A 60948-nucleotide genomic window follows, 5' to 3' on the forward strand; every position below is an offset into this window, starting at 1 on the left:
TTGTTCTTATAACGGGAATATTGCTGAGTGAGGCGTTAAACAGCACACACACACTTTTTCAAACTGGAGAGCCGTAGCCATTTCAAATAGAGGCCCTGTACATATGTCGTTCAAACCAGCTCACTCACTCTGTTTCGAATATTTAGCGCAAAATATATATTAACCAGCAGTGAGTTGGGATATCTGATTTCCACAAGAAGCCGAATAAGGAGGACAAAGGACCCCTCGCTGATTAGGTTCTTGTTCACTTAGGAAATTCATTAGCCATGTTAGATGATATAAACAAAGGCCAGCTGCGATAACGGGCGGTGGCTCCGGCCGATCGAGGGGCCAAACTGGACTTATTGTGGTGTGAGCGCACTGACTCACAGGAATGTTTTTTCCGTGAACACAACAAAACGCAGGACCACAAGTAAATGATGGCAAATATATATCTTCTCTTGGAATGCCATTCAAACTATATATTTGTTATGAACTTGTATCCATTTAGACTACACGATTCAGTCAAAGACGTTGTATCGTCTTTGATTCAGTGAATTAAATAACAAATTGCTTTTGAATCAAACATGGATAGACCAACCAGGAAATATATGATGGAACCAGTTAAATTCACAGCACGATAGAAAATAGTGTTTGATATTACTTAGTGCGTGATCATGTACATGTCCATCGCAGTATTGTAGATACAAGTTTTGATTATAATAAATAAACGATAGTGTTAACTATGATATATCCTATAGAATCAAAATTGGATCCCAAAACAATGCTTGATTTCAAGGCCAAAACTGAGGCAGTCTTGACTTGCCAAATCATTCTTGACTTGAGTTGGAGTCCTTTTCATATTTATTTTCTTGGGTTAGGGAGACACACAACGCTGTGAGTATCACATGGAGAATTGACCAGTAGAGAGAATCCCGCTTGGGTCAGACTGTGCCGGTGTAATCGGTATCCTCCCATTAGTTTCGCGTCCCGTTTGTCCCACACCTTAAAACAACGTAGGTCATGGCGGAAGGCACTGACTGGTCTACCCTATGTTACCATTTTCAACACGATTCGACATTTTCATAATTAATTGCGGGAAAGTATTTATCAAAATATCACAATTTACTCTCTCACTTACAGTGATATTTTGTTTCCAGCTTCCGGACACATTAATGTTTTAACTGTCACTGGACATTCGTGTACACAGTTTCTTTCGTTAAATTATATTGAGCATGTTGAGGGTTTCAATTTATAGTACATAGGAAACTGTACCAAAGGGAGAGCACTCTACTCTACTCTACATGGGACTTTGTGTATGTAAATTACATGCATTTTCATGCTCAAGTCATAAGTTTGCTAAATGCTACTTGGAGAATGAAGAGCATGAAAGAAGCATGACCACAGGACTACTAACGTACACGCATGCGCCTTGACCTTATGATATTACGCATGCGCACAGACAGCGTCTAAATCGCGAGAACACGAGAACACGAGATCGCGAGAAAATGAAAATTCTCGCGTTCTCGCGTTTTCGTGTTTTTGTGGCCTTATTTGACAAGTCGAGATTGCGAGATTGCGAGATTTTTCATCATGTCCATATGTCGCACTCTCGCGTTGTAGACTTTTGGACAAAAAGTGCTTTGTATCAAAAACACGAGAATGCGAGATCGAGAGAACGCGATATTTGGGCCAAATCTCGCATTCTCGCGATCTCGCATTCTCGTGTTTGGGGCATATTAAGCTCGTTTCCAAAGGTCAAGATCGGGAGAATGCGAGACCGCGAGAATGTCCCTTTCTGTATTCAATATTAATCCCAACTCACTCACTCACTTAAGTTAAACCTCTTGGCAATAATGCCACGTAATATAGTATCTGTAAGTATTTCTCCCCTAGCAACGTTGTTTACACTAAACCTAGACCTTTTGAGACGAAGTGGGCGCGTTTGTGTTAAGTTATGTACAGTTGAGGCGTCACCGCAACAGCTGGTACAGAAGTTCATATCCCATTTGTCAGCCACCCCATTTGTCAGACATCCCATTTGTCAGACATCCCATTTGTCAGACATCCCATTTGTCAGACACCCCATTTGTCAGACACCCCATTTGCCAGACACCCCATTTGTCAGACACCCCATTTGTCAGACACCCTATTTGTCAGACACCCCATTTGCCAGACACCCCATTTGTCAGACACCCCATTTGCCAGACACCCCATTTGTCAAACACCCCATTTGTCAGACACCCTATTTGTCAGACACCCCATTTGTCAGACACCCCATTTGTCAGACACCCCATTTGTCAGACACCCTATTTGTCAGACACCCCATTTGTCAGACACCCCATTTGTCAGACACCCCATTTGCCAGACAGTTCAACAAAACAACTTTTATGGTTGAGGGCACACCAGGTGTGTGATATATTCCCTTAAATCCTAATTGACTAGTCCTGTCGTCAACAACTGTGTGACAACTGGTACAAAATGATTACAAATCAGTGTTTATTCTGGATTTATTATTGCTTTATACCTTGGAATATATGGCTCATTTAAAGGAGGATTACATTATATACATTAAGTAGAATACATGTACATAACATCAATCATTATGAATATAGTAATATTTACTTTCACTTCAATGTCAATCAATGTCAATCTACTGTCAGTAATTCAAGCCAGAGTTTGATTGAAACCTGCTGCATCCAGGAATTGCATTGGGGTCTTCACTCTCTGACGCATTTGTTCCTTCAGGCGGAGGAGGCGCCGCTCTCTTTCAGTGCTGGTGCTCTTGATTCTTGGAGGCGCTGCACCGATGTCAATCTCGAAAAGCTTGGCTCTGCTTCTTCATGACTTCATGACTTCAATCAGACGATAGATGGGATGTCGATGAGCAGAGTGAGTGAGTGAGATGGATTTAACGCCGCTTTTAACAGTATTCCAGTTATATCGCGGCGTGCCAGCTTAATGTGGGAGGAAAGCCCGAAGTGATGCAGGTCTCAGACGTTTACGCTTCGGTGAAACCCAAGAGCATGGGTATGGTGCTGACAAACCTAGAAACACAATCGGGGAGAACCGGGATTCGAACCCACAGTCATAGGTTTCTGGTGTGCCCAAGGGACGCAACTCTGCACAGGGAATCGCGGCGCCTTAGACGACTGGGCCACCCGTGCCCCCTCGGTGAGTAGAGGTGTGTGTGGCAGTTACACACTATTCCACTCTCTGACAACTGGGTGTCTGACAAAGGGGAGGACCCCGTACAGAACAGTTGTTCTTGTATGGCTGTGCGTTGTTATTGCTTCCGGTGCCATCATGAAACAGATACCACTACTAAATCACGATGGTTATTTTACGACAGTTTATGAATGGATCAATTCAAAAGCTAGATCCGATAACTTTTGATCCTTGATTGGATTGTTAATAGTTTTAAAATTCCTTTTCATAAGGTACCAGATCCATTTAATATTCCAAACCGTCTTTTTTTTTTATCGAAAACAAGTGTTGTTTATTGACACCGAAATACAGTCGTTGTAAAAGCTAGGTGTCATTGAACCTGTCGTTTGCAAACCATGGTGTGTGTCACTGTGGGGTATTGTGCTGAAGACAGGATAACAATTAATACTGATTACAATTCTACGTGATGTGAATATATATATATATAACGCCATGATATGAATATAACTTAATCCCAACTCACTCACTCACTGACCAAAGATGTGGAAGGCCCGTCAAAATTGCCATGTTTGCAGTGCAGCCAGCCGGGTACCCACACACGGGTATTCACCGCCATGAAGGTTGGGAAGCAGAACACATGTCTACGTACAAGCCACTGTGTGATGGAATGGAAAACTGCAAGGTTTACACTGGACCAACTTTAATGTTTTGCATGGACGCCACGACTGTACATGTTCACATTGGGAGCACATGGCAATCCCAAAGGTAAAACTATCCACTGATAAAATTTACCTTTCAATTGGATGCCTAAATATTTCTGCAATTCTGGATAAATCAACACGTGGTGGAAAACATTCTTAAAATCAGCAGACACAAATTGTCACCAGGTTTCACCAGGTGTAATGCAGTGACAGTGTTTCATATATAAACTTTGGTGCAGCACAATATATATATTAAGAATCTTTTCCACCACGTGTTGATTTATCCAGAATATCCCTGCAAAACATTGAAGTTGGTCCAGTGTAAACCTTGCAGTTTTGCATTCCATCACCCACTGGCTTGTACGTTGACATGTGTTCTGCTTCCCAACCTTCATGGCGGTTTGGTGTTCACCCGTGTGTAGGTGCCCCGCTTGCTGCACAGCATACATGGCAATTTTGACGGGTCTTCCACTTGTTTGGTCAGTGAGTGAGTGAATTGGGATTAAGTTATATTTATATCATGGCGTGTCAGCGTATTGTGGGAAGCGGAGGTTGTAGACGTTTGTGGAGAATACCACAAAATATGTATCGTATATTTTTGATGACATGTTTCTCGCATCGACTCAACTAACCAAAACTGATAGTAAAATCAGAAAATGTTACCAATAAATGTCGGATAGTCAAACCAGAGCAGTAGCGAACACAAACTGACTTGATATTTATTGCCGAATAAAATGTTTATCTCATCGAGTGACCTCAAAAGTTGATAGTATTTACCCTGTGGCGTGTTTATCTCATCGAGTAACCTACAGACAAAGTTGATAGTATTTACCCTGTGGCGTGTTTATCTCATCGAGTAACCTACAGACAAAGTTGATAGTATTTACCCTGTGGCGTGTTTATCTCATCGAGTAACCTGCTGACAAAGCTGATAGTATTTACCCTGTGGCGTGTTTATCTCATCGAGTAACCTGCAGACAAAGTTGATAGTATTTACCCTGTGGCGTGTTTATCTCATCGAGTAACCTGCAGACAAAGCTGATAGTATTTACCCTGTGGCGTGTTTATCTCATCGAGTAACCTGCAGACAAAGCTGATAGTATTTACCCTGTGGCGTGTTTATCTCATCGAGTAACCTGCAGACAAAGTTGATAGTATTTACCCTGTGGCGTGTTTATCTCATCGAGTAACCTGCAGACAAAGTTGATAGTATTTACCATGTGGCGTGTTTATCTCATCGAGTAACCTGCAGACAAAGTTGATAGTATTACCCTGTGGCGTGTTTATCTCATCGAGTAACCTGCAGACAAAGTTGATAGTATCACCCTGTGGCGTGTTTATCTCATCGAGTAACCTGCAGACAAAGTTGGTAGTATTACCCTGTGGCGTGTTTATCTCATCGAGTAACCTGCAGACAAAGTTGATAGTATTACCCTGTGGCGTGTTTATCTCATCGAGTAACCTGCAGACAAAGTTGATAGTATTACCCTGTGGCGTGTTTATCTCATCGAGTAACCTGCAGACAAAGTTGATAGTATTTACCCTGTGGCGTGTTTATCTCATCGAGTAACCTGCAGACAAAGTTGATAGTATTACCCTGCGGCTTGTATATCTCATCGAGTAACCTGCAGACAAAGTTGATAGTATTACCCTGTGGCGTGTTTATCTCATCGAGTAACCTGCAGACAAAGTTGATAGTATTACCCTCTGGCGTGTTTATCTCATCGAGTAACCTGCAGACAAAGTTGATAGTATTTACCCTGTGGCGTGTTTATCTCATCGAGTAACCTACAGACAAAGTTGATAGTATTTACCCTGTGGCGTGTTTATCTCATCGAGTAACCTGCAGACAAAGTTGATAGTATTTACCCTGTGGCGTGTTTATCTCATCGGGCATGTTATGCTCCATGTGGTAGAGGTGAAGGACGACCGTGAGGTCAAGGTCACAATGGCACTCCTGACATTTTCGCTAGGCAAGAAAGCTATGCAACAGCTGGTACAGAATTCCTGTGTTTTTTAACTGTGCGTGGTTATCCCATCGAGTTTGTAAACCATGTGTTGATTTATCCGGAATTCCACAAATATTTAGGCATCCAATGGAAAGGTAAATTGTATCAGTGGATAGTTTTACCTTTGGGATTGCCATTTGATCCCAAATGTGAACATGCCATGTCAAGTTTTAGTTCAGATAAAACTGCTCTTGTGAAACCCAGTACATCTGCATCAAGGAAGAAATCATAAGCTGTGTCTGGTTGTTTTTTAGACTAAAATCTAGTCTCTGAAATGAACATATCGTACATAAAAAAACAGTTGTTCAGTTATCTTAATAAAAATATAATAAAAAGGAGCCCAGTGACTCTCTTCATTTTCAGATACTGCAGTGATCTAGACTTGCCAAACATTATAGACTTGCATGGGCTGTATTTGAGATATATTTGTATCAGGGTCTGTAAGACAGCCTAGTTGTTTTTGTGTGGACTTGTTTACCAAGTGGCCAAGTAATCCTGGCCTTGATAAACAGCGTTTGAAACTTATTGCGATATTGACCTTTTGCGCATTTAAGGCTCTCTGATGTTGCCAAAGTGTGGAAACTAACTCTAAAAACGCGCACGTCTTGATCACATTTCCTCCAAACCTGACGCGAATTCTGGTTTGCTGGCGCCGTTTCATCTCATTCTGGCCATCAAGGGGGGGGGGGGGTTTCCTTGTCGGTGTGGACGGAAGGACTGGTAAATCAGCTTTCGGTCATCTACTCTGCTCGCAACTATAAGATTCGTACAGTGAGTGAGTGAGTGACTAGGTTTTACGCCGCTTTTAGCAATATTCCAGCAATATCACGGCGGGGGACACCAGAAATGGGCTTCACACATTGTACCCATGTCGGGAATCGAACCCGGGTCTTCGGCGTGACGGGCGAACGCTTTAACCACTAGGCTACCCGACCGCCCCAAGATTCGTACAGAATTTGTGCACGGAGTAGAGCTCATATTTTGACATCCGTGATTTATATACGGAATCATTTCATTATTTGACTGAAACGAAAAACACTTTACTTTTCACAGCAGGGCGGGCGTATGTATTCACATGTGATGGGGGAACGCAATGCATGCACACCCGTGGTGTATTCACGTTGATCGTGTTCAGTATTCATACCTGTTCTATATTAGTTCATACAGACTGAACCGTCTTGTGGTCTAGTGGATGAAGGTCGGTGTTTCGATCCCAGGCCGCGTCATACTTATAGCCCGGACTAGTACAAGCAGACACACACACGTGCATGCACTAATCTTAAACGCGACGAAATGACACTCCATTTCACCTCGCCATACAGACTGAATGTAGAACAACTGAATATTCGTCAAAAGTAGTCTTGACTACTTCCATAATGTTCATTTAATACAAAGCACAATGGTTATAAACACTGAATATATAATATTCAGATAACCAAGAGTTACAGATTGATTTGGATTTTTAGAAATACATAAATAAATTATTATTTCTTAAAGTCATTTGCCTAAACTCAGATACTCATCTCAGCGAATTTTATATCATTTATTTTTAAGGAATGAGATAGATTTTTAAGATCAGGAATCGTTTTCACAGGTTTATAACCTAGAAGAGTATAAACCTTTCCACATTTGGCATCTATAGCCTGAGCTGCCCGTAGTCCTATACTCGTCCGCCATTTATTGGCCGCAACTGACGCATTTGACTTGACCAAACAGGTCACACAATTTGAGTCCTTCTTACCGGACAACGTCCTGTCGTAGACGAATTGACGCGCTTCCTTCGTGAACGTCAAGTCTACAAACTGATACAAATCCTCTGCTATATGTAATGGATGTTCGGCCATAGTTTCGTATCTCACTAACTTTATCCGCCCTGGATATGTCCGAGCTAGGTTGGCTGTGGTACCTAAGTCCTCGTGTATTCTTGCACAAAACATTTCTGCATATTTTTGTAAGTTGCTCCATTGGAAATACTTTAACCTCACATATTGTGATAAAATTGATGCTCTAGGATCGCGAACTAGATGTATTATTTTCAAATCCGGGTACTTCTGCATTAGTGGAGATACCAGTCTTAAAGGCAAACGAACTACTTTCTGTGAATTAATCCGCCTTGATCGACAGAGATCTTTGAGATCAGGTAAACAGGCAACAATTCCGTTCACGCCAGGATTCCGTTGAGTACACTTGAAATATGCTTTAGTTGTTTTGCTTTCCTGCATGTGGAATTGCGTAAGGGTGTCAAGATCGATATTTTCAAAGGAGCAGTTCCATATTTCCTCAACAGTTTTAATTGCATTCTTTTCAAAATTGTTGTTGTTCTTGAAGAGTCTGAAACAAGAAGCATGGACGTAATTAATGTTTGTTTATTTGTTGATGAACGTGGCACACAGCAATATTCCAGCTATATGACGGCGGTCTGTAAATAAACGAGTCTGGACCAGACAATCCAGTGGTTGACACCATGCGCATCGATCCACGCAATTGGGATACGATGACATGCATCAACCAAGTCCAATCCCGTTAGACGCCTCTCACGACATGGGTTGCTGGAGACCGATTCTAACCCTGATCTTCATGGGGAGGTAGCGTTGGTGAATGATATGTTGATAGAAAATTGAAAAATGAAGCCAGCTTTAATTAGATACATATAAGTTCACCCATTCTGTGGAGGTGGTATACAGTTAAGAGGGATTTGATGGACAGTTGAAAGAGGAGAATCCAACATGTCATGTATATACCATGTATATAGTCTGTCTTACAGACCCTGATACAAATATATATCAAATACAGCCCATGCAAGTCTATAATGTTTGGCAAGTCTAGATCACTGCAGTATCTGAAAATGAAGAGAGTCACTGGGCTTCTTTTTATTATATTTTTATTAAGATAACTGAACAACTGTTTTTTTATGTACGATATGTTCATTTCAGAGACTAGATTTTAGTCTAACCATGTATATTGAAGCAGTTGTTATCCATAAGATTCCCTGTCATATTTATATCAATCTTCTACATGCCTATGAAGACACTGAAAGTAGGTCCACGTTTGCACAGTATCATATTCCAGAGGCAAGGGTGTTAACTAAACATAAAAGTCCATTTTAAATTTTGGCTGGACTAACGAGTCTATGCATAGTCAAATCAAAATCGCGTAACGAAATTGACATCAGGTTCCTAAACTGACGTGCAGATTTCGGTCGATTGCAGGATTTACAAAGCAATCAAACTGTTAATTTAGTCTTAACATATACGTTCCAAATCTTTTCAAGTTTTTAATCAAGGTGCTCACGTGTTTCGATGCACTTCGCGAAATAAGACCCGTTGTATTACAATAAAGCATGATCATAGATCAGATCGTCTTTACTGTGTGCCGCCATTTTCTTTCAAGCAAGTGATATGAGAGGTGGAATCTGATTGGTCAACAGGAGGAGCATAGAAGGGACATAACTCGTAATAGATACTGATGGCGCTACGATCGAGCCCATAAATTCAAGCAATTCGGCAAGGTTGGTAAATGGACTTTTACAGTCAGTTGTCTCCCTTGCCTCGGGAAGATGCAATATTATGGGAAATGCATTTTACTATGGCAATGTTATTACAATAGTTCAAATGGTACCCATGTTTTGCCCAGTGGATAAGTGCTGAATAGTGTGTTAAAAACGCTTACTCTGACTTCTGATTGAAGAATTTCAAGGGGAGTTGGGAGTGTCGCCATTTTTCATAGATCATAAGCAGAGGCTCAAATACGTAGAACACCTCGTCACTAGACTGTATTATCGCTCCTGTCAAGGTGGATCCACTGCGCAGATACGTAGATATAAGAAGTCGGGTGCGGTTCGGGTAGATCCGTGACGGCCTCGGGTCGAAGAACTCCGCTGAATAAATAAAAGGTTACTTGATTAATCATTAAATATAACTTCACTGTGTGGAGTTGCGGCCCTTACTCGTGCCAGAATCCGATGGTCGTGGATTTGAATTCGACCTGATCATTATTTGTAGTTTTTTTCTGCAGCCTTGTCCTCCAACAAAGTGGTAAAAGTCGGAGACCTGCATCACTTCGAGCTTTCCTCCCACATTAAGCTGCCACGCCGCTATATAACTGAAATTCAATTCAAAGCGTCGCAAAACCATGTCATTTAGTCTATCTCTCTGTCCTAAATTGAAATTGGATGCCATGTGAGATTTCCATGGTGTCGGTTGATGTAAATATGTATAAACTTTCGTCGAAAATGTGAGTGAGTTGAACGCCGCTTTTAACAGTATTCCAGTTATATCACGGCGTGTCAGCTTAATGTGGGAGGAAAGCCCGAAGTGATGCAGGTCTCAGACGTTTACCACTTCGGTTAAACCCAAGAGCACGGGTATGGTCCTGACCGGGATTCGAACCCACAATCATAGGTTTCAGGCGTGCCCAAGGGACGCAACTCTGCACAGGGAATCGCGGCGCCTTAGACGACTGGGCCACCCGTGCCCCCTAAATTCATAAAGAATAGTCGGTATGAACTTTTTAAAATAATATTTTTTATTTCAATTCGGTAGACATAAATTTAACATTGGTACATGTGGTACATGAAGTGTAGCAATTCATAGAATCTTAAAACATGATCAGATATTGGTATATTTGATTGACTGATAAATTACATTAAGTAGGCTGATAATTCCTTCCATTTTCTGTCGAATTTATTAATAATACTATTTTTAATTGCGATATTTTTTTCTATGTTACATACCTCTTACAATGTTTTTATGAAGAAAGGAAAGCATAATGGAGTTTTCTTAATGCATGACCGGTGAATGCATTTTTGCAAGAAGAATTATATGGTTGAAAAAATAATTTTTCTAGAATGGTAATATGAATGAATATCATATGCAAGTTTCAAGTTTAGGTGCACTTCAATTTCTAAACAAAATCCCTTTACAAGAACGCATTCTACATATACATGGTATAAGTTTTCAGATTCAGAAACACAAAAAGAGCATATATCATCCGTTAACTTCATTTTCAATCATTCCTTTTTGGTATAGAGCTCTATTTATGAATCGGTACTAGAAACACATCATTGGTACACATTTCACAATTAGTGGAAACAATTTTCCATAAAATGCTTTGATTACGTTCATTTTCCCATTTATCACACATCAGAGGAAATTTAGTTGTAGCTATAAAATTATCATAAAATATTCTGGGGCCTTCGTTCGTATCAACGAGTCTCTCAAAATGTTATTTATGTATAAATTAGCTGCGATGCCCTGAACTGACCTTGGATGCTATGTGAGATTTCCACCATTGAGAGACTTGTCGAAAACATTCATAAAGAAAACTCGGTATGAACTTACTTGTGGGGGTAAGGCGTTGGAGATTCATGACAGTTATACCCATTGTCGTCAGAGTCAATGCACACAACAACCAGAACCATCGGGACGTGTGCAGCATCTTCATCCATTGGCGAACAGACCATGGATCACGTAGTGTGGATCCTTTGTCCAGAGTCATCTGAATTACAAACATTTTTTTATTAAACTTTATAAACTCGACCCACTGACAGATTCATGACAGTTATACCCATTGTCGCCAGAGTCAACCAGAACCAGGGGCGGTCGGGTAGCCTCGTGGTTAAAGCGTTCGCTCGTCACGCCGAAGACCCGGGTTCGATTCCCGACATGGGTACAATGTGTGAAGCCCATTTCTGGTGTCCCCCGCCGTGATATTGCTGGAATATTGCTAAAAGCGGCGTAAAACCATACTCACTCACTCACTCACTCACTCAACCAGAACCATCGGGACGTGTGCAGCATCTTCATCCATTGACAAACAGACCATGGATCACGTAGTGCGGATCCTTTTATTAAACTTTATATACTCGACCCACTGACTGACATCCAGAAATAGATGCTCATAAGTCACATGATTTATCCGAAGCAAATTATACATGTCAGACGAGTTTTCAAAAGAAGTTACTACAGCGTGATTTAACGGGCAGTTTGGACAGTTTGTCCGTCCAAGGTTTTCGTCTTGAGCAGACAGTTGTTAGGCAAGGCAGACACATGCGCGTTAATGTTTGAATAACATTTTTTTGTTCACGCCTATAAACTGAAAATAATGTATGTTTTAGCCGTCGTTATTATATACTCACGCATGTTGGTTTATTCATGAAGGTGAGGTGATGTGAAATGGGGTTTAACGTCGCGTCAAAGATTATTGCACTGATATACCGACATGCATGCTCAAGTGTGTGTGTGTGTGTGTGTGTGTGCGTGCGTGCGTGTGTGTGTGTGTGTGTGGTTGCTTGTACTAGTCCTGACTGATGCCGATTTATAGTGCTAGCACACTGAGATACCATGCCGCAGTTTAACATGAATACCCCACTCAGACACAGTATACTGCCTCCGAGCCGACCAGTCCTTGTTTTAGCCCCTTAATGCCGAGCGCCAGACAGGGTAACAACAAGTACCATCTTCTAACGTCTTTTAGGTATGACGCGCCCGGGGGTCGAACACCGGACCTTCCGCTCTCCGGGCGGACGCTCTACTACTTGACCACGGAGGCGGTCTAATACATGAAGACTTACTCATATTTAAGAGATGCACAAACGAACATATTGGTATGCTGTGTGTACCGATGCTCATGATCGCATCACATATGACGTCATAGATCCATGACTCGAGATGGTCCATTTGTCTCGTGCAAAGTTTGGAAATCACGTGCAGTATATCGTGATAAGAATAAAGTCAATATGTGGTAACATTACTGATTGTTAGTTTTGTCATTAATTGGTACACATTGGAAACATCTCTTCTTAACGTCCATACTTCTCTATATGTTTCTATGGTTCAAGTGTCTTTTGGCGGTGAATATTTTTTTTAACAATATTGGTTGCATGAAGAAAGTTACATGAATCGTGAACAGATCAATGAATCGGTTGGTTTGTCAGAAGGTCAACTCATTAATATTCATGACCCTAACACCGGAAGTTGGTGTTCGGGGCATACTTCTTTCGTCGACAAAATGAATGTTTTGATATGTGAGTTGACCTTATGGGCCCACTTGCACCAAGCGGTCTTAGCTCTAAGACTATCGTAAGCCCATGTTAAAGTATTGGAGATACGATAATCTTAGCGCTAAGATCACTTTGTGCAAGTGGGCCCTGGTTCTGACTTGCGTCTTTTTGACGAAAGCGTTGGGTATACAAGCTTCTAATTTCTACAAGTAAGATGACGTGTTTGATTAAGAAACCTATATGTAGTTGGGCATGCCTGTTGGTCAGAATTAAGTAAGCGGTAATCCCTTGTACATTTGCATTTGGCTGTGTCGAAGTTGTGTGAATGTGTTTGTGATTTGAAACTTTTGATTGACCAAACGGAAGTGCCTTGCTAAACTCAGTAATAAGTGTAGGGTTCTGCAAATAAACTGAAACAATAGGTTTCGTTTAACCCTATGTTGGATTGTCCTGGCTGCGCATACCCGCAATGGAACCAGTTATGATGCTACAACCTACAATCGTAGTTCACAATATTGTTTTGTGAACTTACGTTCTTTACAATTATGATTTTTTAAGCTTAAATAAATCCAATCATTGCAGTAGTATTGTAATTGTTTGAAACACCCTCGCGATTCTATTGCCATACCACATTGATGATATCACGGACTTGTATAATGTTATATAGGTCCGTGGTGATATGTAGGTGAGGTGAGGTGCACAGAGGTTTAACGTCGCGTGCAAGGTTATTCCACATGTGTTTGTGTGGCTGCTTGTACTTGTCCGGACTAATGTCGGTTTTATGGTGGTAGCCCTCAGAGATACCAGGCCGCAGTTTTACATGTATATCCACTCTGACACAGTAGACTGATACCGAGCGCCACACAGGATAACAACAAAATACAATCGTTTAACGCGGAAGGATATCCACCGACCTTCCGCTCTCAGATCAAAATCAGATCCACGGCTGAACAATGACTTGAGGACAACTCATTTCGATCTTTCGCGAACTTTGACCGACCAATGAAATGAATATCAAAAAGTCGACATTAGCCAACCAGAAAACTGTCGATTTCCATTCCAGACTACGCTTTGAAAAATATTCTCGATTTAAAATTTGAAAAACGGAATAAAAGAACATTCTGGGCCCCGTTCCTCAAAGCGATCTTAGCACTAAGATGATTGTAAGTCCCATACTTTAACATAGGCTTACGATCATCGTAGTGCTAAGATCGCTTTGGGGAACGGGGCCCTGGAATGTATAAGAGATGGCATAGATTGTATGTCTTTTCCGTTCAAATGTTTAGCCAGTTGAAGCGAGAGGATGATTTGGACGGTTTAGATTCAGAAACATCCCGTATTAAACCTTTTCGAGGTTGCGTTATTATAAAACATGTTCCGACTGTCGCGTTTCTAATTTGGTAAGCGAAGCTCTGATTGGTCGGATGAAAGGGCGTTCTGACGTGACCTGTAATGGGATGCATGTCCTCAGTTCTTTGTTTAGCGGTTGTGAGAATTATAAGATCTGATTTTGAGATTGGGTTTGGCAGGGCGGGCTTATTCTAACAGCTAGTAGGGGTTTATACAAATAAGTCCGGCCAAGTCTTATCCTCTCGGCTGATCGACTATGGAATCCTAGAAGGGAAGGCGCTGTCGCCCTTACAAAAACAAGCAAAAAACTGTTGAGATTAACCAAAAACCGATAAATGCGACATATTTTAACTTTGTCTCTCACAATAGTATTAAAGCGCAACAATGGGGCAATGTGACAAATGGACAAACTAACGTTGTCGCTAAAGAAAAAGAAAAAGAAATTACGCCCCTCAATTAATTATATAATATATTTGATTGTCAATTAAAAATCTTATAGTAGCGATATTATATAAAAAAATAAACTATACTGGTGCTCATTCAGCACCAAAAGAATACAACCACGTGGTTTTATTTTCTATATATAATTAGATTTAAAACTTTTAAAAAGTTAAACAAATAATTCGCATAATACACAACTGCTAATTGGTATCTTAAACATCTTTGAAAATCAATAATTTGCTTTTTTCGGCACATGGTAGGGGGCATGTGGTTGCAAATTCATTTTACCTCACTTTCCATTTAACAAATTTATTTTTTCACAAATTTACCCAGTTACAGACTATTTTTTACTAACTGTTGCAGGAATGAGTGATGGTTAAATAGACATAATCAAATTTAACAACATAATTTTCATTTCCAATTACATAAGAAGACAAACTTGGTATACCTTCTTTTGCCCCTCAATTTATGATAATATTCATCACCAAAAAAAATAAAAATTGCCCCTCAATTTATGATAATATTTACACCCCCCCCCCCCCCCCCCCCCCCCCCCCCAAAAAAAAAGGAAAAAAGAAGTATTCTTTTCACTGAGGTTAAAAATACATATACAAATATATATTTACAGTCTATTTGCAATCTTGAAAGCTGGATATATGTAAATATGACATTGTACGGAGGCCGAGAGCGGACATCTCTTCCTCGCCTTCAATTACGGATGCGAGAAAGCGATAACACGAGACAAGAAAGCGATTCCCTGGGTGAAAACGGGTTCCTGGTGTTTCACACGCTGCGCAGTTTCAACGTTCATGATGACCGGGCCGACGCCCAGTTTGCCTGCTACTGCCTCGGATTTTATAATACATAACGTCTTTTTCTGTCTGCTAATTCATTTGATTAGCGAGTCCACAACTTATGTCACCTCAGTAACAACACTGAATATGCCTTCAGGCATTTATATTGTGCGGCACAGGGCTAAGGGCATCTGGTGTTTACTTCCCAATAGAGGATGTTAGTAAATAAACGCTAGTTGCCTATTGTTAACAGTTATTTTTATCATTCACAATGGCAAGATCAAAGGTCGTTTCACACATTCAACAATTTATGCAATGTTGTTACTTTTGTAGGATTAACAGAAATAGCAGAAACAATATATGTATACAACGGCTAAGAATCACAAGATAGATGAACGCGGCAAACATCATCCAATGAAAACAGTTGTGACTCCCATACAGGTTTGTTTTGGAAGCCGATTACGGAGCACTTCTACTTGGACATTTATATACTTTCTACGAATATAATGAATTTTTCTCTCTCGGAAATCAATATTATCATTTTGTGCACTTTACTTGTCATTTACGTCGGAATGAATGTCTCGGCAATACATGTTTCAATATGTTCTTTCTGTAGATCTCTAATTGATTGTAAACATTCTATAATTGAAAGTAAACATTAGCAGAGCCTGCTGCTGACCAATAAGCTCCCTTTTATTCACCCAGATCTTGTGTAATTGTGTGGGTTGGTCGGGCACGAACCTCTCTGCTTTGCGAGTTGATTCCCAAATGGCGGCTTGTCAGAAACATTGAAATTAACTTTGTATGAACAGAATAGGTCGGCGTAGACGTGAATACAGCTAGTGTACATATGCAAAGGGCGTTTGTGTCTTTGGACAAGTGCAAGAATGTGTCCACATTAGCATACGGGGATAAATCTAAGTCAGCGTTACAAATGTAATATATCTCAACTGTGTAGAAATCCAGTGGGATCAGGAAGAAATTTATGACCATGCTTCATAATGCTTTATCTTTTAGTATATACTAAACATATTTTACGACTTTTTCTGAAAGCATCCAAAGCCTTATATTAGTTAAGCGTTCAAAACCTGGCGGGTATGTGGAGGACATGTTTTTTTTCAGGTGAACAGGTGACTTGCCTTGGCATGTGTTTGTGACGGGTGCTACAAGTTGGGAAGAATACGTTCACCTTTTCGCTAACACCCGGTATCATTACTGTTTGATAGTGATTCATGAACATATACTTACAATATAGGGGGAACTGTGCAAAGGACTTTTAGCGGAGATGTATATTATGATTATGGGAGTGTTTGATCGTTTTTACTATTATGATTAAGGAAAGCGTTGTCCCTTTTACTATTACGATCAAGGAAAGCGTTTTGTCCCTTTTACTGTTATGATTAAGGGAAGCGTTTTGTCCCTTTTACTATTATGATTAAGGAAAGCGTTGTCCCTTTTACTAAGAGTAAGAAAAGCGTTTTGTCCATTTTACTATTATGATTAAGGAAAGCCTTTTGTCCCTTTTACTATAATGATAAAGGAACGCCTTTTGTCCCTTTTACTATTATGATTATGGAAAGCGTTGTCCCTTTTACTATTATGGTGAAGGAAAGCGTTTTGTCCCTTTACTATTATGATGAAGGAAAGCATTTTGTACCTTTTGCAATTATGATTATGGAAAGCGTTGTCCCTTTTACTATTATGGTGAAGGAAAGCGTTTTGTCCCTTTACTATTATGATGAAGGAAAGCGTTTTGTACCTTTTGCAATTATGATCGAGGAAAGTGTTTTATCGCTTTGATCATAATTTTTATGTTTTTCAAATCTGGCAGTAAAACCACCCCCTATTACCCACCATTCATTTCAACCGCAACCCCAAACCAGTTGTATTGCATCATCATTAATCAAGCTGCATTCATAAGGCGGAACAATATATTTTTATAAAAAATATATATACAAACTCTAGATGACGTTCTGACCGTAACTATCCTCATGTAATAACGCGGAAGTGTCATTTCGACGTTACAGTTCTTCATGATATGGTTGAGCGAGAAATCGAACATGGGTCCACGGGGTGACTAACAAGCACTTTAACCACTGGGCTACCCCTTCGCCTCGTATGGAGAGATGTGGCTGAAACAAAGGCTATGCGTCGTAAAATGCTCTCTTCATGTATCGAGCAAGCAGTAGTGTCATTCACTTGTTCCAAGAGCTGCGTTAGTATGGGGCTGAGTAACAAATAGTGTTTATTCCGTTATCCGAGACAAAATATTGTTTAAGGTCATTCTCGTAGCCCGTAGGGCACGAGGAACCAGTCGTCGAGGGCGTTGCAATTGAGGCGTACAAGGATGTGGGATCCTTATATCCTGAGCTCGAGACGAATCCGCCCTGATTGCGATACTTGGACTGTCAGCATCATATCTTTTCTCATGTGTTTTACCATCTTCCCAGGCAAGAGAGTTAACTGAACTAGGCTGGAATTCCTGGGCTCGGTCGTAGCGCCACCAGTGGCTATTACGAGTTATGTCCCTTCTAAGCCTCTCCTATGGACCAAACAAATTCCACCTCTCGTATCACTTGCATTTGCCTCAAACAAAATGGCGGCGCCCAGGCAGGACGATCTGTTCGATAATCAAGATCTATAGTGATAAAACGGGTCGCGAAATATATCAAACCACGTGCGCATTTTTATTAAAAACATGAAAAGATTTGGAAAATATCTGTTGACAATGAGTTGACGGTGCACATGCTCTGCAAATCCTGCAATCGACCGAAATCTGCATGACAGTTTACGAACCGGATTTCGATTTCGTTGCGCGGTTTTTATTGGACTATGCATAGACTCGTTAGTCCAACCAAAATATAACTCCCTAATATCAGCCTAGTTCGGCAAGGGTGGCAACTGAACTTTTATAGTCAGTTGACACCCTTGCCTAGGGAAGATGACATTGAGGGCACCAAAGGTTACCAATGGATTTAGTTGGTTGTTACCTTGAAGTATATGTTTATACAAATTCTGTGAGAGGCGGGTGCTACTCGCTGGGCTTAGCCTCTTCGCGAACACCTGGTGTCATTACTGATTTTCAGTGATACATTCATATACTTTTGACAGCTAGTTTGTCGTTTTATGGATGTGTCGTCGGATAATCGAGACTGGGTATTCTCTGGTTTTACATTTACCCTATCCTTCTGCCGGTAGACTAAAGTCAAAATTCCTCACAAACTCAGTAGCATTTATGAATTATGCAGAATCAACTTCAAAAGACATGTTTAGGCCAGGAGATTACAACAGCCCCGCCCCTCCCCCAGCACCCCTCCTTGCCATACGGAAGTTTTCAGTTATGGTGTTAGTTTTGCAAGAACAAGTTGATATTTTTATAGAGATCCTAGTAGATTATGACATCTGCCAAACGTCACAACTGTCATACGCTGCCTGTTCACTGCCAACATCAGCGAGTGTAACTGCGGACACAGCCTTACCGACGTAACATTCTCGACGATCTTATCATGCTAATTACTATAACCTGTAGTTCATTCCCATCTGGAGTTGCATACTAATAATTGCCATTACATAAGACCAGATGAAACTCCATGTTAAGTAATAATCAATCATGTAGTAATGCTACCAACATGTACTAGCGATTATGAAAATAAAATCGACAAATCGGGGTTCTCGGCGTAAATCCAGGGAGATTTCGCCTGTTAGGGCCTGCAGTGAGGTAAGCGAGGTGCTCTGTTGTATGCGAGTGGTTATCTAAAGTGCTTGGATTGAGTTTAGGTTATCGTTCAGTGTTGTATTTAAGGTATTGTATATTGGGCATCCATAGTCTATTTTTGATCTAATGTGTATAATGATAGTAGGGTCTCCTTGTAGACCACACAGCTAGAACCTGTCAGGCAGCGTAGTGTAAGTAGGTCTTTACTGCATCTATTTTATTAGGTTTTTGATGTGAGTACCCCCGGTTAGATGTTCATCAACGATTAGTCCTAGAAATTTGGTCTGTTTTTTTTAAATTTATAGGATTATTTTTTAGTTTGGGGGTGTTTGCGCGTATATTTTTGTGTTTGAAAACTATCCCTGTGTTTTTTTCGGAATTTAGTGAGAAACCTCATTTATTTGCCCATATTTGTATTTTGTTTTTGCCTTCGGCAATAATATTTGTGCCATATTTATGCTTCTAGTGCGGATAGCGTTTGGTCGATTCCCACGGCTATTTTGCAATTTTTTAGGAAGTCTTGAATATAGTTTATTATTAGGCCTTTGAGTCCTGCGTTCTGGAGTTTTTGTATTAGTCCGTTATGCCATACCATATCGGAAGGTTTAGAGAAATCTAGAAATATGCCTACTGTATATTGTTTAGAAAGATAACGTGATAATTACCGATGGTAGAGTTCTCCTTGGCTGGCTAACAGGCGATGCTCCGTGGTGGCTTGGGAGGTGTTGCTCGTATGGAGTACAGTCTGCGTCTCAGTGGCAAGATACTCGAGTCCACTGTTGAAAGCATGTCAATACCCACCCGTCTGTCCAGTTTGGAATCGTTAACAATGCCTTACCACATGTTGGTCAAATTATGCAAGCTTTGAAAAGATGAGCGTATCCGGCCCCACCGGTGGCACTGAGTGGAATAAATGGGGTGTCCACACTGTGCCGGCAGCTATTGTTAAGGGGGATTTAGAAAATTTACCGTGCTAATTTTCCAAAGGATTAATATGGGGATTATCGTGCCGGCTGGTTCTGGTTCATTGGAGAAGGAGCACTGAACACAATTTTGAACAAACACCAATAATTTTGTATATACAGTTTAAAGAAATGAAATTGACAGCATTAATACACAGTTACAATACAATTTACAACCCATTACAGTTTTTGTTCCAGAAACCAGGCACATTTTCAGACGACCAAGTTCGTGTTCAAGTTGGCGGTACTGCTTCTTTATGGGTCTTCATTACCACCCGATTGATGTTGGCTTATTGTCACTTCAGCCATGGTTTGTTCTGATTGAATTAAACTGATGAATCGGAAGATGTTGGGTTGGTTGGTTGTCATTTTGTTTATTCTTGCATGCCACCCCTCTACGTGGTTAGTGGTTCTTGGACCCAAGGTGTCGAAGTGGTTCCACATATTTCTACCCCGCACCCCCCTCTCGACCCACTTTGGCATTCGTGAACACTTTTCACCATACCTAATTAGTCCCTGGCTGGTGTCGGCAGTTCAGCTCAGCATGACGACTACCGGTAATCCGAAGCATCTTTATTAATCTTAATTAATACGAATTTATCGACACAATATGAACAAACCGGAATGGATAGGTCCAACTGACTAACAAATGGTTTCACATGTCACCATAGAAATTCCGTTTATAGAGATTTAATAGAACTATTTTAACTTCACGTCGCAATAGTCGGAAAGAAGAAAACAAATAAATGAAACGAATATTCATCTCAAGCACATGTTTAAGCATCCTATCTTTTGAAAAGATAGTTATGGTGTAAGAATACTCACAGCTGGTTTAGTAAACAATAAAACCATACAGTTTTTAATATCTCAAAGAACGATAACTAAAACTGCATTTGTAAAATGATTGTTTTCCTTCACTTAGGTGCCTCAGGAGGGATTATTGAAACATACACGTATTAACATATAGGTTATTTGATTGATCTATATTGACGTTGATGAAGTGGAGAAAAGAGGATTACCTTAGTTGTTTTTTCTAGCGAAACAGGCCTGCATGACAAACACATCAACATCACAGGTCACGTGAGCACTGGCACTGTTTACGTACAATATCATTCGGACGACTTCTGGTCTGTTCGGGGGGTCTCGGTGCAAAGGCGTCAAGTGGGTTAACTGACCCGATTCTGTTGAGCAGACATACATATGGCCCCGTCTCAGTGTCTGGCATTTAGATGTAAATAAATGAAACCCTTCACTTCCTGATGTACTTTCAACGTTTTGGAAATCTTTAAAATCTAAAGGCATTTACAAAAGTATCAGATGTGTTTTGTATAAAATTCTCCAGTCTCTAAAACATGATATGGTGTAAGGCATATATATCCCAATCGTGAAGCTGTTGAAATTAAAACTCCACTCTGACAGCAAAACGTGAAAGCGGGGGGAATTCAGCGTTTGTATATGTCGGCTTCTTTATCAACGACGGAATCATGGATTCTGTTATTCCATCCGAGATGCACACAGCATTGCCAGTGTGTTCCGATAGCGGCATGGGCGCGTCTTGGTGTCGGTGAATGGCCACTGATCGCTCGCGGACGCATGGTTTAGATTTGCCATGTGTATGATTTTACAATGATACCGTATTTATTCTGAACTACGTCCATTATGTCAACAATCGTGCATTGTTGGATGCTATGAACACGGTTTTTACATTCAGAGTGACTGAGTTAAATATACGTGTAATTAGCAAACACACATGTTTACATTGTACCTAGTACGTTAATGGGGAAATGGTTGCTTTCACTCCCGTTTTGCAAACATTGCAACATATGAATAGACTTGTACTAAATGAAACGTGTAAACGAGCATGGGTCAATTAATTTTGTTCTTTAGGGTGTCTGGGTTGCCGAACTAGGCTTGTATTATGGAGTAACATTTTGGCTGGACTAACGAGTCTATGCATAGTCCAATCAAAATCGCGCAACGAAATCAAAATCCGGTTCGTAAACCGTCGTGCAGATTTCGGTCGATTGCAGGATTTGCAAAGCATGTGCACTGCCAACTCGTTGTCAGCAGATCTTTTCCAAATCTTTTCATGTTTTTTTTATCAAGGTGCTCGCGTGATTTAATGCACTTTGCGATGTAAGGCCCGTTTTATCACAATATAGATCCTGATGATCGATCAGATCGTCTTGACTGGGCGCCGCCACTTTGTTTGAAGCAAATGCAAGTGAAACGAGAGGTGGAATCTGATTGGTCCATAGGTGAGGCATAGAAGGGGCATAACTCGCAATAGCCACTGTTTGCGCTACGATCGACACAAAGACACACTCTCGGGATAGTGCTGGAATAGCGCAAGGATATTGCTGAAAGTGGCACAAGAATGATACTAGCTTCTATGTATTACACTGCGTTAATTACGTTTTTCACAGATGTTTCCGCAATACAAATAACAGTTATCGTTGATATATTCCACACGAATAGGGAGTGAAAAGGGGCACAATCTTTTGAACGTCTTTTGGGTTTGATGTTAAACACATTTTATCGCACCTTTTTCTTCTTTTGAAAAGTAGACCTATTAATTTCTCGGGCGCATTTACCGGTGGATATACGCTTGCCTCAGGCATGGGAACACTTCACTCTTATTTCCGACAGAGAGCTGCAGGACAAGCCCTGTCAAAATACCCCTCCCCTGAAAACGCCGTGGGAACGTCTTGGCTACTGGTAACAATTGAATTAATAGTTCGCTCTGTTGTAGTTTTAGACGGGAACATATTAAGAATTTCTTAATATTTGTTCAGAAGAATAAGAAGCATTTTGTCCCTATTGCAAACGCATTGTCCTTGCATGTCATGTATTTGAGTATATGGTATAAAAAAGATCATACAGTGATATATACACATGTATTAAGTTCCGTAATATTCTTTTATAATGTAGAACTATTCTAAAGAACATACATTTCTGCAAAATATTTTACACTGAACGATTTACTGTTAATCCTGCTGAAATTCGTTCCTCACAAAAAAAAAAAATTTACAGTTCAATGTGCAAGTAGTGTATTGTTAACCAAATGACATCATTCAGTGATTAGTTTAAACATAGTTTATTCTCATGAAAAGGATTGGGCACAAGGTATCATAACTTAGAACGCCCTCTCCCATTCATTGAGCCATATAACGTAATTATCATCAAGGGATTTACGGCGCTGAAACCGAAATGTCAGCACTTTGTAAATAACAACAACCCTCATGAAAACAACAGAACAAATGTACTAGCGTATCAGATTGTAACTTTGAATTAAACCCTGTCCGTATGTTAACAGCAAAGAAATATGATATAATATTGCGGTGAAATACATACCCATTATGCATAATGAAAGTATGTCCTTCAGTACTGTAGTAGATCCATTCGGTGAGAATAAGTAACACTCGCATCTACATGGGAAAGCGTACCATCTGTGTCCTGGTAGATCCTCTCCGTCTAATAACTAACACTCGCATCCACAGGCGAGATAGTAAACTCGCCGCTTTATGTTCTGAATGACAACAGCCCACACACTGATAAGAATCTGCGTAGGGCGTATGGTAATGTTGGAATGCTAGTGGGAATAATTCTCCTCGTCGCTGATTATGCTGTGGACGGTGTAGTAAATTGGTTTTATTTCCTCATTAGGCCCCACTTAAACCCTCATTAATGATGTGTTTCAAATATTGGCTGCTGATGATATTTAATGCTAAAGAACACCATACAGTAAACTACGGTTATAACGAACTCAAAGGGACCGCTAATTTTAGTTCTTTATAACCGCAGTTCGTTATAAGCATGTTCGTTATAAACGTATTTTACTATATATGAATGAGGTGGTGTTGTGCGTGTTTTAATGCTTGAATTTATTACATTTGTTTGTTGTTGTTTAACGCAGCAATATTCCTACTATACTACTGCGGCCTCCCAACAATCTTGTCCAGACAAGATAAACCAAAGACGTCATCCCGAGGTCACCTTTGATTCATGTGAGATCGCCCGCGTCTCAAGCGAGTTCTTTAAAGTAGGGTAAGAATAGCGTAGATTCAGATGACGTAGAGCAACTTGTGCGTTCCAACATTTATTACAGGAGCAGAGTCAATACACTATTAGTTGATAAGTTTACAGTGATTGCAATACATACATTACTACAGATATTAATAATCATAAATAATTACATCAGTTTAAGTTAAAGATAATTCGGATTAGCCGACACCGACAGGCAGTAATTAGCTCACATTTTGCAAACAATCCTGATGTTAACCTTTTTGTGAGATGGCCATCAACCATCCCTCTCCTCAGACCTTGTGATATAGATGACTATTGGTTCCATGCCCTTGAATCAGCCAACACCGAAGATCCTGTCATCCAGAAATTTGCTGATTATGGGACTGAGTGGGGGTCGAGGGGGGAGGATACAAATATGTGGAACCATTTTGACAGCTTGGGTCCAGGAACCACTAACCACGTAGAGGGGTGGCATGCAAGAATAAACAAAATGACAACCAACCACCCCAACATCTTCCGATTCATCAGTTTAATTCAATCAGAACAAACCATGACTGAAGTGACAATAAGCCAACTTCAATCGGGTGGTAATGAAGACCCATAAAGAAGCAGTACCGCCAACTTGAACACGGACTTGGTCGTCTGAAAATGTGCCTGGTTTCTAGAGTACCCTAAACAATAGCTGCCGGCACAGGGTGAACAACCTGCTAATTTCTCATGGTATAGTCGGAATAGTATACTTGAGCCTTCCTGCTTTTGGCAGACATTTCCTAAGAATATGGAAAGGGTTTTGTTGCTTTTACTTCCACCGGTTTTAGCAATATTCCAGTAATATCACCGTGGGCTTCAAATATTGCACCTGGGTGGGGTAAAATAATACAGTTTTCAACTACTTTCTTAGTTTACATTTACCAATTTATGATCTAAATAATATTTCTACTGAAGAGTTTAACTTGTCTAAAGTATGTCTGTTATCCTTAGACCATTCTGATTGGTTACATGGGCTCTGGAACGATACGGGCCAGGTAAATGGTAATAAGTTACGTACATGTACAGATTGTTTAAAGATTCTTTATCAGTAGAACCCTATGTCAGTTTATTGATGAACAGATATCAGCGCAGTATATTAAGTAAGTTTCGCTGCGGCTCACTGCCATTTGAAATAGAATCGGGAAGATTCACCCGCCCCAAAACGTATGTGTAAATTCTGTAATTGCAATTCTGTTGAGGATGAAATACACTTTTCTGCTGAATGTTCTCTCTACACAGATTTACGCTATGATTTATAGAATTTATTGGAACTCCAAACTTTATACAGATGTCCGCTGCCGATCAGACCGTGTTCTTTATGCGGAACAATAGGGTGGTTAGACCCCTAGCCGCGCTTCTTCATCACATGTATCAGCGAAGACAACTGTGTCTTTCGTCTCTACCAACTTAGTTCAATGTATTTTATTTCTTAGTATCAGAATGTTCTCCTTTCAACTTTTGACCTTGCACTGGTGATAACTCATATTTATGTATATTTATGTACTGTGATATTTCTCATTTTTACTCATATGTAAGTGACGTCCTGCGTGTCTCGTAGACCATAAGGGCTGGACACTGTACACACTATTTGTGTATTTTTATTGTCATTGTTGTACAGTGTGTGACACGTAAATAAAATAATTTTCTTCTTCTTCTTCTTCTTCTTCTTCTTCTTCTTCTTCTTCTTCTTCTTCTTCGGTATCGAACCTGGGCCTTCGGCGTGACTAGCGAAAGCTTTAACAACAAAGCTATCCCCAACGGAAATCCTGAGGTAAAATCTCTCTATTTAAATCTCCTCACCCTTTTGTATAAACAAAACATATAATTTGGTAGTTATGATTATGAATATGTTATAATATCGAGTTATTTCGCACCCAAGCTGCTAAAAAGGCGACAATTCCTAATAAATCTTCAGTTCAGAAAAAGAACTAGCCCCAGTGATACCTGATCTTTGACTACAGTAATAACGAACACGCCTATTACGAACTTACTTTTTTGGTCCCGAATATTTGCTGTCGTTATGCTGTATATATGCTTATAACGAGCTACAGTTATAAAAAACTAAAATTAGTAGTCCCTTTGAGTTCGTTATAACCGTAGTTTACTGTATTTTCATATTAAGACGTACATGTATTAACGCGTGGCACGAATGAGTGAGTGAGTATGGGTTTACGCCGCTTTTAGCAATATCCCAGCAATATCACGGCGGGGGACACCAAAAATGGGCTTCACACATGCGGGTAATCGAACCCGAGTTTTCGGCGTAACGAGCGAACGCATTAACCATCACGCTTCCCCACCGCCCCCGAGAACAACATCGAAATGTTCAAGCAATAAATGGTGTGGTCCGTTGAAAACACAATACCAAACAAACATACAGTGATCTCAGGAAATGTATCTACAGACGTCTACGATGCCGTGATTGAATATTGGCAGAGTTGCACCCCTTACGTCTGTCGGGATCCGCTGGTCGTTGATAGTGTATATTCGTCCCGATTATGATACATTGTTTGTAAGCACCATAACCGTGCTCGTGGGCTTCACCAACGTCATTATTATTAATGCATATGACCTACTTTCTCGGCCTCCCCTATATTAAGCTGTCACTCCGTCTTATAACTGTTATATATTGTTCATGTGACGTTAAGCCAAGCTCACGCACCGAGTAGGCCATCGAGGGACCATCTCATAAACGTTATGGTTGTAGGTTTCCTTATGAGTGAGTGAGTGACTATGGTTTTACCCCGCTTTTAGCAATGTTCCAGCAATATCACGGCGGGGGACACCAGCAATGGGCTTCACACATTGTACCCATGTGGGGAATCGAACCCGGGTCTTCGATGTGACGAGTGAACACGTTAACTACTAAGCTACCCCACAGCCCCTCCTTAAGAAACTAACATGACAGTACACTGTTTACACAGCTGAAAGAATTGTCAAATCGTTGCGTAATGATTCACGTATATTTCCCCCATATATCGTATATATCCCAGATACAATTTATAACACATCGGGACTTACGGCATTAAAACATAAGATTGAATACATTTAACTGTATGTTGAGTATTTTTTTGGATGCAAGACATAATTTTTTGTAAAATAAAAACACATTCATGATGGATTCTTTGACCGAACCACTTGAAGGCATAAGCGCATTCTGATAGAAACGAGTGAGTGAGTGAATATGGTTTTACGCCGCTTTAGCAATATTCCAGCAATATCACGGCGGGGGACACCAGAAATGGGCTTCACACATTGTACCCATGTCGGGAATCGAACCCGGGTCTTCGGCGTGACGTGCGAACGCTTTAGCCACTAGGCTACTCGACCGCCCCCTGATCGAAACGAAGCACATACATATTTTACATGTACGTTGATTTCATTAACCTATACGATATAACTGCACCTCCCCCCATTGAAACATTAAGTTACATTTGAAAATTTCAGTTCAGGTATTGAACAACTCATATGCCTAGCTTGCCAATGGGGCTAACATCCTGTGTTGTTTCGATGTTTCAGCTTTACTCAATACACTGCGACAACCCAATCGTCCCGAGGCTCATAGGATGCGCCACATCAATAGTCTAGTGTTTCAAATAATAACCTGAGCTAAGTTCGTGCAGGATTTGAAGTGCAGGACGTTCATGGCCATCCCAAAGCATGGCTGGAACCATGGCCACTTTCTGTCGTCCCCCGCCAGCCGGAATATTGCTGGAATATTGCAAAACCAAACTCACTCGCTCATTGCAACCATGATCAAAATGCTGCAGAGCAATTTAAGAACAAAAGGCAGAGGCCTGGCCATAACACTGAATGGGTAACTTGCAAGTCCAACCCATGAACATCCGGGGTAGAATAGGTCTTCAGCAACCCATGCTTGTTGTAAGAGGCGACTAAGGGGATCGGGTGATCAGGCTCGCTGACTTGTCTGATGTATGTCACCATATCCCATTTGCGTACATCGATGCTCGTGTTGTCAATCACTAGATTGTCTGGTCCAGACTCGATTATTTACAGACCGCCGTCATATAGCTGGAATATTGCCGAGTGCGGCGTTAAACAACAAACTAACTGACAAACATGCACGCCCTGCAACACATCTGTCTGAACCCTGACGTGGTCGCTCATTACTCCATAGGAAAATCAGTATGTTGTATACTTTCTCCTAAACTAGATCTCAAATAATAGTCACTGTCCACAGGAACGCACTTCTGGCTAGCCAAGAAACAACAGAAACTTGTTTCCATTTGCAGTGTCAGGATTCGCTGATCTTGTTTTCGAATTACAGATTCACCTATTACTTTCACTAAATAATGCAGTGCTTTGAGCAAGCACGTGTGGTATGGAAATATCGCGCAACATACATTAATGACCTATTGTTATTATTATCATATATCCACGACGTTCCAAGTTCCATGATAACGTTGCTGTTCAAAATGGGAGGACGACACAGATTGATGTAGGAGCACATCATATCTACGCCTATTGAACGCCTAAATACTCGGGACGAAAATATACGTACTTTCGGCCGCATACGTCTAACGTGCCTTTGATATCATTCTCAAGCGCATCACCCATTACCCTGTAGGTATGACAAAAATGTAGCATCGTCCTTACCTAGGCTAACATACTTGGTCTGCCTGTACAAGCCCACGTGGTACGAGCCCGCATCTGTGACTGCTAGAACGCTGTTAATCACAGTTGTACCATATTCCCGAGGCAAGGGAGTTAACTGATTAAATGTGTTTTGCACAATACTGACCCGGATCTTCAGGGGTAAAATATCGCTGTACTGAAAAATAATGTGTAAACTCCACACCCTAAAGCATGCCCAAAGCATTACATTATTACCCTGGCCAATGGATCGGTGTGCTCTCGATTTTCATTCTCAGCTCCCTGGGGAGTATACAACCCAAGCTGCCTGTGAGGCGCTAGAAGGTTAACAACCACATTGCCATCTCATTCTACCGGGTACCCATTCACTGCTGGGTGGACAGAGGTATATTTCGCACAAGGTACTACTTGAGATACCACACGTGCTACATGTGTTTGAGTGTTAGCGGGATAACCATGGGATAACGCACACGGCTACGGATCTGAATAGCATCGAGACAATTGGCTTCTTTCGGTTATCATCGTGCCCAAAAATGAAAATGAATTTTTTTTATCGGGCTCAGGAAAACAATCTATCTTTGAAGAGAATTTTATTTTCTCACATCAAATGTATGAATAAAAGCGACAAAACTCTTTCTATTTCATAAGAAATCTCTGCTAAACGTGCGTTTATGAATCACTATCAAATAGTGATGATACCAGGTGTTCGCGAACAATGGAGGGTAACCTGCCCACCTATGGTCAACCATAAACATTTTAAAAGCTTTACTGACGCTTGGATGCTGTAAGCCTAATGTGTTTGCATGGAAACAAGAAGGCCATAGGCATTGCAAATTTTCAACGAAGAAGGCACTATCCATTGCTACAGCAGCATATGAAACGCCGACTCGAACCTACGCTATGCCAGCCAGCCAGCTACATACAGCCATATGAAAGGTTATTTATATACAGTTGGTATAAAGTTATTATTAAGTGAACGCCCAAGGTCTAAGGCAAAAGATTTCATCTAAATCTTTATGTACACACGTATTACACGAGACGTGATAAGTTCAACGAACCAGTAATTAACTATTGTCATATTGATATATCACCTCATAAATCATAAGTTAACAGTAAACACACTCCCACCTGCAGATACACGATGATTGTGTTATTGGCCCCTTGCATGGTATGGTATGTGTATTGCGTTTAAATTGTGATACGAAAATCGAATGTGTCTGCGTGTTTATCATGATTGGGATATTTACCTGAGGCATATAATATGACCATCCGGGTATCAGTCTAGCAAGTCTAGTGGTTTCAGACCCGATAAAACTCAAAGGGGGTAAAACGAAAAGGTCAGATTGATTTCAGAAGCGGATGATGTGTAATGCTCTTATTGAAGGCATTCCTGTGTGCTTGCGCGTAAAATGTTACTGGCACAGACATTTGTACCCTTCGCGCGTACTGTATTGTTGGCATTATGTGCAGGTGGAACAAAATGACGTTGCATGGTTCCATATTTGGATGATACTATTTCTATTTACAAATCTCATTATTGTTACAGTGATAATATATTTGTGACTATGACACATCAGATGTATTAATTGATGAGCCAATATGATACAGTTGATTTTACACGTCACGATGTATTTCTATACCACGTGACACAGCTGGATGTCACTATTCTTCAGCAACCCATGCTTGTCGTAAGGGAGTTGGGGGGTGGGGGGTGGGGGTGGGGGGTGGGGTGGGGGGGGTGGGGGGGCTATGGTGGTCGTAAGGGGCGACTAACGGGATCGGGTGGTCAGGCTCGCTGACTTGGTTGATTGGATGCATGTCATCTTATCCCAATTGTGTGGATTGATGCTCATGATGTCAATCACTGGATTGTCAGGTCCAGACTTGATTATTTGCATGACCTCCGTCATATAGCTGGCATATTGCTGAGTGTGGCGTTAAACAGAAAAAAACAACAAAAAACAAAACATATAAATTTAACCGCTTATTGCAAATTCGAGATAAAAATACATAGCGCCATCTCGAACTCCCAATCTGACTTTACAATAGAACTGTGTACCATGATATCGAAGTTTGAATTTTGAATTTTAAATCGCAAAACTAAAATTCAACTCAATCCTTCACTTGTTTTTCTGTCACAATGTTTATTGATTATTACCTGCGAAATACATTTCAATTAGTCATCGAGATACATTTCAATTAGCCACACCTTACACCTGTTGTATTCTGAATTAATCGTCTATGCAATCGTATTTCTATGGATCTATTATACACAGTCTGTTACTCAGTTTTATTTCGCTTATTGGCTTTCTACATAGGTGAACAGGGACATTTATTTTACATGCAAACAACATGTTATTCAGGAAAATATAATTACATAATAGGGGTTTGTGAACACACAAATAATTATTTATTCAAACACCTCTTCCTTTAAAAAAACATATATATTAACACACACAAATGGTTTTTACAAACAATAGTTGATTTTATGCTTCCAAACAAACCACACGCAAACTATTGTTGAATTTTAAAATATAGCCAAGGTAAATGTATCCACAATCATATTTAATCACAAATATCGTTCCGTTCTATATAAATGTAATAAGTGAACTAACCATTTCAGTGGATCTCAACATGGACAAAACTGTTGGAGATGTTCAATGAGTGAATGTTTATTTAATGAAGTAAAAACGTAGATTCTTTCTTTTGGTAAATACATGTAGCTGTACATCTTATAGATGTTCCAAGAAAAATGATATAATATCTGCCTATATACCACTTTATAGTGTCTCAGATCGCGGTATGTAAAGAAAACTTGGTGCTCAAAGTGAAGCCCTTTTCCCTCTACATTGATGATACATCTGTGTGTTTAAAGTTGATTTTGACAGCCCGGGCCAAGTCGGACCCACCACAAGCCAAACACTTCTGATAGAGACTATGTTGAGAATGTAGAGGGAAAAGGGCTTCACTTTGAGCATCTTGTTTTCTTTAAAAACCACGATCTGAGACACTATAAAGAGATATTTAGGTAGATATAATACTAATCTATAGGTGTGAATCCATTTCATGTTACACCTGTGAGGTTTAAGTTGATTTTGACAGCCCGGGCCAAGTCGGACCGAACACTTGTGAGACTGTTGAGAGTATGGGGAGAAGAGGTCTACTTTAACCAACGTGTCTGCTTTATACACGATGAACAGTGACATTATTAAGTGGTATTTACATAGATATAGTACTACCCTATAAATATAAACGCTATGCCGACAGATGGAAATTTGTATCGCGATAGCTAGAAGTATTTGATACGTTTCAAATCTTATTTCGTTTAACGATTGCTCTTTTACATGTTACCTAGATCAGCGACGCTTATTTACCTGAGGCATATAATATGACCATCCGGGTATCAGTCTAGCAAGTCTAGTGGTTTCAGACCCGATAAAACTCAAAGGGGGTAAAACGAAAAGGTCAGATTGATTTCAGAAGCGGATGATGTGTAATGCTCTTATTGAAGGCATTCCTGTGTGCTTGCGCGTAAAATGTTACTGGCACAGACATTTGTACCCTTCGCGCGTACTGTATTGTTGGCATTATGTGCAGGTGGAACAAAATGACGTTGCATGGTTCCATATTTGGATGATACTATTTCTATTTACAAATCTCATTATTGTTACAGTGATAATATATTTGTGACTATGACACATCAGATGTATTAATTGATGAGCCAATATGATACAGTTGATTTTACACGTCACGATGTTTTTCTATACCACGTGACACAGCTGGATGTCACTATTCTTCAGCAACCCATGCTTGTCGTAAGGGAGTTGGGGGGTGGGGGTGGGGGGGGGGGGGTAGGGGGGGGTGGGGGGGGGGGTGGGGCTATGGTGGTCGTAAGGGGCGACTAACGGGATCGGGTGGTCAGGCTCGCTGACTTGGTTGATTGGATGCATGTCATCTTATCCCAATTGTGTGGATTGATGCTCATGATGTCAATCACTGGATTGTCAGGTCCAGACTTGATTATTTGCATGACCTCCGTCATATAGCTGGCATATTGCTGAGTGTGGCGTTAAACAGAAAAAAACAACAAAAAACAAAACATATAAATTTAACAGCTTATTGCAAATTCGAGATAAAAATACATAGCGCCATCTCGAACTCCCAATCTGACTTTACAATAGAACTGTGTACCATGATATCGAAGTTTGAATTTTGAATTTTAAATCGCAAAACTAAAATTCAACTCAATCCTTCACTTGTTTTTCTGTCACAATGTTTATTGATTATTACCTGCGAAATACATTTCAATTAGTCATCGAGATACATTTCAATTGGCCACACCTTACACCTGTTGTATTCTGAATTAATCGTCTATGCAATCGTATTTCTATGGATCTATTATACACAGTCTGTTACTCAGTTTTATTTCGCTTATTGGCTTTCTACATAGGTGAACAGGGACATTTATTTTACATGCAAACAACATGTTATTCAGGAAAATATAATTACATAATAGGGGTTTGTGAACACACAAATAATTATTTATTCAAACACCTCTTCCTTTAAAAAAACATATATATTAACACACACAAATGGTTTTTACAAACAATAGTTGATTTTATGCTTCCAAACAAACCACACGCAAACTATTGTTGAATTTTAAAATATAGCCAAGGTAAATGTATCCACAATCATATTTAATCACAAATATCGTTCCGTTCTATATAAATGTAATAAGTGAACTAACCATTTCAGTGGATCTCAACATGGACAAAACTGTTGGAGATGTTCAATGAGTGAATGTTTATTTAATGAAGTAAAAACGTAGATTCTTTCTTTTGGTAAATACATGTAGCTGTACATCTTATAGATGTTCCAAGAAAAATGATATAATATCTGCCTATATACCACTTTATAGTGTCTCAGATCGCGGTATGTAAAGAAAACTTGGTGCTCAAAGTGAAGCCCTTTTCCCTCTACATTGATGATACATCTGTGTGTTTAAAGTTGATTTTGACAGCCCGGGCCAAGTCGGACCCACCACAAGCCAAACACTTCTGATAGAGACTATGTTGAGAATGTAGAGGGAAAAGGGCTTCACTTTGAGCATCTTGTTTTCTTTAAAAACCACGATCTGAGACACTATAAAGAGATATTTAGGTAGATATAATACTAATCTATAGGTGTGAATCCATTTCATGTTACACCTGTGAGGTTTAAGTTGATTTTGACAGCCCGGGCCAAGTCGGACCGAACACTTGTGAGACTGTTGAGAGTATGGGGAGAAGAGGTCTACTTTAACCAACGTGTCTGCTTTATACACGATGAACAGTGACATTATTAAGTGGTATTTACATAGATATAGTACTACCCTATAAATATAAACGCTATGCCGACAGATGGAAATTTGTATCGCGATAGCTAGAAGTATTTGATACGTTTCAAATCTTATTTCGTTTAACGATTGCTCTTTTACATGTTACCTAGATCAGCGACGCTTACACACAGCTCCACTTTCGGGATTTCAAACGATTTACTCCGAAATACCTAATTATGTTTCACGTTTTTGGTTGGTGATTGTTCATTAATGTCATGTGTGTATGTTGCATCAATAATATGTAGGTATGATCGCCGATAAAGAAGTAATTAGCCAATAACACTTTGGCCCGTCTTGGCCCGGCCCGGCCCGACTTTTAGGCAAGCCTGACAAGTCTGCTATTGAGTATTTAGATGCTAGTGGACACTTGCTTCGTCTGGGATAAATAAACTGTAAAAGTTATTAAATGTAAAGTGTACATTACCAAAAACTGTCACAAAGTGTTGTCAAATGTCTAGTGTCATTAAATGTTAAGTATAATATTAAAGTATCTATTTAAAGCTGCTTTGCTTTGTTTGTCAGATCTTATCTGGACTATTCCATTTTAAAGTCTGAGGTAACAAGCATAAGGATAAGTGTGCACTCAACCGTTTAAAGTGTTGTTATAAGCTGTCTAACTATTGGGACGTCTAACTAATGGGAGGAGTGAGTGAGTTTGGTTTAACGCCGCTTTCAACATTCTTACAACAACTATAAAAGAGTTGATATTTTGTTTACTATATGCCACAATAACACAGTTGATATTTTGCTTACTATAAAGCTATAAGATAGTTTATATATTGCCTACTACATCAGCTGTTTCTAGCATGTTGCCTACTACACCAATACAGTGGACAAATTACCAACAGCGTCACTACTACTAAGTTGATCTACTGATTGTTTTGCCACTAAAACAGTCTGTTGTAATTTTAAGGGCCGTTTATACCTAGAATTGTTGCGGGGAACTAACTCCGGGATCTCCACGCCTTCAAAAACAGACAGAGAGGTTCTCAGGCGAAATGCTGGACTCTTTATTATATTTGATATGCGGGGGCCCAAACATACGTTCAATCAGCATCTACATATTCTATTTCACAGTTAATAGTTAAGACGCAATAATGATCAATTAACTAGTAAAGCATTTACATATTGAAATTAATAGTAAATATTGCTTAAAGTCACATCAGCAGTATTGCAGTTCTTCGCGGCTGCACTGTCAATTACAAAAATAATCGCAGGCCAGTGATTTTCTCCATGTGGCAATATCATACACGACTAGCATATTCATCAAAACAAAATTCTCAAAGACCAATTTGTAGCATTCGGCTAAAATGAGATTGTCCGATGTTTTTACACGACACCATATTCGCTACTTTAGACCATACAAAATTAATTAATACATTTTCATCCTCTCCCACCTGACTACAAAACATTCTTTCATTATTCTATTGCCTCAAAATTCCTAGAAATAGAAAAATCGCTAATATGTGTGTTCCTACTCCGTACACGTAGCCCAACTGAACACGCATGATGCATGTGAATCGCACCCTTCGACAGCAATTGTAAACAATTTTAATTTATTGTACCTAATAAAGCAGATATATTTAATTCAATATTAAAGATACAAATGTGAAATTTTGGAGCTGGATAGTCACATGTTGTCGTTGTACAAAGGCATTGAAAACTGTTCATTGTCATGTCACATAAGGCCACAAGGTTGCGCTATACTCAGTATCTCGTGTGACCGCCTCGGGTCAGCAATCACGGCTCTGCATCTCCTCTGCACTAATTGGATAGGTGCACGAATTCTATCCTGTGGAATTCTGCGCAATTCTGCTTGTGACGCGTTGGCCAGCTGGTGGAGTGTCCGCGGCGAGATTGTCTGATGTGTTTACACGACACCATATTCGCTACTTTAGACCATACAAAATTAATCAATAGATTTTCATCCTCTCCCACCTGACTACAAAACATCCCGCCTTACATTATTCTATTGCCTCAAAATTCCTAGAAATAGAAATATCGCTAATATGTGTGTTCCTACTCCGTACACGTAGCCCAACTGAACACGCATGATGCATGTGAATCGCACCCTTCGACAGCAATTGTACACAGATGCCTTAAATAGTTCGATAAGAAAACAATAAAATGTTAAAATTAAAATGCGTTCCGTCTCCCATGTATTTTAAAATTCAATTAAACACTAACTATTAATTTATTGCGGCCTTGACATCCACATGATAGGCATGCTTATACCGGAAAAGTACCCCCAATATCCAGTCTGAGGGACCGGGATGGCTCTGAATAGGTGAGTGAGTTTGGCATAACAACGCTTTTAACAGTATATATATTAGAGTTATACCCTGGCTTGTCAACTTAAAACGGGACGAAACCCACAATCACAGGTTCCTGGCACGCCCAAGGAACGCAACTCTACACAGCGAATTGAGACGCCTCAGACGACTGAGCCACATTCTCGTGTTTTTGGCATATTTAGCTCGTTTCCAAAGGTCGCGATGACGAGAATGCGAGATCGCGAGAATGTCCCTTATAGTATTCCATACTTTATAGGTTATACTAAAACATAAAATAGAAAATCGACCGGCGCTTCACGATAGTGCGGATGTAATTATATGAAAATATATTTAAAAGACATTGCCAAGTCTGTGCGCATTTAGCTACAAAAAGAGTTTTACTTTTTGTGTATTGTATTCTAAACATATACATACGGTCACAAACAGTTTATCTTTAAAAAAATACATTTAGCCGCCGATGCTAAACTACTCATTATATTAATACATGAAATATTTCCAGTGAAAATACAAACAGTAAGACTTATAACACGACAAAAATGTAAATACAGACAATAGAACACATTGACCACCAAGTCACTCGATACAGTAAATGTTATATGTTTAATAAGCATCTAAGACTTCCATAACTAAACGGGCGTAATATTTTAGATTGATACTTAATCGACTGGAATACTAACACTAATATTTGATCCTGGCCTCTCTATTATTCTGTATTATTCAGTATTGTATTTGATGTCTAGTTTAACTACACGAAATTAGCATATAGTAGCCAAATCGTACATTTCGAACTGTTATTTGTGATCAACTGTAACATATGTTCATTGTACCAGCAGGCGACAAGTATAGAGTGAAGACATCTATTGACCTGATAAAAAGCAAGAACAGTCCCAGACTGAAATAGTATTGTGCCAGCTGCAATCTCTTGGTTCCCCTCGACTCAGAAAAGAAATGTATTGAGCCATAGATGGTCGACTTTAAGTGTAACAGAGCAAGTTGCGCCAACAAACTCTATCAGTTAAACAGTATGGCGATGTCGTGTCACACCTGCGTGTTCCGATGTAAAGAGTGAGATGTGAAAATAAATCTCAAGATCATACATTCATTGATAGCTACAGTTGGTATACTTGTTCTGCAAGAGACTATAACCTTAATTAGGGGATTAGCGTGGTTGGGTGATTTTAATATTAGTACATGTACAATAGGGTTGGGCAATGACACAGTTGATATACTGGTTGTTATGTCATTATAACACAGTTGATATACTGGTTGCTGTCCCGCTATGACACAGTTGATATACTGGTTGCTTTGCCACTATGATACAGTTAATATGCTGGTTGCTATGCCACTGTGACACAGTTGATATATTGGTTTCTATGCCTCTATGACATAGTTGATATACTGATTGCTGTGCACAATGACACAGCTGATGTACTTGTTGCTACGCCAATATGACACAGTTAATATGCTGGTTTCTCTGCCACTGTGATAGAGTTGATATACTGGTTGCTATGTTACTATAACACAGTTGATATACTGGTTGCTGTCCCGCTATGACACAGTTGATATACTGGTTGCTTTGCCACTATGATACAGTTAATATGCTGGTTGCTATGCCACTGTGACACAGTTGATATATTGGTTTCTATGCCTCTATGATAAGTTGATATATTGGTTACTATGCTGCTACGACACAGTTGATATACTGGTTGCTATGCCACTATGGCACAGTTGATATATTGGTTTCTATGTCACTATGATATAGTTGATATATTGGGTGCTATGTTGCTATGACACAGTTGATAGACTGATTGTTGTGCCACTATGACACAGTTGATAGACTGATTGCTGTGCACAATGACAAGTTGATATATTGGTTGCTATGCCACTATGACGCAGTTAGTATGCTTGTTTCTATGCCACTATGATACAGTTGATATATTGGTTGCTATGCCACTGTGACACAGTTAATATGCTTGTTTCTATGCCACTATGATGCAGTTGATATATTGGTTGCTATGCCACTATGACGCAGTTGATATGCTTGTTTCTATGCCACTATGATGCAGTTGATATATTGGTTGCTATGCCACTGTGACACAATTAATATGCTTGTTTCTATGCCACTATGATACAGTTGATATATTGGTTGCTATGCCACTATAACACAGTTAATATGCTGGTTTCTATGCCACTATGATCGAGTTGATATACTGGTTGCTATGCCACTATGACACAATTGATATACTGGTTGCTGTGCCGCTATGACATAGTTGATATACTGATTGCTGTGCACAATGACACAGCTGATGTACTGGTTGCTACGCCAATATGACACAGTTAATATGCTGGTTTCTATGCCACTATGATAGAGTTGATATACTGGTTGCTATGTTACTATAACACAGTTGATATACTGGTTGCTATGTCACTATAGCATAGTTGATATACTGGTTGCTATGTTTCTATGACATAGTTGATATACTGGTTGCTATGCCACTATGACACAGTTGATATACTGGTTTCTATGTCACTATGACACAGCTGATATATTGGTTGCTATGCCACGATAACACAGTTGATATACTGGTTTCTATGTCACTATGACATAGTTGATATACTCGTTGCTATGCCACTATGACACAGTTGATATACTGGTTTCTATGTCACGATAACACAGTTGATATACTGGTTTCTATGTCACGATAACACAGTTGATATACTGGTTTCTATGTCACTATGACACAGTTGATATACTGGTTTCTATGCCACTATGACACAGTTGATATACTGGTTTCTATGTCACGATAACACAGTTGATATACTGGTTTCTATGTCACTATGACACAGTTGATATACTGGTTGCTATGCTATGCTATATAACGTGTTGCAACCCTGCACGGCGCTCGGCATTAAGGGGCTGAAACAAGGGATGGTCGGCTCGGAGTCAGTATACTATGTCTAAGTGGGGTGTTCTTGTTTAACTGCGGCATGGTATCTCAGTGTTCTTGCATTATCACCTCGGTCCGGACTAGTACAGACAGACACACACACTCGCACGCACACACGCCGCTATATAAGTGCAATGACCTGGAAAGCGACGTTAAACCCCAGTTCACCATCTTCCCGAGGCAAGAGAGTTAACTGACTATAAAAGTCCAGTTTCCACCCTTGCCGAACTAGGCTGGAATTCCTGGGCTCGATCGTAGCGCCACCAGTGGCTATTACGAGTTATGTCCTTTCTATACCTCTCCTATTGACCAATCAGATTCAACCTCTCGTATCACTTGCATTTGCTTCAAACAAAACGGTGGCGCCCAGTCAAGACGATCTGATCGATAATGAAGATCTATATTGTGATAAAACGAGTCTTACAATGCGAAGTGCATCAAACCACATGAGCACCTTGATTAAAAACATGAAAAGATTTAGAAAATATCTGTTGACAACGAGTTAGCGGTGCACATGCTTTGCGAATCCTGCAGTCGACCGAAATCTGCATGACACTTTACGAACCGGTTTTCGATTTCGGTGCGCGATTTTGATTGGACTATGCATAGACTCGTTAGACCAGCCAAAATGTAACTCCAATATACCAGCCTAGTTCGGCAAGGGTGGAAACTGGACTTTTATAGTCAGTTAACTCATTTGCCTCGGGAAGATGCAGTTCACCGCTATGTCACTGCGCCACACTTGACATTTTAGGTTACTTGTTACTGTGACATATGCGATATAATTTCACTCAAATAGCTCGTCTCGTATATATTTCCTACGTCAGTCAGCCATACTTGAAACAATACAGCCGTGCAGCTATTGGAACATTTCTAATCCTTGGTCTGTCAGCACCAAAACCGTAGGGACTTTCCTGCATACATCTGACACGTCTTGATATAACTGAAATACTTAATCCAGGTACGAATATCAGCTCAAATGAGGTTTTATATAATCCCCGACCAGTGGATCCATTTGCATTCAAGTTATCATTCTCAACTCTAGGGGAGTATACAACCCAAGCTGCCCAGGGGCGCTGGAATGTTCTTACATCCACCTCACATATCGGGTACCTATCCCTTGTTGGGTAAACAGAGGCTCATTTGCCCCTGGTGACACAAGTTTTGACACTTGAGATTCGGATGTATGTACGTATTCGTACATGTGCGTTTTGTAGCATGTCTCAGATCTCAGACGACGCCATAACATATGACCTGACCTTACCATGGACGACCTGGAGTATGACATCTGCTATAAATGACCAACACAATGCATACAGAGTATAGCTTCCAGGCCTTCTTCGAGTGCGGGATCAACCAGAACACATGTGGCCAGCATATGAGAAGCAGAATGTTTCTTGCGTGTCATAACCGGATTACATTTCGTTGTCTAATATTGAAGGATACGGAAAGGTTACGAGTAATATTGGTTTCTGTCTAGTTACTACAAGTGGTTACGACCAGGCAACAGAATAGTAAAAACAGGTGGTGGGGGATTTAACCTCGAGTTCAGTATTATGTGTGTTGATGCTTGTACACTACACGAAAAAGCCAATTTCAGGACGTTTGGAATAGTGTTGGCATTGATGTCAATGTATACATGTTCAAATATTCCAAATTATTTGGTTATATTTACATACGTGTCTACTTTGGGAATGCATTGGAAGTGTTGTAGAAATGCATGCATTTACGTGAGTGTCTATATCTGTTCATGATTCTGGCGTGTGCGGTAATGTCATATAGGAGGTAGCGACACCAAATACGAGGGGATATAAAAAAGTGTTGAGCCTCACACAGTATTCCTGGTCGAATGGTACAATGCGCTACACCTGATGTACATGAATGTCTTAGGTACTGAAGGTATGTAGAAACATATTGCTGGCTGCAATTATTTTGTCACAACACTTCGTGGAAGAGGCCTACCCCTAGTGAATTGGCAAAATGGACAAATCTGAGTACAGAGCGGTGATAAAGTTCCTTGTCCTAGAGGGTCAATCTGCCAAACAGGTAGAAGAGCGATTGACTGCAATTTATGGAGAGTCTTCCCCATCGTCTGCAACTATCAAACGGTGGGTGAAGGAATTTCAGCGTGGCAGAGAGAGCTTAGAAAATGATGCCCGGCCCGGACGGTCATCAACCAGTACCAGCCCTGATAACATTGACACTGTACACAAACTAGTGATGGAAAACCGCCGTATTACTCTCCATGAGCTAGAAGAAACAACAGGCCTATCATATGGACTCATACATAATATAATTCATGGCAAACTCCACATGTCCAAAGTGTATACCAGATGGGTCCCGAGAATGCTTACAGATGACATGAAGCAATCAAGGGTCACCATCAGTGGAGCCTTGCTAACTCGGTACAACGCCAACCCAGATGATTTTCATTTTAGGATTGTAACCAGTGATGAAACCTGGGTTTATCATTATGATCCGGAGAGCAAACAGGAGTCGATGGAATGGAAACACGCCACTTCTCCAAAGACAAAGAAGTTCAAAGCCACCAGATCAACCAAGAAGGTTATGATGACCATCTTCTGGGACAGCAAAGGAGTGATTCACATCGACTACCTGCCCCATGGCACCACAATGAATGGGGAGTATTAAGCCAAGTTATTGAAGCAGGTGCGCCAATCCATCAAGGTGAAACGCCGTGGAAAAATCCGTCGTGGGATTCTGCTTCACCAGGACAACGCACCAGTCCACACGATCCGTGTTGCAATGACAGCTGTGCAAGAATGTGGCTACGAACTCCTCCCTCACCCACCCTATTCTCCAGACCTGCCCCCAGTGACTTCCACCTCTTTCCCAGGCTGAAAAAAACACCCCCGGGGCCGGAGATTTGAAGATGACGATGAGCTAACTGCTGCTGTGGAGGGTTGATTAGGGGACCAGAATGTTGACTTCTACCGATCGGGCATCAGTGACTGGCAAACTAGGTGGAACAAGTGTGTGGAGTTGGGAGGGGACTATGTTGAAAAATAAAGTAGTAACAATCCAATTCTTTTACTTTTTCTGTGTGAGGCTCAAAACTTTGTGATATCCCCTCGTATATTAATGTCATTTTAAGGGTTGCTGAACGGTTCTGAGCCCAACTGTGATGGACTACATCGATGGAGTTGGTTGGTAATTAGTTTTCAACATAATCCTCTCAAAGGTCTACACGCTTCTACCAACGATGCTTGAGTGTCTGGATCCATCTGGTGTAGAAGGCTGCCTACTGGTGGTGTAATCCTTCACAGTAGAAATGGCGTCATCAACATTTGAATAATACTTGATAGACAGTTCATTGGTCATGTTTGTGAAGACGTGAAAATCTTATTGTGTCGAATCTGGCGAATACGGAAGATATCCTGTGGGTTACAAACCACAGTCATAGTATGTCTGGATTGTCTGGTCCAGACTCGATTATGTACAGACCGCCGACATATAGCTGGAGTATTGCTGAGTGCGGCGTCAAACAACAAATAAACAAACAAACAATGTCTTATGTTTCACTGAAACACATTTAGATGCATCTGTAAATTCATCGGATCTACTGATAGATATAGTTACTGTTCCCCAGTTAGAAGGGATAGAGATTATTTGGGGGTGGCATTGCGGTCTATTTTCGTGATTCATTGAGTGTTAAACATAGAATAGAGTTAGAACTACACAATTATGAAATAATGTGGTTCCAAATATATGTGCCTTAAAAGAGTTTGTTATTGTGAGTTACTTATCGCCCGCCCAACACCCCTACATCATATTGGGATTATCTTCACCGCTCAATAGAAACAGCTCTGGACATTTCATCAAATGTAGTACTAGTTGGAGACCTTAACGAAGACTTGTTGAATAACAATGTACACCACCTTCACGATATAATGGTGAGTAAAGATCTACGTAATCTCATTAAACAGCCCACACGTATTACACAAACCTCGGCTACTCTGATTGACCCTATTGTTATAAGCCAGGACGGCAAAACTGTAGAAGCCGGCGTTTTAGACTTTAGCGTCGATATCGGTGACCACAAGTTTTTTTTGTCACTCTATCCAATTTTATCATCTTAACCAAGTCTTATGTAAGAGATGTTTTATCAACACCTAAATCAGCTTATTGTTTTCACAGATTGGGATTTTTTTTTTGACTCCTGCAATTCGGTCAGCGAAGCCTGTGACGTCCTAATACTAGCAATGAGTCAATATGTAAAAGAGTGTAAACAAGTAATAATAAGGCCAAGGGATAAACCCTGGTTTAACAGCGAAACTCGACGAGCAATTCGTATAAGAGAAACACTCAGAAATAAGGCAAAATTACCCTGTAAACCAAATGACTTTCTAAGGTATAAAAAGCAAAGAAATACTGTTAATAATCTCCGATCGTCACGATATGCCTGAAACATTGCCGAAGTGACGTAAAGCATAAACCTACTCACTAATAATCTCCGAAAACAAGCAAAAGAGGATTTCCATTGTAACTTAGATGGGTTTTTATCAACTGTATCCAAAGAAAATAACTCCAACTATTGGAAATTACTTAGATTTATTCTAAAGGATTCTGGTACTACAACAACTATAGCCCCTTTCGGCACTGATGTTTCAAGTATGCCCACCGCGTTTCAGATTTCGAAAAGTCTGAACATTAAATATATATTTCATTTCAGTCACAAATATCGATAATTGTAACCATGTGTTACCTGATACTTATAACAAATGTGATGCTGAACTCCAAGATTTTCATGTTGAATATAACGAAATAATCGATTTGATAAAGTCACGTCCATTAACATTAATTGGACCAGATAACATTAATCATCGCTTATTGAAACATATTGATCATTCAATAGCCACGCCATTGTAATTGTTCAATTTGTCTTTGCTGAAGCACGAATTTCCAAACCAGTGGAAATGGGCACATGTCATTCCTATATATATGAAGGGGATAAATCTTCACCTTCCAATTTGAACCTGTATCACTACTATCATGTATCAGTAAGATTTTTGAGCGAATCGTTATCAAGAAGTTGTATAATCATCTTATAGATCATAACTTGCTGTGTAAATACCAATCAGGATTTGTACAGGACACTCAACTACTTTTCAACTACTAGAAATATATAATCAAATATGTAAATCTTTAGATCACCCTGAATATTTTTGCATGGTTTGCTATGACATTTCTAAAACATTTGACCTAGTGTGGCATAAGGGTTTATTACACAAGTTCAGACAATATGGTATTAGTGATAACCAGCTTAAATGGTTCCAGAGCTATCTCACAAACAGACGCCAAAAAGTAAATGTTAACGGTTGTCTCTCCAGTGAACAAATCCTACACGCTGGCGTCCCTCAGGGGTTAGTCCTTGGTCCATTATTATTTTGTATTTATATTAATGATATATGCTATGAAATGAGAAATTTGACACCTTTGTTCGCAGATGATACTAGCATTGGCATTTCATCTCCAGATATTAAGCATATTGAAAACTCCATAAATAAAGATCTATGCAAACTACATAACTTGGCACAAACGTGGTTAGTACAATTCAATCCCTGAAGATACAAGTATATATTCTTCGCGCATAAAACCCCAGATGAAATACCATCAATAGTTTTCAATAACACATGTATAGAAAGGGTAGACTTTACAAGCACGTTGGTGATACATTATCACAAGACACAAAATGGAACGATCATATCAATAATATTCTTTCAAGTGCATCTAAAATGGTTCCATTGATGAGAAAAATTAAATATCGGTTAAGTAGATCAAACTTGGCTAGAATATATCTAGTTTTTATCAGACCGACTTCAGAATATGCCTCAGTTGTCTGGGACAGTGGCTCTTCCTATAAAGCTAATAAATTAGAATAACTACAACTTGAGGCAGCTAGAATAGTAACAGGATTAACTAGATTTTCCTCCCGTCGCAGCCTGTATCACGAAACTGGATGGCAGCCTTTAGCGTATAGAAGAAACGTCAACAAACTTGTAACTATGTATAAAACAATAAATGTCCTTAATATGTAACTGAACTTGTACACCATCTGTGTCACAGAACGTCAATTATAATATCAGAGATCGCCATGATTTTGTAGTACCATTTGCACGAACATCTACGTTTAAAAGGTCTTATGTTGTAGATACATTAGGCCAATGGAATAATCTATCATCAGAAATAAAGGACTGTTCGTCAATATCTTCTTTTAAAGACGTTGGACACAATAAGTGACTACAACGCTCTGAGATGTAACATGAAGAGGGTGTACAGTATACTTGTACCGAATGATAAAAACATACTACCTTTCCATGCTATATTTTGTTGTAGGTGGCACCCACGTATAGTGGGGTAGGCCTCAAATGACATGATTTACCATCACCATAATTTTTTTTCTTAAGCTGACTCCTTGAAACACATTAACCTAATAGTGTATTTAAACTTACTTTGTAGTACTTATTACTATTTAAGTTTGTTAACTACATACAAGTATGGTGAAAAAAGGACCAAAAATTGAAACAATCGAGGGAAAATAGCAACATATTTAATGTGTCTCGGGTATCAAAGGAGCAAGTACTCATGTAAATAGTTATTTTAGAAGATCAAAACCCGCTACAGAGTCACCATTTTCACGAATAACGTATAATATCCACCAAGCAACATAAATTAAGAAAAAAATCTGTAGGTCTCCACGCAGAGTATTGAGTATTTGCATGCCCAAAGAAAGCTGGGGGTGTCAATCCTGATATCTGAAAAGGGAGCTAACTCATTTTCTAAATATAATCAATCACATATTATGCTTGTCATTGAGTATTGTTTAGATATAACATGTTTGATGTTCTACAGTGCTTTCTGTTTATCCATTAATAGCAAGTAATTAATCATAAGTAGCTATGCTTCGCGTACAAGAAACAGAAAGAAAGAATATTTTGGAAATTCCGGGTGGAGAATAAAATGTGCCGAGTTAATACAATAAGGTGTAGGAACTCTACTCACTGTATTCCCACTGAATCTGAAAATGCAGAGATGCATAGGAAAGGTTATGTTTTAATTACTTATCGGCCCATGTTTTGGGAGGATAGCAAAGGTACATGTTGCAGGCTTCCACAATCATAAACGGACATGTTGCGTGAACTGAGGTGCGCACGAACTTTTGTATCCAATGTCTTTAATATTTAAGCAAACTATATATATATATATGGAATATATGAAATAATTCATTTTATGATCATTCAATTTCAATAGTTGCCACAGTTGGCTGCGCATATAATTTTCCATTGGTGATGTCGCATGTTGGCATAGAATCCAACAATTCCAAACATGAGGGCATAAATGTAAATACGCTAGTTCATGCAGTGGTACTAGTCTGCACTGTGGCCGGTGTTGAAGTGCTAACCTACCGAGATACCATGCCGCAGTTTAACATGGATACCCTACTCAGGCTCATTATTCTCACTCTGAGCTGACCATTCCTTGTTTTATCCACTAAATGCCGAGCCCCGGACAGGGTAACAACAAGTACCACCTTTTTACGACTTTTGATATGACGTGGCTTCGTGATCTAACTGTAACAATTCGGAGCCTAAACATCATCTTTTAGACAATGATGCTGCCTAGATATTTTATTTCTGATTTAGAGGGTCTGCAAGGCAAAGTGGAGTGACTGGGAAGGTAATTTTCTCCATGGGCCTCTGGCCCCATGTCTACAAATTTTATGACCAGTTTGCCAGTATGGGCCATTCATTTTATTATATGGGCCACTGACAATTACAATGGGCCATAAATTCAACATAGCCTTAACATGATTGCAGCTGAATAAAACATTGTATCCTTTATAATCTTCACTTGAACTTCAAACAATAACTTGTCTCTCGACGCTTTGCTCTCACTCACTCTCCCACTTCTAAATACACAATGTATTCTGTTTTAATGAATAGTTGTGAGAAAATCTGAGCACATATTGTGAATAAGCCGTGTGTTCAAGAAGCGTCTCGCCCCATATTTAAAAGGGGGCACGGGTGGCCCAGTCGTCTAAGGTGCCGCGATTCGCTGTGCCGAGAAACCTATGGTTGGGAGTTCGAATCCCGGTTCGCCCCGATTATGTTTCTAGGTTTGTCAGCACCATACTCGTGCTCGGTTTCACCGAAGTGGTAAACGTCTGAGACCTGCATCATTTCAGGCTTTTCTCCAACGTTAAGCTGACATGCCGCGATATAACTGGAATACTGTTAAAATCGGCGTTAAACCCAACTCACTGCTAACTGCTTAAGAATAAATTAATCTGTTCCATATCAATGAAACAAGCCAACGGGAGTCCTCCACATCGCAAATATCCGTAAAAAATACCAAATATTACCGCGTGCCTTACAGCCCAACTCTACACATTTAATGTATTCAATTTCAGGAACTATTCAAAGAGACAATCATTGACATAAATTTAGATTTTACTTGATATGCTACAGGTCATGTTATTGTAATACAATAAATATATTACCTTTTTAATTTAATTCACGTTCAGTTTATTTTGATTTATTTTTGAAAGAATCCTATGTGTTATTTTTTTATAACATGCTTAGGATCACTCCATCATGTCACTGTATCGCGCCATCGCATCGATGCGTCGTTCATCGTGGTGCTAGTAAATGCTGGTAATAAAATAAAGTCAAAATAATAATTGGACATACAATACACGTAGCATTTCACAAAACGAAATATGCAAAAATATATCACCCTCATTGACAACAAGCAATTGAAAACTTACCTCAATAACTGTACTGTATGCAGAACGCTCACACTCCCGAAATGTTACGTTTCATGTGTGAGCGTCAAAACTCCAACACGTTAAACGCGAGATTTTCCCGTCTGACTTGTGTACACTGGGCGTCAATAGTTACACATGTTCTTGGCGGTTGCCTGGACAACGTGTGACCTGCATATATATATACATACAGTGACACGGTTGTGTAGGCCAAATGTGATGGACATGTCCTTTGATTAATATTAGTCGATAGTTTTTTTAATGTGGGTTTCGGGAGTCTAACATATTATAGTATTATATATTTATTACGTTATGAATTTATATGAATAAATTTTAAGTGCTAAAATGCGCGTAGATTATAATAGATTTTATAATTACCATGGTCATGGTATCAATCGGCACTCGATTTTCATTCTCAGCTCCCTGGGGAATATACATTTATGAGCTGTCTGAGAGGCGCTAGAAGGTTAACAGCTACATTACCATCTCATCCTAGTTGCCACCATTCACTGCTGGGTGAGTATATTTAAAACAGTTGCCTTAGGAGACAACACGTGTTGTGCCAGGAAGCCACATGAGCACTCGAAAGTCAAGCTGCCGCATGCGGTCACAAATCCAACCACTCTTCGCCATCACCCTCCGTTAATAAACACAAATGAAAACGTATACATATACGAGTTTGTAAATAACCTCAGTTGCACTCTTAAGATTTAAAGTGTCATGATGCTTTATAATTGAAGATGAACACATATACCTTCTAAATAATATTATTTCAAAAGTAAAATTTGTTTTTCAATTTTTTTCTTTTGAAAAGGTTTTGTGAAATGTCTTGTCCATTTAATTCCATTGTGGAGATAATGGTTGCAAAGGGGTAATTTGGGGTGTATCGTCCTTTTTTTAGGATCAAAAGTGCACTTAAGAATCTTGCTTGTATTGAAAAGTGTTTTGCTGTGCGCACAGTGAGAAATTCTGTTTATTTGTAGTTCCATATTGTCAATGTCTTAATTGTTATTAATTATCAATTAACGCATGTCAATCTCAACTTTTCTCATCTCATTTCAGATCTTTTAATACGATAGGGTGCCTCTTTGCGCAAAGGGGACTCCATCTCATTTCAAGAATCCTGTCTATGTGTACTGGTGTACCGGCTGTTTATGAGCTTGCGGTCTGGTGACGAACTTCAGCCTGTCATTCCCACATGGAAACTTAAATCCGTGGGGGACCGAACTTTTACTTTTGACATAGCTGCTGCATCGAAATGGAATGCTCTTCCAATTCCCCCCAAAACAGCCCCATCACTTGGTATTTTCCAGTCAAGACTTAAAACAGTTTTGTTTGACAACTAAGGCCCTGAACTCTTGTGTAAATATGAATATGTCTTGTTAGCGCTTTGAGCATGTCTTGTCGCATTCAGAGATTTATTCGTTCGTTCGTTCATTCGTTCGTCTGTCCGTCCGTCCGTCCGTCCGTTCATCCGTCCGCACGTCCGACCGTTCGTTTGTTCGTTCGTGATGTAATCAACTACAGTGTCTTTGAATATATTAACCGCTTATGACAATCATTACAAACTAATCGCACCTTTCAAGTGAAAAATAATTCCAATAATATGAATTATAACATAATTATATACTGAATAAATTAAATTTCCGTTATTGAAGTAATGCCTCGTATTATCGAACACACTATCGTTGGCACCAGTGTTTAAATGATCCTTTGTTTATTTGATGTTTTTCAGTTTTTTTATATAGACATAAAAATGCTTAGGTAGTTAAAATGTATTTTTAAAACATATATACAATACCTCGAGTATTATGTTTAACTGGAGAACCTCGGTTTCTATGCATATATTGTGCAGGTCCCATAGGTACATCTACATTTTATGAACACAGAGAATTACTTCCCCGCTCAGTGGATCAGTGTACACTCCACCTTCATTCTCAGCTCCCTGAGGAGTATACAGCCATAGTTGCCTGTGAGGCATTGGAAGGTTATGCCAAGTGCTTAATGAAATAGAATATATCTTTTGATTGCGTGCATATGTAAATGTGACTGTGATGGTAACAATATTCGGATTAAACTTCGTAAAGAATTAAAAAAAGGTATTACTTAGGAATGTCACATATGTCGCAATGGTTTGAATAAATATATGTCCTTTCGGTAAAAAAATAACTCTTACATGCATTGTGAAGAAATAATCAACCAAGTTAAATGGTAATGTCTGTTAAAGCAGCACAACCACGTGCACATTTCTCCACGGGACTGGCAGTATCTGAGAAATTTTACGACCACTATTAACACGGGCATCTTTAAGTGATTTTACGAACGCTTCTCTTCATGTAGACACCTGTGCAGGCACGTTTACGCTGCACCTACCATCTTGTAACGTCTTTTGGGGATCGAAACCCTGACTTTCCCCTCTCCTGGTAGACGTCCTATCCACTAGGCTGCGGAGGCGGCCAATCACATCACGGCGGGAAACATTGACAATGTTCCACGTGGACGGGGTATCAGTACACAGTAAATTCAAACAGGTCAGGCATTGTGATCACCCGATTCTCATTTAAGCTGGCTATTACGACAAGCATGGGATTATGTACTGAGTGCAGGTAGAGTGTTTTGAATGAGTGAGTTTGATTAAATGCCGTTATAACCCATCCCAGTAAGTCGTTCACTTCTATCATCATGTATTGTCATAAAAAACTATCATCATATGATAGCATAATACTGACATCATGTACTTTAATAATACTATCACCATACTGTCATCATATAAAATCATAATACTATCATCATATACTTTCATATACTATCATCATATACGTTCATAGACTATCATCACATACTATCATAATTCTATCATATTACTATCATCATATACTATCATCATTCTATCACAATACTAACATCATATACTACCATAATACAATCTTAATATATCATCATATACTATCATAATACTATCATCATGTACTGTAATAATACTTTCGTATATACTATCATCACATACTATCTTAATACTATTATTATATATTACCATACTACTATTATCATATACTAATAAAATACTATTATCATATACTATCATAATACTACTATAATACTCTTATCATAATACTACCATCATATACTATCATAATACTATCGTCATAGTACTATCAACATAATTGGGCGGTGGAGTAGCCTAGCTAGTGGTTAAAAGCGTTCGCCGAAGACCGGGTTCGATTCCCCACATGTGTGAAGCCCATCGCTGGTGTCCCCCGCCGTGATATTGCAGGAATATTGCTAAAAGCGGCGTAAAACCATGCTCAATCACTCACTATATCCATATAATATCATCATATTACTATCATCACATTACTATCATATACTATCATAATACTATCATAATATACTAACATTTTATACTTGGTTCATTGGACAATGGGGTAAAAAATGAACTTGCAACCACATGACCGCTACCGTGTGTGAAATGCTTCAAATTTGTGCCGAAAAATAAGCAAAGTTATTGATTTTCAAAGATACGATGTCTAAGATGACATCAACAGTTGTGCATTATGCGATGTATGTTGTCGAATTTTGTAAAGTTTTAAATCAAAATTTGTTTAAAAAATAAAACCATGTAGAAGTATTGTTTGAGTGTTGACTGAACGGCAGGAAAGTTCATTTGTTGGATATAATATCACTAATTTGAGATATTTTCAAGTGAAATCAAACATATGATAGTTTCTTTTGCCCCTCTGTTTATCATAAAACTATCATAATACTATCATCATATACTATCATAATACTATCATCATATACTATCATAATACTATCATTATATACTATCATAATATACTTGGTTCAATTGAGACTGGGGTAGGAAATGAATTTGCAACCACATGAACCATACCATCGTATTGAAATGTACCCCTCAAAAACCAAATGTGTTGATTCTCAAAGATAATATTTCCAAGATACCACACCCATCAGCAGTTGTGCGATGTTTGTTGTTGAATTTTATAAAAAGTTTTGAAATCAATTTATATTTAAAAAATAAAACCACGTAGAAGTATTTTTTGAGTGCTGAATAAAAGCCAGTGCAATTAGGTTTTTGGATATTTTCTATTGAAAATTAAATATATGATAAGATGAACTGAGAGGTATACTTTCTTTTGCCCCTCTGTCAGAAAGCCTTTTGAGCCCAAATGTCTATTATTTCGTTTCGTTGTTTAATTCCACTTTTGTTATATTTGATTTCGTTTCCTTTACCATTTTCCAATTTCCATATGTACCAAAATGGCAGCCTCCAGCCAGGAGTGTTGACCATGTGCTTATCCAACAGAAATACAGTCTTTTGTGCCTAAAACAGCCTTGGCGTCCTATATCCATCACGAACCGCCCAGCCCTCGCCCGTGCATCCAAGCACCGTGTTTTCATGGTCCCGCGAGGCGGATACAATAACCAGGTGACGCCAAATTCCAAATATAAACAGTGCGCTGTACGTACGCATTACCCATCCCGCCAGTGAATGGTAAACCCTACATTCAATCATGAGACAGTATATATCTCGTGCCAAATATCCTGTTACCAAGTCACGTTCGGCATATGCAACTGTTACATTAACTGATTCTAGAACTGTACTCCTGCAACTGTCATTCAAAGTTGAACCTGTGTTGTAAGTTCTAAGCCCGGCAGCCAATCTTTGTCACGTCATCATCAACATATCGACAAGTTACAGATTCAAATATTTTAATTTTGAAGTAAATTATCTGAAGACATGGCGTTACAACCAGATACTAATACTGTTAGATCTTCCAGATCACATAGTCTTAGTCACAGTGAAAGGTCACTTGGCACAAGAAGTAAGTCCTCAAAAATTTCTGTGATATCTGGACTAAGTGAATCTCAGTCTGCAGTGGTAAGACAGCAAAGAACAAGAGCTCAGCTTGACGAATTCGTGCTTAGGATGCAGGAGGATTTCAGAGTTGATGAGCAATTGCAGGCATTAGATGACCAGGCCTATGCTGCACGCTTAGCTGCTGAGGATGAGGTGAATGCCGCTAAGAGACGGACAGAAGAAATAGAGCGTGAGGCTATTCGCCGCAGAGAGGCACTAAATACTCAACTGTCAAGACAGAGACAACTGAGACAAGCTCAACAGAACTTTGCTGAAGCAACCCTAATTGCTACCATGGTAAATGAAGACCCCAACAGCAATGCAGAGAATGTACAACCTCCAGAGGAACTTACGGAACAACCAAGTTTTGATGGTAACATTCAAATACAGTCAGTAACTGGACAGGTCCCACCTACTGCTGACCCTAATGCCATTCAGTCTGGCAATGTAAGTAATACTAATAATACAGAGCAGCTTACAATTCCTGACACCTCCCAAATTTTACCCTCTGGTGACAGTCAAACCCTTGGGAACCAGATACAGCGGGGCCCATATCCATCTGACAGAGTTCATCCTGGTGTACTTCATCAAGGGATCAACCCTTATCCTGGTAACCTGACAACTTGTATGCCAATATACAGACAGAATGACCACTTTCAAGGTCAGATGTTAAACAGTGCCCAACAAATCACAACAAACGAGATGTCAAGTACTTTCCCAACTGCCACTGGTGTACTTACACAGCAACCTTCCCTGGTGGGTTATGGTACTGGTATTGGTTCATATCCAAGGAGCAACCCCCAGGTAAGTTTAACACCAGCAATGGTAGTGCCTCAGCCATTGTTCTTGGATTCGCAAGCATTTCCCTTACCGAATATGCCATATCAACAGTCACAGCCACAACAGCATCAAGCGCTCCAACCAGATATTCCTACATTGCCTCCAACCGAACAACCAACACAACTGCCAGCGATTACTGGGATGATACCTCAGGTTGGCACACCTAACCTCACCGAACTGTTGATTTCTTCATCTTATGGCATACCAAGACCAACATTACCCAATTTCACCAGTGGAAGAGAAAAGGACTTTGCCTTGCTTAAGATGGCACTGGATAACCTGGTGAATATTCATCCACACCTTACGGAACAGTACAAATACCAAGTTTTACTTGACAAACTTGGAGGCAGTGCGAAGCGCCTAGCTGAGGCATTTATGCATGATCCCAAACCTTTCACAGCAGCCTTGCAAGCACTAAAGGACAAGTATGGTCAGCCGAGACAACTTGTACAAAGTGAGATTGGTATACTCATGAATATGCCAGCACTAAGATATGGTGACTTTGATGGGTTTGACAGTTTTGCCCTATCAGTCCATTCCCTTGTCGGTATGCTCAAGTCACTTGAGGGAGAGACCGGTTATGAACTGAGATGTGGGTCACATGTTGACCGCCTGATCGGCAAGCTACCCCCAGGTTATCGAGATAGTTTTGTAGAACATTGTATCAACCGTGATATCCTCAAGGCTGACAGTGACCAGACCTACACATTGTGTCATTTGTCAGACTGGCTGCAGACAAAATCACGTGCAAAGCGTATAGCTAACCAGGCCACAGCGCTATACAAAATGGAGAGTACTAAACCTGACAGGAGGTATCTGTCACGAACAAGTCAGAAGGGGTCTGCACCTACGGCTTTATTCTATGCAAGGGAATCCAAACCATTTGAACAGAAACCTGGATCTTCTGCTAGGAGTCACGTGACCAAGCCTTTCTGTCCATACTGTAACAGCAATGAACACTTCCTGAATATATGTCCAGGATTGAAGAAACTAACAGTGAACCAGGTACATGACTGGTTACATGACGGCAAGCGATGTTGGAAATGTGGGCGCACACATCAGCCAGACATGTGCACCCTCAAGAAACCATGTCACATATGTAAGGAAGTGCACTTGACTGTCTTGCATGAGGCTATACAGCATACAGCCTCCAAAGTGTATTCCGTGAAAGTCAGTACAGACAAAGTGTACACTGATCAACCCTCATATCCTCCTAATGTCATGCTAAAGGTTGTCAAAGTGTTGCTATATGGTGAAAGTGGTATGATGGAGACTCATGCAATCTTGGATGATGGTTCCATGAGAACTATGGTGTTACAATCAACGGTTCATGACCTAAAACTTCAGACAAAGCCGGACAGTATATTGCTTACCACAATCAACAAGGAGCCATTCAGGTGTAATGGACACTCAGTTGACCTGCAAATATCTCCTATCAGCAAACCAAACATCAGGTACAAGATTAAGGGTGCCTTCACTGCAGATAACTTGTGTATGTCCGAGTACACATATCCAGTTGAATCCCTGCAAAGGCGTTGGCCGCATTTGCAAAAGTTACCAATACCTAACATTGATGGAGCTCGGCCAACTATTCTCATTGGATCGGACAATGCCCATCTCATTCTTCCCAATGAACCAGTTCAATTTGGACCCATCAATGCGCCTATTGCGGTGTCCACCAAACTTGGTTGGTCCCTCCAGGGTTTATCTAGTGAATCTGGACCAGAGAACACCAAGTGTATGCTCATACACAGCACCAATAATTCAGATCTTGTGGAGAGCATTGAGCGATTGTGGCAAATCGACACGTTGCCTTTCACCGAGAAACATGTGACACGCTCCAAGCAGGATAAACAGGCAATTGAGACTCTAGAATCTGAAACTGTCAGGATAGATGTCGATGGTGTTAGTCACTATGCCACCCCACTGTTACGCACACAGGATGGAACCTGCTTCAAAACAGATCAACAAATGGTTATGCCTACACTCAGGCGCACTGAAAGGCGACTTAGAGATCGTCCGGACCTTTCAAGAATCCACAATGACCAAATCAAGAAGCTAGTTGAGGCAGGATATGTAAAGAAACTCACCAAGGAGGAAGTGGAGAAATCAGAAGAATCCTGGTATTTTCCTCACCACATTGTTGAACACAATGGGAAGTTTCGCCTGGTATTTAACTGCTCCTTCGAGCACAATGGCCAAATCTTGAACAAGCACCTTCTGCCTGGGCCAACAGTCGGATCATCACTGCTGGGTGTCTTTCTTCGGTTCCGGCAACATGCAGTTGCAATATCAGGAGACATAAAAGCCATGTTCCATCAAGTAAGACTGCTTTCTCGTGACAAACCTCTTCTGCGTTTCATTTGGCGAAACATGGAACATGATCGCCCTCCCGATGTGTACGAATGGCAAGTCCTACCATTCGGCACCACCTGCTCGCCATGTTGTGCCAGTTATGCTTTATGGAAACATGTCTCTGATCATAAAGCTGGCAATGAAGAAGTACTCAAATCTGTAGAAGAATCATTCTATGTTGACAATTGCTTGCATAGCCTACCTACAGCAACAGAAGCCAAGGAACTTGTACGGAAAATGAGAGACTTGCTTGCACAAGGTGGTTTCAACATTAGGCAGTGGACCAGCAATATTCCATCCGTTGTGGCAGACCTTCCGTCCGACGCTAGATCGGAAAATACAGAACTTTGGCTTACCTTCGGCCAGGGTGACTCCCTTGAGCCAGCCCTAGGCTTGCGTTGGAACTGTGAATCTGATGAGCTCACCTACAAACACAGAACCATAGAGTATGAAAAGCTTACTATGAGAGTGATCTACAGGGTTCTTGCTAGTCAGTATGATCCCATCGGCTACTTGGCACCATTCCTTGCACGAGCCAAAATTATAGTACAGGACTTGTGGAAGTCAAAGAGAAACTGGAATGACCCTATAGAAAAGGGGGACATCTGTGAAAGATGGCTGACCTGGGAAAAGGAGCTGGAAGAAATCCCAATGGTCACTCTACCAAGGTGTTACACCCCCCATAGTGTGGACTCTGGAAGTGCAGACCGACAACTACACATCTTTTGTGATGCTTCTGAAAGAGTGTATGGTTCAGTAGCATACTTGCGCACAGCAGACGAAGGAGCAAACATCTATGTCAGTTTCCTTATGGCCCGATCAAAGGTTTCCCCAAAGAAACAACTGTCTATGCCACGCCTAGAACTATGTGCAGCCCTCACTGGTGCTCAGCTAGCTGATGTGTTGTGCAAGGAATTAACTTTACCAATCCAGAAAGTGATATTGTGGAGTGACTCTACTACTGTACTTGGTTGGCTGAAGTCAGAATCATGCAGATACAAGGTATTCGTTGGAACACGAGTATCAGAAATCCAGAATCTCACAGATGTACAGAACTGGCGATATGTTGACACACACAGAAATCCTGCCGATGACATTACTCGAGGTAAACTGCTCAGAGAACTCTGCAAGGAATCGCGGTGGAAGGATGGGCCAGATTTCATGCACCAGACACCTGATCATTGGCCAGTTACCCCAGTGACAATAGACTCTGACAATACAGAGATAAAGAAATCTGTGATGTGTGGCACAATTGTTGTGAATACACCTCAGCTGCCAGATGCAGAACAGTACACTTCTTGGGAAGTGTATGTGGCTGATGTTAAAGAGTCCTTTGATGGGGCGGCCTTCCTGGAAAATGCTCAACCCCTGACCGCTGAACGGTTTGAACAAATAGAGAACCATCTCTATCAACTAGTGCAGATAGAATCATTCCCCCAGGAATTCACAGCACTAAAATCAGGTAAACGATTGCCTCCAGACAGCAGGCTCCTCCAGCTTGACCCTATCTATGATGCAGAATCAGATCTGATCAGAGTAGGAGGACGCTTACAGAGAGCTGAATCTCTAAATACAGGCATCAAACATCCAATTCTTCTTGACCCACAACATGTTATAACAAAGTTGATCATCCGGGATCAAGATGAGAAGCTCTTACACTATGGTCAGGAGCGTATACTCGCAGAGATAAGACGCAGATTTTGGATATTGAGGGGACGAGAAGCGATTCGACGCCATCAGCGTCAGTGTTCCACCTGTCAGAAATGGCGCTCAAACCCGAGGACACAGAAAATGTCTGACTTGCCATCACCACGTCTGCGACTTTTCAAACCACCATTCTTCTCAACGGGAGTTGATTGCTTCGGACCAATGCATGTGAAGGTTGGACGTCGCTCAGAGAAACGATGGGGTTTGATATTTAAATGTATGACCACCCGTGCAGTGCATTTAGACATACTCAGGAGCATGGACTCGGATGCATTCCTCATGGCATTTCGCCGCTTCGCTTCACTGAGAGGCAAACCTTACGAACTCATCTCAGACCAAGGTTCCAATTTCCGAGGGGCTAAAACAGAGTTGCAGGAGGCACTTGCAAGTATGGAACCAGACCTTGCTGAACAACTGGCTCGCCATAAGGTCAGATTTGTGTTCAATCCTCCTCATGCACCACACTTCGGAGGTGTTTGGGAGAGAGAGATTAAATCTGTGAAATATGGCCTCCGAGTGGCACTAGGAGATCAGACAGTGACAGAACCTGTGTTACGTACCATTCTAGCGGAGGTGGCAGGGATTCTGAATTCTAAGCCATTAGCCTACATTTCATCAGATGTCAGAGATGTGGACCCAGTTACACCAAACATCCTGCTGATTGGCCGCCATGATGCTTCTCTTCCACAAGTCGTCTATCCAGCTGATGAACTATTAAGCAGACGCAGATGGCGCCACAGTCAAGTTCTGGCCGACCACTTTTGGGTACACTTTGTCAAATATTATCTTCCTGATATGCAGCTGCGCACAAAATGGCAGAAAGAAAGACAAAACTTGAAGATGAATGACGTTGTCATGATAGTTGATCCACAGCTCTTAAGAGCTCAGTGGCCTGTTGGTAGAGTCACTAAAACCTACCCCGGAACAGATGGATGTGTTCGCACTGCCACTGTCAGTGTGAAAGACAAGGAGTACACCAGACCAATCACAAGACTCATCCCACTACCGGAATGTGCAGATGACGATAATTGACTTTAGTTCCAGTGTGGAAAGACTTTCTTCAGATATTGACAAATTTAGTGCCTAAATTTGGGGGCGGCCGTGTCAGAAAGCCTTTTGAGCCCAAATGTCTATTATTTCGTTTCGTTGTTTAATTCCACTTTTGTTATATTTGATTTCGTTTCCTTTACCATTTTCCAATTTCCATATGTACCAAAATGGCAGCCTCCAGCCAGGAGTGTTGACCATGTGCTTATCCAACAGAAATACAGTCTTTTGTGCCTAAAACAGCCTTGGCGTCCTATATCCATCACGAACCGCCCAGCCCTCGCCCGTGCATCCAAGCACCGTGTTTTCACCCTCAGCTTATCATAATTCTATCATAATACTATCATGATACTACCATACACTATCATCATACAGACAGACAGACAGTTTTATTTCAGCGTTGAAAGCCCCAAAGCCAAGAGTACAATCTTACACACATTGCCAATGGTGTATCATAGAAATTTAGAATGTACATTAATCATGAATTCTTTGAAGTCACTTTTCATTAATCATGAAATTTTCTATTGAATCCCCTATAAAAAGTATCTAGAATAGACACTAATGAATATCGCTAGTAGCATATCACAAGTGGACATCATACGGTAAACTACGGTTATAACGAACTCAAATGCACCACTAATTTTAGCTGGTAATAACCGTAGTTCGTTATAATCATATATACAGCATATATAGAACAAATGGCCGGGACTAAAGAATAAGTTCGTTTTATCGGTCAGTTCGTTATAAGCGTGTTTGGTATGAACGTAGTGTACTGTACTCATAAAGTAAGATTCCTCCCCAAATTCCTGGGATCTCCAGACGTATGAGGATCTTGTTTGGAATAATATCATTTTAACATGTGACGCCCTGTTTACTCCTCCATTATCCACATGTTCCTACAGCATGTCCAGCAAGCCCAAGGATAACGTGTTTGGTTCATACACACCAACCTTCACCAATACCTATGCGACCCGTGAAGATCCGTGTTAAAATAAGTCTTCAGCAACCCATGCTTGCGACTAACGGGATCGGGTGGTATCTCAGTTACCCTTCTGTAATAACATGTATTACAACTAATTACCGTCCTTCTTATTGAAGGCTTTACGGAAATCAATATATATATATATATATATATATATATATATATATATATATATATATATATATAAGCTAAATCTGCATAAAACGATGTTTAGGCTCATGTAAATATTTCTCAGCTAGTGATCCCAAGACAAAGATATTATGTATCGTAGAATGTTCCTTTCTAAACCCAGCTTTAACTCTAACCAATATCGCAGTCTCGACTCAACTATTGGTGTAAATACCTTTCCCATGATATTAAGTAAATATATACACCTGTAAATGTTTGGGTCACTCCTATTTCCTTTTTATAAAAATAACGGTCCTATTATTCCAACATTCCAATCATCCGGTGATACACCTTGATCCATAATAGAATTAAATTATATTTTCATGTGAGAGAGTATTTCATGACACTTTCATGTGACACTATCACATATACTATCATAATACTATCATCATATACTGTAATAATACTGTCATCATACTATCCTACAAAATCATCATACTAACATCATGATATGAACATCATATATTATCATAATACTATCATCATACTATCATCAGATACTATCATAATACTATCATCATACTATCATCATGTTATCATCATATACGATCATAATACTATCATCATACTGTCATATACTGTCAGGGGACACGGGTGGCCCATTAGCCGTGCAGAGTTGCTCCCCTTGGATGTAGGTTCGGATCCCAGTTCGTCCCTTTATGTTTCTAGGTTTGTCAGTACCATACCCGTGCTCGTGGGTTTCACAAAATTAGTAAACGTCTGAGACCTGCGATACTAACTGAAATATTGTTAAAAGCGGCGTTGAACCCAACTTAC

At 40.1% G+C, this 60948-nt stretch overlaps 2 protein-coding genes across 5 annotated transcripts; one reads left to right on the forward strand and one right to left on the reverse strand.

Annotated features, from left to right (window-relative positions):
- Positions 1-7197: 7197 nt before the first annotated feature.
- LOC124152106 (carbohydrate sulfotransferase 3-like) lies at positions 7198-48299 on the reverse strand. 4 transcript variants are annotated; one of them, XM_048382572.1, is made up of 5 exons: positions 23474-23674; positions 21139-21300; positions 11197-11353; positions 9527-9734; positions 7198-8188 (listed from the first exon to the last, which is right to left on the reverse strand). In XM_048382572.1, the coding sequence occupies exons 2-5, from the start codon at positions 21187-21189 to the stop codon at positions 7369-7371; spliced, it is 1236 nt and encodes a 411-aa protein (XP_048238529.1). In that variant the 5' UTR covers positions 21190-21300; positions 23474-23674; the 3' UTR covers positions 7198-7368. The 4 variants fall into 4 exon arrangements, with proteins under 4 accessions (XP_048238529.1, XP_048238531.1, XP_048238530.1 ...); XM_048382574.1 differs by lacking the exons at positions 21139-21300; positions 23474-23674 and adding an exon at positions 48197-48299 and having other exon boundaries at positions 7199-8188; XM_048382573.1 differs by lacking the exon at positions 21139-21300 and having other exon boundaries at positions 7199-8188; positions 23474-23673.
- Positions 48300-53141: 4842 nt separating this feature from the next.
- LOC124139138 lies at positions 53142-59006 on the forward strand. The gene has a single exon (XM_046506169.2). It carries the CDS (start codon positions 53142-53144, stop codon positions 59004-59006), a length of 5865 nt encoding a protein of 1954 aa, XP_046362125.2.
- The last annotated feature ends 1942 nt before the right edge of the window (positions 59007-60948 follow it).

Source organism: Haliotis rufescens, unplaced genomic scaffold (assembly GCF_023055435.1).
Source record: "Haliotis rufescens isolate VD_foot unplaced genomic scaffold, xgHalRufe1.0.p SCAF_4, whole genome shotgun sequence".
Classification (NCBI taxonomy): Eukaryota; Metazoa; Mollusca; class Gastropoda; order Lepetellida; family Haliotidae; genus Haliotis; species Haliotis rufescens.

Bases quoted from the DNA above. Each gene is read 5' to 3' on its own strand.
- LOC124152106 (XM_048382572.1), bottom strand. From the start codon at position 21,189: ATGTTGATGTGTTTGTCATGCAGGCCTGTTTCGCTAGAAAAAACAACT. The intron at 9,735-11,196 runs GTAAGTTCATAC...TTATTTATTCAG, and splicing joins CCAACGCCTTACCCCCACAA to CGGAGTTCTTCGACCCGAGG. The intron at 8,189-9,526 runs GTAAGCGTTTTT...TTCTTGTTTCAG, and splicing joins TTCTTCAATCAGAAGTCAGA to ACTCTTCAAGAACAACAACA.
- LOC124139138 (XM_046506169.2), top strand. From the start codon at position 53,142: ATGCAGGAGGATTTCAGAGTTGATGAGCAATTGCAGGCATTAGATGAC.